This window comes from Aegilops tauschii, chromosome 7 (assembly GCF_002575655.3).
Source record: "Aegilops tauschii subsp. strangulata cultivar AL8/78 chromosome 7, Aet v6.0, whole genome shotgun sequence".
NCBI lineage: Eukaryota > Viridiplantae > Streptophyta > Magnoliopsida > Poales > Poaceae > Aegilops > Aegilops tauschii.
In genome coordinates this window covers 171,034,796-171,106,492 of record NC_053041.3, presented here as the reverse complement: position 1 = coordinate 171,106,492, position 71,697 = coordinate 171,034,796, and the positions used below count along the sequence as shown (strand labels likewise).

The 71,697-nt window shown below is 46.2% G+C and overlaps 2 protein-coding genes and 2 long non-coding RNA genes across 11 annotated transcripts; 2 read left to right on the top strand and 2 right to left on the bottom strand.

Annotated features, from left to right (window-relative positions):
• Window positions 1–20,211: 20,211 nt before the first annotated feature.
• Window positions 20,212–23,768, top strand: LOC109763676 (probable peroxygenase 5). 2 transcript variants are annotated; one of them, XM_020322538.3, is made up of 6 exons: window positions 20,212–20,433; window positions 20,565–20,702; window positions 20,836–20,921; window positions 22,380–22,480; window positions 23,231–23,356; window positions 23,450–23,768. In XM_020322538.3, exons 1-6 carry the CDS (start codon window positions 20,406–20,408, stop codon window positions 23,607–23,609), a joined length of 639 nt encoding a protein of 212 aa, XP_020178127.1. In that variant the 5' UTR covers window positions 20,212–20,405; the 3' UTR covers window positions 23,610–23,768. The 2 variants fall into 2 exon arrangements, with proteins under 2 accessions (XP_020178127.1, XP_073361856.1); XM_073505755.1 differs by lacking the exon at window positions 20,212–20,433 and having other exon boundaries at window positions 20,435–20,702.
• A 1,697-nt stretch (window positions 23,769–25,465) lies between these two features.
• Window positions 25,466–26,282, bottom strand: LOC141027997 (uncharacterized). Its single transcript, XR_012190102.1, has 3 exons — window positions 26,047–26,282; window positions 25,872–25,966; window positions 25,466–25,775 (listed from the first exon to the last, which is right to left on the bottom strand). It is a non-coding gene; the product is annotated as an uncharacterized lncRNA (long non-coding RNA).
• A 90-nt stretch (window positions 26,283–26,372) lies between these two features.
• On the bottom strand, window positions 26,373–31,342 carry LOC109763677 (uncharacterized). Of its 7 annotated transcripts, none has more exons than XR_012190098.1 (6): window positions 31,285–31,342; window positions 30,884–31,208; window positions 30,536–30,763; window positions 28,995–29,199; window positions 27,736–28,372; window positions 26,373–27,034 (listed from the first exon to the last, which is right to left on the bottom strand). It is a non-coding gene; the product is annotated as an uncharacterized lncRNA (long non-coding RNA). The 7 variants fall into 7 exon arrangements; XR_012190097.1 differs by having other exon boundaries at window positions 27,736–28,369; XR_012190099.1 differs by having other exon boundaries at window positions 27,736–27,888.
• A 5,985-nt stretch (window positions 31,343–37,327) lies between these two features.
• On the top strand, window positions 37,328–39,736 carry LOC109763678 (probable peroxygenase 4). The gene is made up of 6 exons (XM_020322539.4): window positions 37,328–37,589; window positions 37,701–37,814; window positions 38,646–38,731; window positions 38,800–38,894; window positions 39,041–39,166; window positions 39,363–39,736. Exons 1-6 carry the CDS (start codon window positions 37,442–37,444, stop codon window positions 39,508–39,510), a joined length of 717 nt encoding a protein of 238 aa, XP_020178128.1. The 5' UTR covers window positions 37,328–37,441; the 3' UTR covers window positions 39,511–39,736.
• Window positions 39,737–71,697: the final 31,961 nt, after the last annotated feature.

Sequence of the window (71,697 nt, the reverse complement as noted above, 5' to 3'; positions counted from 1 at the left end):
AAAATCATGTCCGTAGTCAAGTTCCATATGTGCACTATGTAACCATCATATGTGTCCTTTCCCCTATTGATTACTGCATCAAAGCGGACACCGCTGTTTTGGTTGGTGCTCTTTTCATCTTGTGCGATCGTGTAAAATGTATTCCCATTTATCTCGTATCCTTTGTAAGTCAATACAGTCGAAGATGGTCCCCTGGACAACGAGTACAGCTCATCACAAACAGTGGTGTCACCTCTGAGACGTGTTTCCAACCAACTGCCGAAAGTCCTGATGTGTTCACATGTAATCCAGTCGTCACACTGCTCCGGGTGTTTGGAGCACAGACTGTTCTTGTGTTCATCGACATACGGGGTCACCAAGGTAGAGTTCTGTAGAACTTTGTAGTGTGCTTCAGACCAAGAATGCCCGTCCCTGCATATTATTGAGTCCCCTCCAAGCATGCCTTTTCCAGTCAGTCTCCTCTCATGCCGCGATTTAGGGAGACCAATCTTATTAATGCCAGGAATGAATTCAACACAAAATCCAATGACATCCTCTGTTTGATGGCCCATGGAGATGCTTCCTTCTGTCCTAGCGCGGTTACGAACATATTTCTTTAGGACTCCCATGAACCTCTCAGAGGGGAACATATTGTGTAGAAATACAGGGCTCAGAATGACAATCTCGTCGACTAGATGAACTAGGACGTGCGTCATGATATTGAAGAAGGATGGTGGGAACACCAGCTCGAAACTGACAAGACATTGCGCCACATCACTCCTTAGCCTTGGTATGATTTCTGGATCGATCACCTTCTGAGAGATTGCATTGAGGAATGCACATAGCTTCACAATGGCTAATCGGACGTTTTCCGGTAGAAGCCCCCTCAATGCAACCAGAAGCAGTTGCGTCATAATCACGTGGCATTCATGAGACTTCAGGTTCTGGAACTTTTTCTCTGGCATATTTATTATTCCCTTTATATTCGACGAGAAGCCAGTCGGGACCTTCATACTGAGCAGGCATTCAAAGAAGATTTCCTTCTCTTCTTTGGTAAGAGCGTAGCTGGCAGGACCTTCATACTGCTTTGCAGGCATGCCGTCTTTTTCGTGCAAACGTTGCAGGTCCTCCCGTGCCTCCGGTGTATCTTTCGTCTTCCCATACACGCCCAAGAAGCCTAGCAGGTTCACGCAAAGGTTCTTCATCACGTGCATCACGTCGATTGAAGAGCGGACCTCTAGGTCTTTCCAGTAGGGTAGGTCCCAAAATATAGATTTCTTCTTCCACATGGGTGCGCGTCCCTCAGCGTCATTCGGAACAGATAGTCCGTCGGGACCCTTTCCAAAGATTACGTGTAAATCATTGACCATAGCTAGTACCTGATCACCGGTACGCATGGCGGGCTTCTTCCGGTGATCTGCCTCGCCTTTGAAATGCTTGCCTTTCTTTCGACATTGATGGTTGGTCGGAAGAAATCGACGATGGCCCAGGTACACATTCTTCCTGCATTTGTCCAGGTATATACTTTCGGTGTCAGCTAAACTGTGCGTGCATGCGTGGTATCCCTTGTTTTTCTGTCCTAAAAGGTTACTGAAAGCGGGCCAATCGTTGATGGTTACAAACAGCAACGCGTGCAGGTAAATTCCTCCTGTTTGTGCTCATCCCACACACGTAAACCGTTTCCATTCCATAGCTGCAAAAGTTCTTCAACTAATGGCCTTAGGTACACATCAATGTCGTTGCCGGGTTGCTTAGGGCCTTGGATGAGAATTGGCATCATAATGAACTTCCGCTTCATGCACATCCAAGGAGGAAGGTTATAGATACATAGAGTCACGGTCCAGGTGCTATGATTGCTGCTCTGCTCCCCGAAAGGATTAATGCCATCCGCGCTTAAACCAAACCATACGTTCCTTGGGTCACCTGCAAATTCAGCCCTGTACTTTCTCTCGATTTTTCTCCACTGCGACCCGTCAGCGGGTGCTCTCAACTTCCCGTCTTTCTTACGGTCCTCTCTGTGCCATCGCATCAACTTGGCATGCTCTTCGTTTCTGAACAGACGTTTCAACCATGGTATTATAGGAGCATACCACATCACCTTCGCAGGAACCCTCTTCCTGGGGGGCTCGTCGTCAACATCACCAGGGTCATCTTGTCTGATCTTATACTGCAATGCACCGCATACTGGACATGCGTTCAAATCCCCGTACGCACCGCGGTAGAGGATGCAGTCATTGAGGCATGCATGTATCTTCTGCACCTCCAATCCTAGAGGGCATACGACCTTCTTTGTTGTGTACGTACTGTCGGGCAATTCGTTATCCTTTGGAAGCTTCTTCTTCAATATTTTCAGTAGCTTCTCAAATCCTTTGTCTGGCACAGCATTTTCTGCCTCCCACTGCAGCAATTCCAGTATGGTACCGAGCTTTGTGTTGCCATATTCGCAATTGGGGTACAACCCTTTTTTGTGATCCTCTAACATGCGATCAAACTTCAGCTTCTCCTTTTGACTTTCACACTATCTCCTTGCATCAACAATGACCCGGCGGAGATCATCATCGGGCACAATATCGTCTGGTTCCTCTTGATCTTCAGCAGCTTCCCCCGTTGCAGCATCACCGTATTCCGGGGGCACATAGTTGTCATCGTCCTCTTCTTCTTCGTTGTCTTCCATCATAACCCCTATTTCTCCGTGCCTGGTCCAAACATTATAGTGTGGCATGAAACCCTTATAAAGCAGGTGGCTGTGAAGGATTTTCCGGTCAGAGTAAGACTTCCTATTCCCACATATAGGGCATGGACAGCACATAAAACCATTCTGCTTGTTTGCCTCAGCCACTTCGAGAAAATTATGCACGCCCTTAACGTACTCGGAGGTGTGTCTGTCACCATACATCCATTGTCGGTTCATCTGCGTGCATTATATATAATTAAGTGTGTCAAAAACCATTACAGAATATCATGGATAGATAAGTGACCAAATTAATAGAAGTTCATCATCACATTAAAACCAAAGTACATACATAGTTCTCATTGACAAGCAATAATAGAAGTAAGAAAATTAGACAAGTATCCATCTAAAGTAAGAATTCTTTTCTTTCAGAAAGAAGATAAGAACAAGAGGCTCACCACGGTGGTGCCGGCGACGAGATCGGCGCGGGCGATCGACGGCGGTGAAGACGGGGACAGGACGTGACGGACCGCTAAACCTATGCATATCTCAGGAAAAATGGAGTTTGGAGGTCGAGCTTCGAGGGGAGAAAGCTTAACTAGTGTGGCCCGGGCATTTCATTGAACACCTCATGTGCATAGGAGGTGAGCTAGAGCACCCAAATGCCCTCCCCTCGCCGGCCAGAAAAAACAGAGCACTGTGGAGTGCTCTGCTGCGGCGATGGGGTATATATAGGCAACTCATTTGTCCCGGTTCGTGGCTGGAACCGGGACTAAAGCCCCCCTTCTGTCCCGGTTCGAGCCACGAACCGGGACAAATGTATGTGGGCCAGGAGCGAGGCCCATTGGTCCCGGTTCGTGCCAGGAACCGGGACAAATGGGTCCAGTCGAACCGGGACCAATGCCCACGAGACCCCGGCCGGCCCCCTGGGCTCACGAACCGGGACGTATGCCCCCCCCATGGGTCCCGGTTCGTGACTGAACCGGGACTAATGGGCTGGCCAGGCCCGAACCAAAGCCCTGTTTTCTACTAGTGGAGGGATGAACAGATCATACCCTCCGGTTGGCCAGGCGAACGCGGCGGCGGCAGCAGCAGCCTCGGCGTCGTACGTGGCCTTCTTCTTTGCGGCGGCGGCGGCCATGGTGTCGATGCAGGGGAAGTAGTGGAAGCAGAGGCTGACGGAGTTGGAGACGGATCGGGAGCAATCGCGTTGAGACGCTCCCCAAAAACCTTATTGCCTTTCTCCCGGGCAGGATCTCGAACGACAGGGTTCCGGAGGCACCTGCTCTCCCGACCAACCGTGCACGCGGTCGTCGGGATGGGATCGCCGGAAGCAGCACAGAGAGACGAGCAGTGGATGACGGCTAGGGTTGTACGAGAGGGAGTGAGTGAACTGAGTTAGGGTTCACTCCACTGGCCAGCGCCTTCTTATATAGGCCGTCAGGTAAATGGGCCTGGGCCAGGCCCACGACCGAGTCCGCGAACAGCCCACGGTCCAACGTCTCGGACAGTGGCGCTTCCGTAAGCGACTCGTTAATTAATTAACAATTAATTAACCATTCCTGAGCGGCAAAAATAAGCTACGGCTCATTCCCGCAACCTGCGTCGCGTCGTGACGAGGCGGGCGGCGGAGGAGGAGGAGCGCGCATGTACAGCTCCTATTCCCAAGCTCCCAATAGCAAGTGGTAGAGCAGCCCTTATAAAGAGATCTCACTCTTCTTACTGTAGAAATATGGGACTAAACATCCCACACTTTCCACCACTTACCGTACACATGCATGAGGCTTAGAGATTAACTAGGGATTATTGTCTTATATGGGCCTAAGCCCATCATAATCCATCAGTAGCTTCGCCTGGGTCCTAAGGGTCAGGATGGTTTGGGATAAATCTCGATGAAATCACTCCAGATTCCGACGGTATAAATCTCTTGCCGCCATATCACATTGATTGCCAAGTTAAAACTAGAAGTTTTCATGAAAAGACTAGTCTTTTAAGAGAAGATGATGTTCCCCATTGCGATAAATATACTCCTATCTATTAGACTAGATGAACTATTGAAATTAGAATGAAAAGGTTTGCATGTGTACATCAGTACATCCATGTCTCCTGAAAGCAATAGCAAAAGTTTGCATGGATAAAGGAAGAGTAGGTAAAATCCCCGCCGAAAAGAGAAAGAAAGAGTAGGTAGGGCATCGTAGAAATTTGACTGCTAGGCTTTCATCCGAAGAGAACGAAACACAAAACAAGAGAGGAGAAATACAGAGCGGCCAACTTTTTTGTAAGTATTTTTTTAGACATACATCTTCAGAAGTAGTACTAAAGTGCACAGTCATAGGAATCCGACGGTAATTCTGCACGCCCAGTTTCCACATGAATTTGTCCACGTCTACAGCCGGACTCAGCAAATCCGGCTCCTGAAACACCCGAGGGCGCGTCCGCGGGCACTGACCGGACATTCTTTATATCCGCGTCTCTATACCCATGTATCTCATATTTCGTCCTCTATTTTCAAACTAGCTCTGTGTAGACATGTGCTCTCGGCGATGCCGGTGCACACGCTACTCGTGCTGGCCCTCAACGGCTCCGTCCTCAAGCAGGTCAACTGTCTCCTTTGCAGCTTCCTCTGGTACGGGCGCAAGGACGCGAGCAGCGGCCACTGCCTCGTCAGCTGGCGTCGGGTATGCCGGCCCATCGCCCTGGGCGGCCTTGGCATCCCAGACCTCCAGCGCCTAGGTGTCTCCCTTCGCACCCGCTGGCTTTGGCTCCAGAAGACCGACGCCTCGCGGCCCTGGCAACAACTACACCTCCCCCACTGCCCCGACGTCCAAGCTATCTTCAGAGCCTCCACCTCCTGGTCCATCAGCGACGGGCGGACCTGCAAATTTTAGGAGGACCACTGGCTCGATGGTCAGTCCATCGCCGAGATCGCGCCCCTCGTCCATGCCAAGGTTCCCAAACGGCGGCGCAAGGCCCTCTCCGTACGCGACGGCCTCCAAGACCAAGCTTGGGTTGCGGACATCCAGGGCGCTTTGGGCACCGAGATGGCAATCCGGTATGTCTCTCTGTGGCGACGCCTGCGGCAGGTCACTCTCTGCGGCGTGCCGGACACGATATCTTGGCGTTGGTCCCGCTCCGGCTCCTACAGCGCGCGGTCATGCTACCAGGCTTTGTTCAGCGGATCCACCGAGGACCCCCACTGGCGCATCACCTGGCGATCGTGGGCTCCGCTTCGCATCAAGTTCTTCATCTGGCTGGCCCTGCTCGGACGATGCTGGACGGCCGACCGCCTCGCGCGACATGACCTGCCCCACGAGCCTACCTGTCTTCTCTGTGATCAGGAGCCCGAGATGATGCAGCACCTTCTCGCGGGCTGCTCCTTTTCCTGCCAGGTCTGGCAGGAAAAACTCTCCTGGTGTCATTCCACCGCCACCATCCCGGACCAAGATGAAGAGTTCAACGCCTGGCTGACCTCGCCGTCGCTGCGACGCCTTGAAGCCTTCGACGTGGGCTCGCCTCCATTGCCATCCTCATGGCATGGTGGCTATGGAAACACCGCAATGGTTGTGTCTTCAACGGCGACCACCCCTCCGTGAGCCGCGCCATCAACGACATCCTGGAGGAAGCGAGACTTTGGGCACGCGCGGGCTCCTCAGGATTGGCGCTCATCATGCCGGAGACATAGCCTAGGGCCGCTGTGGCAGGCGCACCCACTCCTCCCCGTGCGCCACGACTGTCGTTGCATGCCATCCTTGCGCCCATGCTCGACATACCACCACCCCTCTTTTCTGTAACATCCATGTAATTCTTGGTACTTTCTAACTATCAATGGAATGATACGCAAGCCTTTTGCGTATTCACGAAAAAAACGTTGATAAGAAGTACGTAGATCATGAGCGGACACACAAATGCACAATCGGTTCATCAAAAGATCACAGTCGAATCATCGAAAGATAGCAAAGTTCAACATAATACACATAATACGACGGACAAGTTCAAACTACGTACAACTAAAAACTTGAAATAAACACGGATTTTCACCACTTCCTCACTGGCCCTTTGCCCTTCCGGTCACTAGCGCAGCTGTAGGAGTCCGCGACAAGAGGTGGGTCCACGTCGGAGTCGTCGAACCCGTCGGATGAGGAGGAATCGGAGATGACGATGAAGCCTTGCAAGCGCTGGACGACGCGGTATTGCTGACACTTGAGTTTGGCCAGCCTCGCCGCCTTCCTCACCACCTCCGCCGCCTCCTGCTCGGATTGCTCAATGCCGAGCCGGAGTTGTTTGGCATTGAGCCTCCGGAGCCGTCGGGCCTTCGTCTCCGCCTCAGTCAGTGACCGGCGGCACGCCCACTCGAAGAGACTGTCCTCCTTGTCGGGCACCCGACAGCTATGGGTGGACTGCGCAGACCCGTCGGACCCCCCCCCCCCCCCCCCGCCATCTCCCTAGCCCTCTGCCTCTCACGGCGGGGAGCTCGTGCCTCCGACTCCGGAGTCCGCATCCGCGGCATCTGCAGAGCGGGTACTAAAACCCAGCATTGCTCGCGCGGAGCAGAGGCCGGAGGTGGAGGAGGTCGTCGAGCGGGGGGAGCAGATCTGGCAGGCCTCGCTGATCAGCGCGCGGGGCGGGAAGGGCCAGTGCCGACATCAGCGCTGGCACGACGGGCGACAGGGGGCGTCGCACCGGAGCCGGAGCTGCCGCCCGTATCGACCCGCGTGCGCTCGAGCGTGATGCGGAGCGCCAGCTCCTCCTCTTCTCCGGAGCTGCCATCGGAGTGGCTGCCGGTGCTGGACATGGTCGTCGGCGCTATGAATTTGGTAGATTGGGGAAATGGGACCGTCGGAAAGGGGAGGGGATGAGAGCGGAGTGATCTAGGGTTTCTGTCGGACGGGGGTTTTGTGGGGTCGAGGTGGGCCAACGGTGGTCCGGGCTGATGTGGCGGGCGCGCCCGGGCGTGCCCGAACCGCCTTATATCCGCCCTACATTTGGGACGGATATGAGGGGTGCCGGTCGCGTTTGAGGCACGTTTGAGAGCTCCGGTCGGGTCGGTATTTTGGGGTCGGCCAGTGACCGGACGGCCTGCCCAGATGTATGAGATGGATATAGGGCACTCGGTTGTAGACGCTCTAAGCCCGTTGAATCAGCACTGTCCATTCCACAGGAAATCGCGCTTTCGAAGCCGCCATCCATGTGTACGGCAACGTAAGACGCCCCCACCCCCCCCCCCTCCGCGTAAACCTCTCCCACTCATATTCCACAGGAAATCGTCGTCGACCTATACTTTTCGCAGGAAAACTAACATCTACTCAAAAAAAACTTCCCTTCCTGTGCTTAATCTCTATTTCGAAGGAAAAAATATGGACAACGCTAACGCCCACACGTGTGGTGGAAGCGAAACCCGCCCACACGCCCTATAACACACAGGCTGCGCCACGTCACGGCATGCATGCATGTAGCAATCTTTTTGGATTTTCAGTTTTTAAAATGTTTTATCTCTTAAACGAAAAATCCGATTGAAGATCCGTTTTCACCATTAAGTCCCTCGCGACGAGATCTTCGAAACTAGATCTCATGTTGATATGTTTCGATGAAATTTTTTTTGATTAAAAGTTGCCATGTCTATTGCATATGAATTGCCATGGTGTTTACACTGAAGTTGCCATGATATGTTTCAGCTATTTTCTTCTGCATTTAAAAGTAAATTTTGACATTTATAAAACGGGGAATTAAGAAACTAGACTTGCCATGAACCATAAACTAAAATTGCCATGATACATGCACTTAAAATTGCCATGGTTCATACAAAAGATAATTTTTCATGGTCAAAGTACTGTAGTTGCCATCATCAAAATACTAAAATTGCCATACTCTACAACTGAAATTGCCACATGGCAACTTTAGTCTAAGCCCTATGGCAACTGCAGTGTAAACATCATGACAACTTTTGTGTGAATTTTTTTTGTCGAAACATATCAATATGGGGTCTAGTTTTAAAGATCTCGTCGAGACGGATTTAATGGTGAAACGGATTTTTAATTTGATTTTTTAATTAGATTTTTTTAAGCCGAAAACCAAAAAGATTCCTGCTGATGTCATCTGTTCACGTGTGGCAAAATGAGTAGTAAAAGAGGCGTGTGGGCGATGTGCAACATGCCACATGTGTGGGCGTTAGTTTTTTCGAAAAATATCTGTACTTTTTTTCATTTCTTTGTTTTGCTCTCCTCCGGTCCGAGCGCAGCCCTTAACTTGCCGTTGCTCGCGGCCCCTTGGTCCATGGCCGTTGGTTTGTGCCGGCCCGGCAGCTTGACGATTCAGGCCTCATTGGGCCACGGTATAGCCAGCCTCTACGGCCGGGTAGCGTGCAACGGAGCCCAGGTGTGGAGTGAGACGCTGAGCGAAGGCGACGGCGAGACGATTTTTCTCTTCCTTTTCGGCCGGCAAACACGACGGCGACTCGACGGAACCGTGGAATCGCAGCGCGTGGCACAAGCCCCATGCGCATGCATGCACGGGCGGCAGGTGGCAACACGCCAAACACCCATCCAAGGACCACGCGCACGGCACATAAGCAGAAGCAGTCCACCGCTATCGCCTTTGCCATCGTCAGTCTCTTCCATTCTCGTCATCCCGCCGCAAGATTGATCGAGCTCCTTCGGTTCCGTGATTCCTTCTATTTACCCTTGGGCACGGGCATCCCTAGCCGATCCGTTAAAAACAGAGTAAATCCTCGAGTAATTTTCTTTACTCTATTAATGGTGGCCGGATGTAGCCAAACTCTTAATTTTTGATGGAGTATTTTTCCCCCTTTATTCTTTTAGCCTAGCCGCATGAACTTCAACCAATTGCATGACATGACATCAATAATTCAAATATTTGAAGATAAACATGCACATCATATAAACCAGTAACAAGCATATAGTTTCACAGATCGAGATTATCTAATTACAACATGTGTAGTTCATAAAGAAATGCATCACTTCACCGATCAAGTTTGATCTAAAATCACCACAACGTAACATGTTTTATGTTGTGTATCGAGGCCGACCAATGGCATGCACGAACTCAAACATCGCCCTCGTCAAAGAAGTCACAACCGCCACCACCATACACAAAACCACCACCACCATTCCGAAAAGAGACCTCCGTTTGGGTCAATATCTCTCCACAAGTGAGCTCTCAATATTTTCTTGTGGTGACATCCATTGTGGTTAGGTTCATGAACATTTAGCACGTTCATCGGCTCTCTTGGTATCCCGAAGCCTCTCCTCCTCAAGTGCAAGCCTACGCTCCTCCGCGTTCAACTTCCTCTCTTCGGCCGCCAATTTGGATTTCTATTTCTCATCCTCCGACATCTTGAACTCGTTCCATCCCGCCATCTATTCTTCTTTGTGTTAGACCGCCAAAACTTTCTTGGCCTCAATCATGGCTAAAGTTCTACTTTGTATGTGCCACCGAATGCACCTCTCCTCCTTTTCTCTTTTGAAATCTTGTTGCCATCCGGTCTCTTGTTGACCTCTTCATTCGGTCTCGCCAAGTCTCTAAATCCACTTCTCAGAGGTACATAACACTTTGTAACAATGATGCAATGTGAACAGCTTGTGGCCGAACTTTTCGTTCTTCGCTTGAAGAGCCCTTGAATGATTGGACCAAACTCCGTGACCGGCACACCGCTTGGTGGTGCATGGTTGCATTGATCTAGGATGGTGCCCCAACGATGCCCAAGTGAGACTTGGGTGCGGCTAGATGCGCGACCCTTGTTGCTGGCTGCGGCGGTCGGACGAGCCGAAGCAGTGGCCGTAGGGGTGGCTGGAGACGGGGCACTAGCTGCCGGACGGGGGCGAGGGGCCGGAGTGGCTTTCTTCTTCATCATCATCATCGCCGCTTTGGCAAGGGCCGACACGGCCACCATCGTCTTCCAAGCACGTTTGTGAGCGCAAGAGTAGAGGGAGGGCGGCTGACCGACGCCAGCCAGGCAATCGCCACCTCTAGCGACGTTGCTACGGGCGATGGCAGACGGTATGGTGGAGCGGACAAGATTGTTGATGCCCAACCTTTTCTTCAGTGCGGGCGGCGGCGCGGGGGTGGCTTGCGGCAGAGATGCACCGGTGGTGGTGGGCGGCGAGGTGTGGAAGGGTCTTGAGAACCCATTCCGGCCACAATAGCGGTTATCGGCAGTGATGGCGGCGCGTGGGGAGGCGGCAGTGTGAACTATGACGCCGCTTGGAGTGAAAAAAAGAGAGGGAGAGGGATTTATTCGGCCAGGCGGGGATGACTATATTTGGGCACCATGGGCCAATTTTTTGGCGGAGTAAAAATTTTACTCCTATAAACGATTTGGAACTTGGGCTAGATGGAGTTTAGTGATCATTCCCACATATATACCATAGAACTGGCGACTCGGGATGGCTCCAACGGCTCTGGTACGGACTGGCGACTCGGGCGGCGACGGGGTTGGCGACGCGACGTTGGCCGCTGGCCTCGGCGAGTCGGAGGCCTGGGCGGAGGGGCGGATGTCGGGGCGGCCGGCGCGCGCGTCCCCGGCACTGGCCTCGGGCGCGGCGGTGTCTCCGCGCTGGGTGGGGAGCAGATTCTGGGCTTTGGCCGAGGTAACTGACGACGAGGATTCGGAGGCGGAAGATGGCGAATGCGTCGCTAGGCGCAGTGATGGTGCGCTGCCGTCGGTCGACGAGTTCGTGGCTCGTGCTGAGGAGCTTGGGGGCTCGCTCAAAGCCGGGCGGTGCTGCGCTTACGCGCCCGGCGGCCGTGGTGCTCGCCGACCAGGGGTGTCGTGTCAAGCATCGCAGCAGCGTGCGGCGGAGGCGCCGCGAGCGCGGCCGTTGCGGGATGAGGCGGGCGGCGCGGTGGCCTCGTCGCCGGCTGCTTCTCACCGGTGAGTCACGGGGCCTGCACCGGCGTCGGTGGCAGAGCCCGGGGCGGTGACGCCGGTGGGGCCGCGGGCGGCGGCGGCGGAGATGCCCGAGCCCTGGCCTAGGGTTGGCTCGGACGGCCGGGATGGGCCGCTGGGCCATCCTCTGGCCGTGGGCCGCACGGACCCGTGCGTGCCGTGCTCGGCCCAGCCTGTTTTCCCAAAGGTGGAAGCGGTGCGGGCGGACGTGGACTGTACTGTGCGGCCCAGGCCTGGCTCCCCTGGCCCGCTTGCGGTGCGCCCGGTACTTAAGTGGCTCTGGATTCGCCGGGGCGCTCTAGACTGTTCTCTAGGGTCTCCAGCCACCACATCTGAGGTGCGGTGCTTCGGCGGATCTGCACGCTCTTTCTCCCCTCCTTCCCCTCCCCCCTCTCGATCGCTCCTTCACCGAGGTCGTAGCCATGGGATCCAAGGCGGACCGGCGTGCGGACAAGCGGGCGGAGCCGGATCTGGAGGCGGAGCGGCGTCGCGAGCGAGATCTGCGCGCCCAAGCGAAGGTGCGCGCGGCGGAGCGCGCCGGCGAGGAGGGTGGCTGGGGGCCTCCCCCTTCCTGGTGGCTCAAGGAGCAGGAGCATAAGAAGAAGGAGGAGGAGTACAAGAAGCGGGGGTTGGATCTCAAGCGCAAGGAGTTGCTCCACCCCCATTGCGGCGACCGCGTCGGCGACCCCTTCACCAAGCAGAAGAAGAAGAAACACAAGCCGGCGATGACGACGGTCTATAAGCCCTCCTCTTCCAAGTGCACGGCGGCGGAGCCCATCCCCGTCGAGGAGGCGGAGGGGCCGGAGTGCTTCAAGTGTGGGCGCACGGGCCACTACCAGAACGAATGCACCTTCAAGCAGCTCTGCGTGCTCTACAGTGAGGAGGGCCACGCATCGGCCTATTGCCCCACGCGCGGCAAGCCTCTGGTGCTCCAAACCATGGGCCACGCGTTTGCTGGCGGTGGTTTCTTCTGCTTGCAGTACCCCGAGGAGGCGGATGCGGTGACGGCGGGCCTGCTGGGGGCCAACGCGGCCCTGGTGTCGGCGGGGCCCGGTGTGCTGTCCAAGGAGATCCTGGAGGCGGAGCTTCCTCATCTCTTCGAGGGCGAGTGGGACTGGCAGGTGGCCCCTTTCGACACGGATTGTTTCTCGGTGGTCTTCCCTGATCCGGTCATGTTGAGGATGGTGACGCGCAGTGGCAAACTCTTCCTCTCCACCAACAATATCACAGCTGATATCCGCGACGCGGTCCTCGCCGAGCCCAAGGCGCTGTCCATGCCGGAAGTGTGGGTGAAGATGTGGGGCATACCTCCAAAGCAGAGGCGCGTGGAGCGTCTAATGGCGGCCACGACCATGATTGGTCGGCCTTTGGTGGTGGATGAGCTATCTTTGATCCGCTCGGGCCCGGTGCGCATGCGTTTTGCTTGCTGTGCACCGGCCAAGCTGCGCGGTTCCGTGCAGATCTGGTTCAACGGTGAGGGCTACAACATCAAGCTCGAGCCCGAGATGGACCTTCCTCGCCAGGCGGCCCCTGCCCTCCCACCCCACCTCCTCCTCCCAGTGGTAGGGGTCCGGGTAACCAAGAGAAGGACAAGCACAAGGACAAGGACCAAGAGCACGATGCAAGCATGGAGGAGGATGACTCCATCGACACGGCGGCATGGGACAAGCTCGAGATTTCTGTGTCGGGCCCTGCTGCGCCGGCTGAGGGGGCGGCGGTGCTGCGGGCTACTGAGGAGATGGGTTCTGCTGGGATGGCGCTCTCGATCCCCAATCAGTATGGGTCCAACCTGGGTTCGGTGTCTTCACCTCCCATGTGCGCGGCCCCTGCTGCGATAGCGGGTGCAGGCGGTGGCCGTTCCCCGCTCGCTCTCTCCCCCAGCCCCTCGCGTCTCCGCCCTGCCGGGTCCCCTGCCTCAGGTGGCCGCGGCTCCACCCTGAGCGGCTCGGTGAAGCCCATGAAGAAGACGGCGGTGCGCAAGGTCAGCGCGGAGGCGGTTCGCGCGATGGAGCCACTTGGGGCGCCTCCCACTCCACGATAGTCCGTCATGGCGTTGGCGGCCCCGACTGCGCCTCCCTCTGTCGACCCGCTGTTGCAAGAGGCCTCCAAGATGGCGCTGATCTCCAAGGCCAAACGCACCAAGACGGTGCTGGCGGCGCCGGTGCGCACTAGCTCACGCTCCAAGGGGGCCAAGGGCACCATGCCGTCCCTGCAGAGGGCGCAACTACTCCAAGCGCAGAAGAACATGGAGATCTCAGGTAATCCACCCCCCTCCCCCGCTTCACGGTTTTAGATTCCTTCTCAGATGATCATCTGCATGAGGTGTTGGATGCGAGCGGTGTTGATCCCTCGTGCGTGGTGGGGCTAGCGAGCTGATTTCGCTCGTTCGCGCCAAGGAGACAGCGCAGGCAGCGCTCGCGACGGCGGCTGCAGCGCGTGCCGAACAGAGGACCGGGGATCCTGAGGGAGGGGTCAGGCAACAAGGGTTGCCCCCTCTCCCTCTCCTTGCAGGGGCAAGGTGAGGCGCGTGGCAAAAGCGGTCACCTCGAGAGGTGTCTGACTGCGTAACCGCGTCATCTAGATGCGAGCCTTGTTTTGGAATATTCGTGGTTTCGGCCACGCGGGGCGGCGAACCCAGCTTAAGGAGTACATGCGCAGGGAGGACGTCGATATCGTAGGTTTACAGGAAACGATCAAGGCGGACTTCCGTTTTCACGAGTTGCTTTCTCTAGACCCGCTGGAGCAGTTTGAGTAGCAGCATGTACCCGCGGTTGGGCACTTGGGTGGCATGCTGATGGGCTTAAGTCGCGCCTTGTATGATATTATCGCTTGGGATATTGGTATGTTTTTCATTGCTGCGCACTTTTGCATTCGTGCTTCGCTTCGCGAGTTAGTTGTCATACAGGTCTACGGACCGACCGATCACTCTCGATCGGCGGAGTTCTTGGGAGAACTCCAAGCTAAAGTCACCACGATGACCGTGGCGGCGCTCCCTGTCCTGGGATTTCAACCTGATTAGGTCAGGAGCGGATAAAAATAACAGTAACATAAACTGGCCTCGGGTGTCCATGTTTAATACTGCCATTGCATCCATGGCCCTAAGGGAGGTGGCCAGGTCGGGCGCGAGGTTCGCATGGACAAACAAACAACTTGACCCGGTCCGCTCGGTTCTGGATCGGGTGTTCATGTCGCCGGAGTGGGAAATGGGTTACCCTCTCTGCACAATGGTTGCAGAGACCCGCATTGGCTCTGACCATGTCCCGCTAGTCTACTCCTCGGGGGAGGATAGGTTTGCGTCGCAACCCGCGTTGTTTCTTCGAAACGGCCTGATTTGAAGTGTCGGGCTTTGAGGAGATCTTTAAGGAGAAATGGTGGGTGTGCGTTAATCAGGCTGGGCCCCACAGGGGCCCGATGGAATTCTGGAACGCTGTCGGGGGACGGCACAGGGCTAGCCTCAAGGGGTGGGGCGCCAACCTAGGGAGGAATGATAAAGAGCACAGAGCCGGATCCTTGGATTGATGCGCAGGCTGATGCTCGGGTCTTCTCGGAGCAGGAATGGGGCAGGTCGAGGCGTCACTTCGAGCGGAGGAAGAATATTGGCGCCACCGTAGTGGTCTGAAGTGGACACTTAAAGGCGACGCCAATACCAAGTACTTTCACGCCTACGCAAGCGGTCGTCGTAGAAAGTGCGCAATTCTCAGGCTGCAATCGGAACAGGGGCTTCTGTTGCGACAAGAGGACATCTCTCGCCACATATATGAGTTTTACATCAACTTGATGGGGTCGTGCGAGGCCCGGGGGCTGGCCTTCGCGCGGACGTGTGGGTGCCTCACAACGAGTCCTGGAGTGTGAGAACAACGAGCTGGGGCTTGCTTTCCTCCCCGAAGAAATTGACGCCGCCCTGATGGGTATGAAAGTGGACACGGCATCGGGCCCAGACGGGTGGCCGGTGGCTATGTTCAAGCGTTTTTGGCCACTTCTTAGAGGCCCAATTTTTGCGATCTGCAATGGGTTTATGCGAGGGACGGTAGATATAGCTCGCCTTAATTTTGGAGTCTTAACGCTCATTCCGAAGGTCCAAGGGGCCGACAACATTAGACAGTTCCACCCTATTGCGCTCATCAACGTTCCTTTTAAGATTTGTGCTAAAGCGTGTGCCACACGTCTAGGACCGATAGCTCATCGCTCGATTCACCGTAATCAATCCGCGTTCATTTGCGGCCGCAACATACTGGAGGGCCCGCTTGCCCTCCAGGAGATTGTTCATGAACTCAAACGCACGAAGGAACCGGCCGTTCTGCTGAAGCTAGACTTCGAGAAGGCTTATGACCGGGTAAATTGGGATTTCCTGCGTCAGGTGCTTATAAGCGAGGTTTCTGAAGGAAATATGCCCTAGAGGCAATAATAAAGTTATTATTTATTTCCTTATATCATGATAAATGTTTATTATTCATGCTAGAATTGTATTAACCGGAAACATAATACATGTGTGAATACATAGAAAAACATAGTGTCACTAGTATGCCTCTACTTGACTAGCTCACTGATCAAAGATGGTTGAGTTTCCTAGCCATGGACATGAGTTGTCATTTGATTAACGGGATCACATCATTAGGAGAATGATGTGATTGACTTGACCCATTCCGTTAGCTTAGCACTTGATCGTTTAGTATGTTGCTATTGCTTTCTTCATGACTTATACATGTTCCTATGACTATGAGATTATGCAACTCCCGTTTACCGGAGGAACACTTTGTGTGCTACCAAACGTCACAACGTAACTGAGTGATTATAAAGGTGCTCTATAGGTGTCTCCGAAGGTACTTGTTGAGTTGGCGTATTTCGAGATTAGGATTTGTCACTCCGATTGTTGGAGAGGTATCTCTGGGCCCTTTCGGTAATGTACATCACTATAAGCCTTGCAAGCAATGTGACTAATGAGTTAGTTGCGGGATGATGCATTACGTAACGAGTAAAGAGACTTGCCAGTAACGAGATTGAACTAGGTATTGAGATACCGACGATCGAATCTCGGGCAAGTAACATACCGATGACAAAGGGAACAACGTATGTTGTTATGCGGTTTGACCGATAAAGATCTTCGTAGAATATGTGGGAGCCAATATGAGCATCCAGGTTCCGCTATTGGTTATTGACCGGAGACGTGTCTCGGTCATGTCTACATAGTTCTCGAACCCGTAGGGTCCGCACGCTTAAAGTTCGGTGACGATCAGTATTATGAGTTTATGTGTTTTGATGTACCGAAGGTAGTTCGGAGTCCCGGATGAGATCGGGTACATGACGAGGAGTCTCAAAATGGTCCAGACATAAAGATCGATATATTGGACGACTATATTCGGACATCGGAAAGGTTCCGAGTGATTCGGGTATTTTTCGGAGTACCGGAGAGTTACGGGAATTCGCCGGGGAGTATATGGGCCTTATTGGGCTTTAGGGGAAAGAGAGAGGGGAGGCTGCGCGCCCCCCAAGGCTTAGTCCGAGTTGGACTAAGGGGAGGGCGGCGCCCCCTCCTTCCTTCTCTCTCTTTTTCCCTTTCCTTCTCTCCTACTCCTACTACTTGGAAGGGCTCCTAGTTCTACTAGGAAAGGGGGAATCCTACTCCCGGTGGGAGTAGGACTCCCCTAGGGCGCGCCATAGAGAGGGCCGACCCTCCCCCTCCTCCACTCCTTTATATACGGGGGGGGGGGGGGTGCGCACCCCATAGACACAACAATTGATCATTGATCTTCTAGCCGTGTGCGGTGCCCCCTCCACCATAATCCACCTCGTCATATCGTAGCGGTGCTTAGGCGAAGCCCTGTGTCGGTAACTTCATCAACACTGTCACAACGCCGTCGTGCTGGCGGAACTCTCCCGTGAAGCTCTGCTGGATCGGAGTTGGTGGGACGTGATCGAGTTGAACGTGTGCTGAACTCGGAGGTGTCGTGCGTTCGGTACTTGGATCGGTCAGATCGTGAAGACGTACGACTACATCAACCGCGTTGTTCTAACGCTTCCGCTTTCGGTCTACGAGGGTACGTGGACACACTCTCCCCTCTCGTTGCTATACATCACCATGATCTTGCGTGTGCGTAGGAATTTTTTTGAAATTACTACGTTCCCCAACAGTTTCTCCGCTGTGTGGGTACACCGCGTCATGCAATTGGTCTCGGGAGGCCAAACTTCAGTCTCGGTGAACGGAGAAGTAGGGCACTTCTTCCGGAACAAGGGTGGACTCAGGCAGGGGGACCCGATGTCCCCTCTTCTGTTCAACTTTGTTGTTGATGCGCTTTCCGCTATATATGCTTCGGAAAGCGGCCGCGGCAGGCCATATCCAAGGATTGGTAGGCCACCTCATTCCAGGGGGAGTGACGCATCTGCAATATGCGGATGACACGCTATTGTTGTTTCGCCCGGATCTGCATAGCATAGCTTGGTCAAGGCGATTCTCCTTAGTTTCGAGCTCATGTCGGGCCTCAAAATAAACTTCCACAAATGTGAGGTGCTCTCGATGGGGGTAGAGCCGGAGGAGGGAAGGCGCATAACTAATTTGCTCAACTGCAAAGTGGGAAAATTCCCGTTGATGTACCTCGGCCTACCGGTAGACACCAAACGGCCCACGATAGAGGATTGGGATCCTTTGTGTGCCAAGGTGAGGGGTAGGGTCTGCCCTTGGAGGGGCAAATTCCTTTCGAAAGCGGATAGGCTCGTACTCACGAACTCGAGCCTTTCCTCCTTGCCAATGTTTGCTATGGGCCTGTTTCTGCTCGCAGAAGGGGTTCATGCAAAGTTTGACACGCCCCGCGCCAAGTTCTTTTGGGAAGGAACTAGTCCGAACCGTAAGTATCATATGGTTAAATGGGCTTGGGTATATCGACCCAAGGACTTGGGGGGCCTTGGGATCACCAACTCGAGATTTTTAAACATCGCGATGATGTGTAAATGGATCTGGAAAATTGCCCGGGGGCAACCGGGTTGTGGGTCGATCTCCTAAGGGCCAAATATTTCCCTAATGGGAATTTCTTTGAAGGGAGGACAAGGGGCTCCCCCTTCTGGAATGACCTGCAGGTGATTAAACCGGCATTTGCCATGGGGGCAAAATTCTCGATTGGGAATGGCCGGTCGGCTCGTTTTTGGACCGATCTTTGGATAGGGGCCCAACCCTTATGGGCAGAATTCCGGGATTTGTACGATATTGCTGTCGACCCAGCAATGACGGTGGCGGATGCGCTCGTGTCTACACCACCAGAGATTCAATTTAAACGGGAACTCAACGGGCAAGAGCAAACTAGCCTTGCGGCCTTGCTGCAGTTGATTGACCCAATAGGCCTATCGGACCAACCTGACACAGTGAGCTGGGCGCTCACCAGCTCGGGTAAGTTCACGGTTAACTCCTTATATCGCAAGTTGTGTCGAAGGCCGGCACAACTCGTGATTGCAGGGTTGTGGAAAGCGCGGCTGCCTCTGAAGATCAAACTCTTTCTTTGGCAAATGTTTCGTGATAAACTGCCCACCTCCTTGAACGTGGCCAAACGAAACGGACCGGCCACCGGCCCGTGTGCGCTGTGCGAGGAACCAGAGGATGCCAATCATGTGTTCTTTCGATGTCCTCTTGCGAGGTTTGCGTGAAGCACGGTTCGGACCGCGGCGGGTGTCCAATGGGACCCGCGATCGGCTGCGGAGCTTATCCAGCTTTTAGATGCGATTCAGGGTCATGTGAATCGGGTTATGTGGAGTTGTGTAGGGGCACTACTCTGGGCCATGTGGCTAACTAGAAACAAATTCACTATCGAGGGATGCTTTCCAACACATCCGGCTAATATTATCTTCAAATGCAACCTCCTCTTGCAGCAGTGGACTCCGTTGAGGAGGCGCAAGGATGCTGAGATGATCAAGACTGCCCAACAACGTCTGATGCAAGTGTACGTGATGGCTAGGGAGCCTTGACTACGGTTCTGGCCGTGGTCCCTTTTGATGCTTGACGAGCCTGCGCGCTCAGTACGGGCTCTGCCTTGTAATCCGCTAGTGGCTTGTTAAGTTTCGTCTGAACTGCGTGGGTTGTCCTATTGGCGAGGGCCGAAATGGCTTTTTGGTGTTGTACTAAGACTTGGTGTTATGCTACGCTGCCTGTTGGGGCTTTATTAATTTAAAGCCGGACGCATCTGACGTCTTCGTTAGAATTTTTTTTTACTCCTCCAGCCCTCACATCAAAAGGGCGGAACACGCGCGCGCGCGACTCACCCCATGCGTCAATGCGCGAGTCGTAATTAAGCAAAGCAAGTCTCGCTTCCGCGACACCGCGAAGTCACTCGATCTGAGCACAGGTGATCACGCGACAGTCTTTTTTTTGTTGTTGTTTTCGGAAGATACACGCGAGATCCACAAGAAATCAATCACCGCTCTCCTTTCGTTTACTTATCAGTGACGGAAGAGCACGCCGCGTTCACGGGCACGGCGGGCGGCCGCGTATCGTCGTCGCGCGCGACGTCGGCCAGCTTCCTTCCAATTCCAATTCCAATTCCAACTCCAACTCCAACTCCAACTCCAAGGGGTGCGGTGCGACGTCAGACAGAGGTAGGAAACCGACGGGGATATATTCGCGAAGACGAGAGAAACTGGTAATTAAGGGCTGTGTCTTTGTGCGTGTTAGCCTGGCGAGGGGCCCACGCGCGCATTCCGTCGAGCACATCGCCTGCATATATACCCCACGAACGCGCGCCGTGGATACCAGTACACCACCCACAAGCCACCCATCGCATTCGCAACCGCTCTCCGTTTATATCCCCGGCCTCACCACCTTGGCATCACTACTTCTCCCTCCTCGCAACCTTTCCCCCCGTCTCGTTGGAATCCATGGCGTCCAAGTCCGCGGTCACCGCAGGTACTTAGTTCGACCTCCCGGACAGTTATATTGAGAGACCGCCATGGCTCTGTTTCTTCACGCTCTGTGGGGCGGCGGCAAGCCCCTGGCGCTCCTGCTCACCATCGTGCTCCTCTGTGTGCTGCGGCCAGGTGGGCAGCCCAAGGAGAAGGAGGAGCCGTCCTCCATGGCGGACGTGTACAACCACGAGCTGACGCCGCTGCAGAAGCACGTCGCCTTCTTCGACCGGAACAAGGACGGCGTCATCCACCCCTCCGAGACCTACGAGGGTACCTACTTACGTGGCGGGCACACAGCACACTCACACTCGCTTTACAGCAGAAATCACACGAGAAACGGCACAGTTCGTTCCGGATTACTCTCGCGATCGAAAACTGACGATGCGGTTGGTTGGGTTTGCAGGGTTCCGCGCGATCGGGTGCGGCGTCGCGCTGTCCGCCTTCAGCGCCGTCTTCATCAACGGACTGCTCGGTCCCAAGACCATACCGGTATGCACGCAAAAAAACCTCTCTGTTTTTCTGTTTTTCTTTTTCTCTCCATGATCGATCTTTCTGTGCATGATTGAGATGCGTACCCTGTTACAGTACTGTTGTGGGTGCAGTTGTGGGGCAAAGTTTGGGTTGCCTTTGTCATGTCTAGTTGCTTTCGGAGTTAACGTGGGTACTTTTAGAAACACGGTGCAAACACATATTCACACACGCACACACAAACATGCACGCTCACCCCTATGAATGCAGACACGCACATCAATACCCCTATGAACATCTTGTGAGACCAAACCGACCTACCTTGAGGTCGACGAAGTCGCCACTGACGCCTTGTAGTTGAGTAGCACGCCATGCCGCTGACAGAACAGCCCCGGAAAGATTTAAAATAAATCTTGTAAAATACAATCACCCGTGCCAAAGTCTACAACTTAAGCTCAGATGGACAGGTTCCACCGCAAGAAACTTAGTCACCCGAGCATGAATTCACTACTTTCGCATGGTTGGTTAAAAAATTTCCAGCAGTACACGAACAGAGTTGCTTGATTTAGATGGAGGGCAGTATAAATAAACGGCTGTACGAGATTCAAAAGCTAGTTGCTCATTGGTCAAAGGGCTCGTAACTAAACGGCGTCGAGATCTACAAATGGCTTGGCAACAGGCATTACTAAAACACACATACGCGGTTCGTATACGACTATCTCATCACTACAAACACATGGCCAGGTCAATAAGTTAATCACAGAATGTGCATATGCGCTGAGACGCACATGAACATGTTAGTTCATGCAGCATGGGTTCAGTCGCAAAGAGAAATGAATAGCCAATGATTTAGCTATACATTGTTCCTTTCTACTACAACGAGACAAAGAAACTTTAGCGTGATCTATTGCGCTTTGCTTATTCTAAGCAGGCAATGGTAACATGCAATGCAAGTACATCCTATACTTTAAATTGGCCCAACGGTGTATTATATATCTCTTTCGTAGACCAGTTTCTCACATGACCATCTAGAAAATTAACCATTGCTGCTCCCAAAAGAGATGAAATGTATTGCCTTCCCGGACTGATCAAAGTATGATGGGAGTAAATCGGGTAAGGTGACTAAAAGATGATGCAACTGCCACGGTCGATCTTGGTTCAGACTTCAGAGTATTCGACAGAGTGCCTTATGACTAGACAACTTCTGGCCAAAAACCAGAAGATATATTCTTAGCGTGAGGACATGCACACGCCAACAGATATCACAACAAGAAAAGATGCATTATTCACCCCTACTTTTTCAGAAAAGAAAGCGAAAACACTGAACAAAGGAGCACACTGTCAGGCTTTAATTTCAGTTGATCGTTCATCTCTTTAGTCTTTACAGCAGGAAATGGGGACTGATTCAGGTGCAAAGAGGTGCTGATTGGCTAGGGTTTTCCGTTCATTATTAATCCTCGTGTGTCGTTACTGCTGTAGGAGAACATGAAGGTTGGTGCTTTCAAGTTTCCGATCTACGTAAAGAACATCCACAAGGGCAAGCATGGGAGCGATTCGGGCGTGTACGATGCCAATGGAAGGTACTAGCTGCCATCTCATATTTGTTTATGTGCACATCGCCGCCCTACCTCTATTTCAAATTAAGTAGATGCTATCCTACAAACCATGTGATTAAACTCTCTAACTTGGAGTATCGAAATATAAATATTCAGATTGGTCAAATGAAGATGATACTGTTCAAATAATGGTAGCGATCAAAGATACTTCGTGAAGACTAGTCTATCTAAAATATCATGTATGTTTTACATAGGAGTATTTTCTTTATTAGCGAAGATATATACTACTAGCTGAACTAAAAAAAAGATCAGCTAATTACTTGCAAAGTATTGTAGAGAGAGAGTGAAATAGATGTTAGTCCCAACTCCCTAATAAAACCTAAAAGAATCTAAAGTAGTCGTGCCGCCTTATGATATGGATGCATGACTGTCAAGCCACCTCTTGGTCTGAAACATAATGTTAAGGGAAGCAGTTGGGAGTGTTGCGTTGTCTTTGTTCTTTCCCCCCCTTTGTCCAAACTCTCAAGGCAGAGATGCCACAGTGCCACACACTTAACAGTAAACTACTGGCCAATGTGAGTCGCATGAGATTGGTTAACGTATTGTGGCATAGAACAATGTTGCTACGACATGTAGAGAAGTTGCACCACTCAATGGTAACTAAAAAAAATGAAGATAGCAACACAACTCTAAAGCATAGGTCTTGTCTAGACGTACAAAGATAATGCAACATGGGTGCATACGTGCGAACCTTACAGTCTATCTAACTTGCAGGTTTGTTCCTGAAAAGTTTGAAGAGATATTCAAAAAGCATGCTCACACCAGGCCTGATGCCCTGACAGGCAAAGAACTGAATGAGTTGCTTCAAGCAAACAGGGAGCCGAACGATTTGAAAGGACGGTAAGTTCTGATTCATGTCGAGTATGAACAATGGAAATATAAGTTGTGCTCTTTAGCTCATTTTCCTTTCCTCTTCTGGAACCAACACTGCAGAGTGGGTGGCTTCACAGAGTGGAAGGTTCTCTACTCGCTGTGCAAAGATAAGGAGGGATTTCTTCACAAGGAGACCGTCAGGGCGGTCTACGATGGCAGCCTGTTTGTGAAGTTGGAGCAAGAGAGGAAGCAAGCTAAAGAATCTGCCAAGAAGAAATGATGAAAACTATCCCAATACCCTCTTATTTGTGATTATGCGCAAGTATGCGTAAATTATGGTGTGCTTGCGAGTATGGTTCTGTAAATTAATGTTGTGATTTGATTTCGTGTGTTTGCTTGTTCTTTTATGGAATGAGAATTCAAAGCCTGTTTGTCTAGATATCGCATTTGTTTACCAAATATGATGTTTTCAGTTGACATTTTCGATTACTAAAAAGTTTTGACTTTAGTAGTGCTTTGTTTTATGTCTCCACAAACATTCAACTTCATGCAACAAGTTGTACGGACCATGTGGCGCGCAGCGGCATCACCTCATGATCCTTGTCCCATTGTTGCACTTTACCATTTGTCACTGGCAAAAAATTTGAGGACTTTATGGTTCAAAGGAATTCCATAGGATTTCGGTTCATACAGTAAGTTTTTTCTATATAAAATCTATTTGGTTCAAAAGAACGAGTCCTCCAAAGAAGACATAAATCTCTAAAATGTTCCTGTATTTTTCATATGGTGCAATTATTGTATTTTTTTATCCATGTAGAATCTCCAATGTTATGACATCCTATTCTAGTATATTCCCTATATTTCAAATCTTACAAACCAAAGAGGCACTGAATTTTATTGCTTTTACATTAGATTGGTGCTTAGTTTCACCACAACATTTTACTGTTTATTTCTACTGCACAACACAGACTATATTGAAGTATAACCGCATTCTCCATCCTTTCCCTTTCAGCTTGATCTTTTGTGAGAACAGAGGCTAGTTCAGATACCCCGAGACCAGCTAGCGCAACTTAATAAAAAATTATAGCCCACAATTAGTCCTGAGGGAGCCACACGAGAGATAAATGGCTTTTGGTTGAACTAGCTAGTGCATGCAACCGTGAAGGTGTGAACACATCTCGAGGTGCGCTTTGTTTAACTGCTACTAGTACACTTGCCTAGAAACATAGCAAATAATGTATATGACAATATAAAAAAAGAATGTGCAAATGTGAAGAGATAGATACGAGTTAGTAATAGAACAACATAATTGTAAAACTTTGTTCGACATGGATACACAACTGCCGAACCACCTCCTCAATATGAAACAAAAAAGTCAAGGGAAGAAGGTGAGAGTGGTGTGTTGTCTTTGTTCTCTTCCCCCTTTGTCTCGAGCAAAGTGAGTGCCACGCTGCGTCATGTGGCATAAGATTTAATTTAATGTGAAGCACATGAGGTGGATGGGGTGGCACTAATATTCATCGGTTGTTTAGGACCAGCATGCAGATCATAGGATGCCCTCACGTAGGAAAATCCAACGTGATATTGACAAATGACATTAGCATATCTGATTAAATAAATGGAAGAACAAATGCACAGGTATGAGGTATTGCCTGATGCCTGTCACTGTTCTCATTTTCTTGAACTAATTTATGTAAGACTAAAAATAAGACCACATGTCTTATCTAGATGTACAAAACAAATGCAACAGATTAAGATGGCTGGTTTGTTCCTGAAAAGTTTGAGGAGACATGCAAGAAACATGCCCACACCTGAAAAGTCTGATGCTGAGAATTGAGAGCCTATTTGTAAGTGTATCCTTGCAACGCGTGGTGTAAGACTGAATTTGTTTCCAGTTTATGTTTCCTTTCGTTGTTTATTTACAAGGTATTGTTACTCTTGCTTGAATCGCGTGGTGTACGACTGAATTTCAGTTTTGTAAGTTCATCAGCGCAGAGTCTGTTTAGCAGCCAGTAATTCTTTTTACAGAAACATAGAAGCTAGTAGAGCTGCGAAAGTGCTCTTCTGAGCGCGATCGTAGGTGCTCGCGATATCCCTCCCGCCCGTGATCTTCGAGATTCCCATTCTGACGCATACAGGCCCACGTATTACTGCCGTATATCTATTAATGAACAGTTATATTGGCCCACTTCTAGCAAACGGCCATTGGTACAGCGTCACGGACTGGGCCGCTAACTCGCTGATTCTGGACCAACGACGGCAGCTATCTCCAGTCGCCGCACGCCCCAGCCGTAGACTGCTCGCCGTCTTCAAGCTCGGGGCTCGGCAAGCTCACACAGCAGCTAATCATGCTTTTCCGGATCGTGTTCTCTGCACCGTTCATCCACCGCGCGGAGCGCCTGCATCTGCACTTCGTCCTGCGGGCCCATCTCTTATGTCTCCAGATCTGCGGTTGCATGGCATGTCTCCTGCAGGAAACTCGTCAAGATAAGCAAGGAGAAAAATCAGGAACAGAATTAATGGGTGGACTGAATCTTCTTACCTGCTCAAAGACAGCAGACACTCCCGAAGATGAAGTCAGCGTAACAACTTGTAGTCCTACAGGCTGGTTTACTGAACTTTCAGCTCAACTGAACCCTGCACGCGAGCTGTACAACTTAAATAGAAGTTCCTGCCAATTCATGCTACAACAGAGTTTACAGCGCAAGGGGAATCACCTCTGCGGATACTTCATCCAGCTTGCGAGTTGCATCTGATTTTGTAATGCCAGACGCCCATAGGGATAGCACGGTCAGAGCCATGGCAAGAACTGCCCTGTAGTATTCAGTCTTTTCTACCTAAACGAAAAGGGATGGATCGGTCAGATGGGGCACGCATGGTGGAGGAACGCTTATGTAATTGCTCCTCTGTTTTCCCTGCTCTTGTAGTGCAATTAGAAATGGATCGGCCAAGCACTGGGCGCACGGCCTCACACAGGCATGCACTTGTCCAGCATTTAGCACAATTGCCCATCTAGCAGCCAAAGATAACCAGATTGTCTCAGTAAAAAATTCAGCCAACAGAAACCATGTTGGCAATGGGAAATGCACTTCACAGAATCACCAAGACAGATCAACAACCATATGTACACCACTCTGTATACAAAGACAGACAGTACGCCTGAAAACAACATACAAACACATACATTAGCAACACAAATCATCACATGTTGTTTAGCCGCAGATCACCTACTTTGCGGCAGTTGTTTCGTTTGTGACCTTCAACGCCGCAGTTTTTGTGCCGCACTGGTTTACAAACTGGCTTGGGGATATCAGGTTGTCCTCTTGTGCCCCTGCTGGCAACATATCGTGCAGAAGCTTGTCCGTTTGCTGAGCCCCTCGTACGGCGCCTTCTCTTGGCTAGTTGTTGGGCGACCCATCTCTTTTGGCTTCTTTGGCGCCAACATCCAGCGAGCCTGTTCCCAGTCTCATTTGCCGAAGTAGCATCATCGTTCTGGTTTCCAATGGTTGCATCTCCACTTGCAAAAACTAATGGCCCTTGTTCTCGTAGCTTATTGACGAGATGGTCTTCCTTAGAGGTCTTGTACGCAGCAGTGGTAATGCTCCCTGTTACCAAGCGTATTCCAGCCATACCGTCCCTCGCGATCTGCAGACTGGAACCTACCTTGAATGGTAATTTATGTGATGCCCCGTGGGATACATACATCTGATAAAACGAGAAAGAAAAGGAAGATGTCAGCCGGTAGCAACAAAACTAGGACTGCCGTTAAAAGATGGAAGTAGTTATGACTAGCCATAGCAGATACAAAAAAACTAGATAGGACTAACCATATCAGATCCAAATCAAAAACAGAGAACTGACAGCAAAATTAGGCTGCAGTTTGAGAGCTGAGGGGGGGGGGGAGGGGGGGGAGTTTAGTTGTGCTGCTAAGGTCACCTTTTCGGACTGAAAAGAACAAAGAATTGTAGTAAGAGAAAAAATAATGTACTGAAGCAAGAAATACTGAAAAAAGAATGAAGACTGAAAGCTGAGACTTGGGTGCCGATCCTTATGGGTACTGAGTGAGAACTAGCATTTCTCTGTTTTTCTCAATCGGCACTGACACCTCATTCAATAATCTACTGAAGCAAGAAATACTCAAACTTTGTTTTTGGCCTATCCAGAAAAGCAGAGTAGATTCGTAAAGGCTTGTCAAGAAGAAATCCATCAAACAATAAAAATGAGCAACCAAGAACTGAATAGTTGTACATAAATTTCAGGTGGTTAGTGACAGAGAAACATAGTGTGCGCTATATACAGAAAAATTGTACCAAAATTTTAGGGTGATGGTTGACCTTAGCCTCACATTTTTAAAATGCACACGTACACGTCATGGTGGTAAGCTCTATTGTTATTGAGATGCTTACCAGCTTTGCCATCAGAATATAGAGGGCTTTTGGTTTTTGGTTGCTATAGCCACTGGAAGTGACACCGCTTGAGCCACGCCGCAGGCTTCTTGGTGCCCCCATGCAAAATATGATTTCACAGCATGTATCTGATCATGGTGCAATTTGACGCCACTGAAACCTCATTCAATCCACGGGATCAGAATGATGAAGAAAATAAAATGAAGACTTAAAAACTGAAATGATAAAGTGAATAATAGACTGAAAACACATAAACTGAATACAGACTGAAAACACATAAACTGAATATAGACTGAAGAAACGACAATACTGACAACCACTGATCAAATAAAAGAACAATATGACTAAAAGAAGAACAATGAATTAAACTAAAGAAATCTAAAAAGGGAAAAAATACTGATATTTAGGCTCTATCAAAAGTTTACTAACAATTCGACAAAAAGTTTACAGAATGCCAGCCATTATGTTATCCCTTTCCGAATCATGCATGTTAGGTTGCAACGTCCTTAAAATCAAAGACAGAACGCTCTGCGTCAAACGATTGCTAAGGAAAACATCTGAACCAAGAGTACCGCTCAACTTCTCCCCTCTCCCTCTGATGTTGACAGGCTCACCGATGAGCATGCAACATAAACTGCTAAAAAAGAAAAAGGAAAAAATGAGGGACCGAACATGGACTAACGAATAAAGAGTGAGGACTGAGAAAGTTCGCTCATGTAAATTGCAGATAGAGCAATGAACATAAAAACTGAACACTAACAGAAATGGGTAACTAAATAAATAAAAACGAATAATTAGAGCCTAAAATATCTGAAAGAGACTAACTATGGTCATACCAAAAATGAAGAGAATAACTAAAAACGGCAGATATTGAAGACGTAAATTAAAAAAATGAGATCACAGTCCTCTTGAAGGAAATAAATGCTCGTTGCCTCTCGCACCTCGCAACTGCACGAGGCCACGTCCAACTTGACATGATGAAGCAGAAACCGAAAACCCTTATTTAAGCTGGAGGCACCCTATTGAACCTGAATTCTCAGTAAGACCTTCACTCTCTAGTTTCAAGCTCCCAACTAAGCTTATGACAGTTGTTGATTTCATTTGACGCGCTTTTATCTGCACTAACTTATGACTTTTATGTCAAGCAGACTCTGGTGTTGTCCGATTCTTGCACACGGTGTCAATACAGAAGCAGTTATCTGCTGACTTGCTGAAGTACGACATAACATCATCTCAAATGGTACACAAGGACGACGCACCAGTTTTACCGTGCTTTCCGGATGATATCCACCTACATGTACACACAAGTCGTATGTTTCGCCCAAAGAGTCGAAACTAGTACCGAGAACCGGTGTGATCACGTTTTCAGCTGGGTTCTCTCCGCAACACCTGACTGCCTTCTCAAACGCACTGATTCGATTTGGGCATGGTGTTCTGCTCGGTGCGGCAGCACCAATCCTAAGGCTGCAAACACAGGCATACATTGCATAAATTTTCTGAATGCACAGAGCAATCAGCCTGCAGACACAGGCACATGTAGCATAAATTTTCAGAATGCAGAGAGCAATCAGCCTGCAAACACATGCACATATAGCATGAATTTTCAGAATGCAAAAAGCAATCAGCCTGCAAACACAGGCACATATAGCATGAATTTTCAGAATGCAGAGAGCAATCAGCCTGCAAAAATAGGCACATATAGCATGAAATTTCTGAATGCAGAGAGCAATCAGCCTGCAAGCACAGTATAGCATGCTTTTTCTGAATGCAGAGACCAATCGGCACTTCCTCTAACTGTAGGATTTCTTCAGTCATGATTAGTTTTACTTCCTAAATCCCTGAATCTATGATGTGATGCAAGTTGCCCTTCACTAGCTTCTTGTTACACCCCAGCGCTTGGGGATTCATCTTCCCCGTTGATAGCATAGGAAAGATTTAGGCATTTCAATTATTTGGGTAATATGTGCCGGAAGTTTGGGATAAAGCACAACAAAGCTTAACTGATGTTGTCATTTTGTCTCTGGTCTTGTATTGGATTGTTATGAACTAATATATTTTTATCTGGGTAGTATGAAATATAATGTTGTTATCTTGTTGCAGTTAACTGATGAACAAGCCAAAATGAATAAATGAATCATATCTGTAAAAAGGGAATTTTAGCAACGGATAAGAAACAGTTGAACTATAAACATGTATGAAAATGTATGAACTGACAATTTGCAAGTGGTGCAGAGATGGAGGTGGCTATCATCGATTTGGTGACAAGTGTGCCTGCGACTCACATGGTTGAACTACCAGTGGAGCCTCCAGAAGAGCCAGGTCAGTGTCGGTGCTATATGTGGGTAAACGTTGATCACAACAAGAAATATTGTACATGGAATTTGACAGTAGTGATGGGGTAATGTAGATGCCAACGCTAGGGATGAAGCAGTTGATCACGGGGGGACTAACACATGTCTAAAGTTTGAAACTGAAATCAACAGTAAGTGATGAACACAATTCCCATCAATTAGATGGCACCTGTGAAAATAATAGTGGTACTGACATATACATATTTTTTGTGAAATTCCACCTTGTAAGATGTCCGAGTTGTCAGTTCGACATCGGAAAGCCGTGTTGAGGCAAGGCAGAACACAGAAGATTGTACTGCTGTAGCCTTAGGGCATGACAAATGATTCGTTATTTGCTTCGTCGGATAGAGACATCTCCCCAGGGATTCGATTTTTTTCCTATATGTCTATGCATCCTAGAGCAGAACAGAACAGTCTCCAGTGCAAGAACTAGTACAGACAGAGGTTACCTGCGATTCCAGCCTGGTGTTTTTGGATCAACCTAGCCAATAGATTGCTCAGACGCCTGCGGTTCATCATTCCCCTCCGCCGCAACGGCCCCATCCGCCGCACAGATCTGCCCGTCAACGCTTACAGCGGCCATGGGGGACAGCTCCTCCGTTGCTGTCGCAACCGCTGGGTAGTGCACCGGCTCCATTGGCAGCTGGTTGTCATTCACCTCCTCCATCACCGCGGACCTGCAGTTCAGCAAATCCATTCTGGATCAGGACCAGTTACACAATGAACAAGCATAATCACTGTGGACAACGGATTGGGGGCGGGGCAAGAGGACCGGGGGTGAGGGATTTTTGCCTTACCTCCTAATTGGTTGCATCAGGAACTCCATCCACGAAACTCGCCGCCGTGAACTCCTTCCGCAGATCTCGGACGGCGTCAATGGCGGACACAAGAAAGATTGGCGAGAGGTGGGAGACAGCGGCGCTGTTTGTCATAGTAGCCATTTACTGGCCTGCCCAGCGCCGACTGACGGAGATTCGATTTCCTGAGCAAAGGATCAGGGAATCCGCTGACGCCCCGAGCCACGGCGAGGGGAAATCCCGTCACGGCGCCATCCGCGGGCTCCGTCCCGACGCGGTGTACGAGGCGGCAGTATACTGTATTCCCTCCCCTCGCGATTTAACACTGCTCGACGCGCTGGCTCAGTAATTCAACGACACAATCCCAATGCGGTATCGACTGGTCTCGATAAAGTGCTCACCTGTGCTCGCGAGCAGAACAGCCGCGTCCACGTAGAGTTGGACATATATTACTACTATAACATGGGAACTAATAAACAGTTCTCCAGTTTATGTTTTTTATTTATTGTTCCAGCCTGCTTTCTATTAAATTGTGGTTGAGTTTTTGCCAAGCAAACACAAGGACCACCACAAAGAAGGGATGCAGCATGTGGCTTCGTTTTCTTCTCTATCTACGCCTACCGATATCATCTCTCATAATTGCCAAAAAATAACAAATCTGCATGAAAGAAAAAGCTGGTCGTTGAAACCAAGATCAAGGACAAGTACCTACTAACAAACATGAGAGGACACATCTACCACGTCACCATAATTTCTCACTACCAAGATCAAGGACAAGTACACCTACTAACAAACATGGGTAAGTACCACATAGTGAACATCTTCATCTCTGGCTCTTCCCTGAGCTATTTAAACAGGGTCATGCATTGCCATCTGTTGGATGCGCATTCACCGTCACATAGCTTTCTTATTAAGGGGACATGTGACGGCATACCGTGATCTTGCTAACATGACGGCGCTTCAGAAGCGCGCCTCTTTTTTTTTGGACGACGATAACTGCCACACGTGTGGGTGTTAAGGGGTCTGCTCACACGTTTTGTGTGGTGTCTAAGAGGACTAGCCCACACGTCTACGTGTGGGCAAAACAACTAGTGGCCGCACGCTTTTTTTTCCCTTGCGGTCCCTCTCACGCGCCTACGCGTGGGCAACATGCATAACGCCTACACGACCTCTCTCAGCCACCTACCTCACGGCCCCGCACGTCCCTGCGTGACAGTCACCACGCGTCCCCGCAGTTGTCATGGTCCGGACCCTCTTCAATGTCCGTTTAACTGCAGTTGCCATGGTTGCTCAACTGCAGTTGCCATCTCAGGTCAAGTGCCAGATGCCATTTTGGACAACTGCGGATGTTGCCATGTATGGTCTGATTTACTATAGTTGCCATGATTTGAAAACTTTAGAGGTTGCCACCTACTAACACTAAGCAGTTGCCATATATGGTCTGGTTTACTACAGTTGCCATGATTTGAAAACCTTAGGAGTTGCCACCTACTAACACTAGGCAGTTGCCGTGTAGCGCTACAAAGAGACATGGCAAAACAACATGTTCGGGTAAAAGAGAGAGTTGCCATCTGCTTACAAGCACACTAGGGCAGTTGCCGTGTACCCTGCAAAACACATGGCAACTGACATGTTCGGGTAAAAAAAGAGAGAGTTGCCAAGCACACTAGGGCAGTTGCCATGTACACTGCAAAACGCATGGCAACTGGCATCTTGGGTGTGGGAGAGGAGACGGGTGTGTGGGCGAGATGGCAAATGCCCACACACCAGCCCTTGTGCGTGAGTGAAAACTGGCGTGTGGGCGATCTGCTAAACGCCCACACACCGGCCTCTCCGTGTGGTGAAACGGATATGTGGGCGACCGGGTGAATGCCCACACACCAGCCCAGTCCTATGTGGCACCACAAAAATGCCAAGATTCGTGCACCCACAAACGGACGCGGATCCACACGTGTGGGCGAGATGCAAACGCCCACACGTGTGGGCGTTAGTGTTTCCAGTTTTTTTACCATAACAAGGATAACATTATAAGTCCTTCAGAAACATTGAAGGTGAATGTGGTCAAGCAATGAATTGTGCAAAATAAAAAGTTCCTGCTGAGTGTTCAGAATCATATGTACGAATGAATCTGCAGGTCTTTCAATAAAATAACGTGTCTACTGTTTGACGAGCAGAATTTAAGCTCAACTAGATGATTTAATCGTAAATAGACAAAACAAATTCAGGAGCTCTACTTGTTTCACATAATTGTCTAAACTCTGAAGCAGGTGATACCAAGCTGGCCGTGGCATACATTTTCCTTTTAATGTGAAGCACATGAAGTGAATGGAATGGCATCAACATCAGATTATAGGATGTACAGGAGAATGCTCCTGTGATGTAGGAAAATCGAACAAGATATTTGACAAATGACATTACCAGATCTGATAACATAAATGGAAGAGAATAGTACAAGTATGAAGTAGTGGTGTCACTGTTCTCACTTTTCTTGCATTAATTTATGTAAGACTAAAAATAAGAGCACATATCTTATTTGCAGGTACAATATAAACTTCACAACCCTTTACAAGTTGCAGGTTTGTTCTAAAGAAGTTTGAGATATGCAAGATGCATGCCGACACTAGGCCTAATGTCCTGACAAGCAAAGAGAGCTGCAGAAGTTGCTTCCAACAAAAAGGGAGCCTAAATATTTCAAACGATGGCAAGTATTCCTCTGGAGTACAGTAATAAAACTGTAACCAGTGCTCTTTAGGAGAGCGTCCTAAAAGGCAAATAAGTAAAACATTCTTAGACGCCCTCTTAGTTATGAGGATGCTCAAGTATTTGGAAACTATTGGTGTTCTACTGTTATTGTGAGTGTTGGATCAGTAAATTAATGATGTAGCTTGATTTTGTGTGTTTGCTGATTCAACTTGCAGTGAGAATTGAGAGCCTGATTGTAAGTGTATCCTTGCAGAGCGTGGTGTGTGTTAAACGATAGGCTTATAGGTGTGTGCATGTGTTTGTGTACGTGACAACTTGTACGTGGTGTGTGTGTGTGTGTGTGTGTGTGTGTGTGTGTGTGTGTGTGTGTGTGTGTGTGTGTGTGTGTGTGTGTGTTGTGCATCACAGGTAGTTAGATGATCCTTATCTTTGTATAGCTTCGCCTACGGGTCAACCGGTCAAATTTACTAACTACCTGCCGCAATATTATAATTCTATTAGCCTATATAACACGCACACGTCCCTGCTGATCGGCATATGCTTCCATGCATAGAACTTTACATGGTAATGAGAGCTAGCCTCACAATCATCCATGGCAAGATCTTCAAGTTCCTTCCCCTCATCTCCATTTGCTCATGCTGCAACCAAGAGGCTCACCAAGGGGAACTCGGTGTTGTGGCGGGCGATCAGCCTCTCTGCCATCAGAGGTGCACAAATGGTGGACTACCTCGACACCACGAAGACGGTCCCTCCTATGACCATTGAGGTCGCTCCTCCGACGGGAAGACATCGACCAAGACGCCAAATCCCGAGTTTCAGACGTGGTATGTGCAAGATCAGCACGCTTTCTCCTAAGTACTGACCACAATGCCACGAGAGATGGCGATCCAGGTGGCTTCTTGCCACACGGCGACGGAGTTGTGGAACACCATGGAGGGCATGCTCACCTCCCACACCCGCGACAAGACCGTCAATGTCCGAATGGCGCTTGAAAAGTCGGACATCCGGCCTGGAAGTGCTGGAAAAGGTTTGATTCCTCCTATCAACGAGGGGAGGACAGATAGGCCAACATGGCCTCCTCTCGGTGTGGATACCGATTGGTATCGGGATAGTGGAGCAATGGATCACATCACCAGGGATCTAGACAAGTTGACTGTTCGCGATCGGTACACCGGCAACGAGCAGATCCATATGGCAAGTGGCTCAAGTATGACTATTGAGCATATTGGTCAATTCGCAAATTCATACCCCTGATTGTGATATCCATCTTAAAAATATAATCCATGTACCTGAGGCTAGTATGAGTTTGATTTCTGATAGTCATCTTGCTATTGATAAAAACTCATATGTTGAATTTCACCTATACTCTTTTCTTGTAAAGGATCGGGGAACAAGGAAAGTCCTTCTTCAAGGCAGGGGTAGGAGAGGCCTATATCCAATCAAGCACATGAGATCACACGTCAAGAAGCAAGTGCTCAGTGCCATCAAACCTTCCTCGAATAGGTGGCACCCATGTTTAGGACATCCGTCATCCGTCTTTTCAATGAGTTTGTATGTGACAATGACGGAGTTTATTTTGGCTATAATAATTTTCCTAACAATGATGGATGAAAGATGTCCTAAACGTCGGTGCCACCTATCCAAGGAAGGTTTGGTGGCACTGAACACTTGCTTCTTGTCATGTGATCTCATGTGCTTGACTGGATATAGGCCTCTCCTACTACTACCTTGAAGAAGGACTTACTCGGCCCCGTTCCTTTACAAGAAAAGAGTATGGGTGAAATTCAACAAATAAGTTATTATCAATAGCAAGACGACTAGCAGAAATCAAACTCTTAGTAGCCTCTCGTACATGGAGTGTATTTTTAAGATGGAGATCACGATCAGGGGTATGAATTTGCGAATGACCAATATGCTCAATAGTCATACCTGAGCTACTTGCCATATGGATCTGCTCGTTGCCTGTGTACCGACCACGAACAATAAACTTCTCGAGATCTTCGGTGCTGTGTTCATTGCTCCAATGTCCAGATACCAATTGGTATCCACACCGTACGGAGAGGCGGCCATGTTGCCCGATCTGTCCTCCCCTCCTTGATAGGAGGAATCAAACCTTTTCCAGCACTTCCAGGCCGGATGTCCGACTTCGCCACAAATTGGGCAAGTCACCTTGGCAGTGGCGTTGTTATTGTGGTTGCCTCCACCGCCGTATCCAGTGTTGCCGCTGCGGGCGCCCTGCTAGGAGAAGTTGCGGCCACGGTCACCACCGTTGTTGCAACCTTGCTTGTGGGGTAGTTGCGGCTACGGTCACCGTTGCTGCTGCCGGTTTGTTCGGTGAAGTGGCCGCCAGCAACCGCATTGGCAGACGACTGAGAGCCCCCATTGCAGAGGTTCATGTCGGTCTAAAAGTTGAGGAGCTAAGAGTACAGCTCCAGGACGATACTGACGCTCCACCCGAGAGCACATGGCGGAGATGACTGGGCTGAACTCTTCATCGATCCCGGCAAGGATATGGGAGACGATGTCCTTTTCTTCAACTTTCTTTCCTATGGCCATCAGTTCATCACAGAGCGCTTTTGCAGATTTGCAAACGCCATCCGGACATTGACGGTCCTGGCGCAAGTGTGGGAGGTGAGCATGTCCTCCATGGTGTTCCACAGCTCCGCCGCCGTGTGGCAGTAGATCGCCATCACTCGCGGCAGCGTGGTCAGTAGGTAGGTGAAGACCTGGTGATCCTACACATACCATGTCTGAAACTCAGGGTTTGGCGCCTTGGTCGTCGTCTTCCCGTCGGAGGACCAATCTCAATGGTCACAAGAGGGACCGTCTTTGTGGTGTCGAGGTAGTCTGCCATCTATGCTCCTCTGATGGTGGAGAGGACAATCGCCCGCCACAGCACCTGGTTCCCCTTGGTGAGCTTCTCGGTTGTGACATGAGCAAATTGAGATGAGGGGAAGGAACTTGAAAAGCTCGCCATGGATGATTGTGAGGCTAGCTCTGATTACTATGTGAAGTTCTAGGCATGGAAGCGTATACCGATCAGAAGGAACGTCTGTGTGTTAGTATAAACTAACAAAATTACAATATGGCGGCAGGTAGTTAGTAGGCTTGACCCCTAGGCCAAGCTATACAAAGATAAAGATCGTCTCTAACTACCTGCGATGTACAACACACGGACACGCACCACGTACAAGGTGTCACGTACACACACATGTATATCTTGGCCTAGGGGTCAAGTCTACTAACTACCTGCTGCCGTATTGTAATTCTGTTAACCTATATAACGCGCATGCGTCCCTCCTGATTGGCATATGCTTCCAGGCATAGAAATTTACGGTGTGCCACTGAAGTTGTTAGCAGTCCATGTTTCCTTGCGTTGCTGGCAAGTTACTACTGTGCAACATAGCAGCTAGTAGAACTAGACATATACTCCCTCCGTTTCAAAATAAGTGTCTCAAGCTTAGTACAATTTTGTATTAAAACTAGTACAAAATTGAGACACTTATTTTAGGACGGAGGGAGTATTACTCAAACAAGGGAATTGCACATAGAGTTCTCCAAGTTTATGTCATTTTTAGTTGTCCAGACTTTCTTTTACTAACTTGTGGTTCAGTTTCCGCCAAGCAAACAAAAGGACGACCACAGAGCAGGCCGCTATGCAATTTCGTTTTGTCCTCTATTTACACTTACCAATTTCTACGGTCATAACTGCATATATATATAAGTGATTTCTACCCATGCACATCAATCATAAATGCACCAAGGACAAGTATCTACTCCATTGTGAAAGGGGGAGAAAGAGGGATCAGTGTTGTGACAGCGAGGACATCTTCATCCATAGCTCTTCCCCGAGTTATGAAACAGGGCCATGCGCTTCCACCTGTGAGGTGCAGAACAAACAAATCCCGAGTGGCGATGATGTTGAGCCGGCGAAGATCACCGGTAGTGGCTTCGCTACAGCTGCCGCCGGTGACAACTCTTCTGTTTCTATGGGTCTTAAGCTGTAAGTACTTGATACATGCTGCAGTTTGCTCCTCTGTTTCTGAGACATAATCCTTTCAGCAAAACACTGTTACCACTATCAAATGATGAATATCATCGTTATTTTTGGAAGGTGGGCATGCAACAGCAAACACTGATATAGCTAACATGACGGCACTCCAGAAACATGTCTCTTTTTTCGACCGTAACAAGGATGGCATCATTACTCCTATAGAAACATTTGAAGGTAATTGTGCTTAACTGCTTATGCAAAAAATCTCTAAAGAAATGTCATTGTTGAGAGTTTGTGGAGCTAATAGACTCACATGTGTCTGCATTTCTTTTAACAGAAAGCATGTTTACTGTTTGTGGAGCAGAATTTAACACAGCTAGATGACTTGTAAATAATATAGAAAGCAAATTCAGAAGCTCTACTTGTGCCGCATAGCCCTAAGAAAAAATCTAAGGCATGTTAAGTTAATTCCTTTGCCGTGTTTGTATCTTCTTGATTTTGACTAACTATACTTGGAACAAGGGCTAACATATCTTTCCTTCTAGCACAACTATGACATGTATATTAACTAATTATGGTCTGGTGATGTTAAAAAATAAAATCAATTTTACATGTGCCTAAATTACCAATGTATGGTCCATGTGTTAACTAACTTGTTACTTCGAGATTTCTCAGGTAGTATGCTAGTGGCCATGGTGTGTTTTGGATTGAGGCATAGAGACTTACCTTTCAAGGTGCAGTAAGGGCACAAACCACTGATTAGCGTGGCGGTTAGAGCTAGCTTAATCTCCTTTTATGTTTATTGGTAATTTGATGGCAAATATATAAATAAGCTTAGAGGGATTTCAAAAAGGAAAGCTTTAGCCGACTTTGAAGGATAAGGGAAGAACTAACAAACTTGAAAATAAGCTAAACAGACTGATGCTATCCTGATTTGAGAATTGAAGAGACTTGATGATGGTGGCCCATGCTCCTTATCCTTGTGGTGAGGGATATATGCTGGGTCCCATGTGCCAGAAGCCCAGAACTATATCTATTATTATGACAATATATTTTATCTTGTAGGATTTGTTGCAATTGGTTGTGATGTTGCATATTCTAGAGACTCTGCCTCCTCCGTGCATGCTGCCCTTGGTCCTATAACAAGCCCGGTATGACTACCTCAAACATGCATGTGCGCACACAGACAATGAACTTGATATTTTTGTGTTCAATTCAGGTTGATGCACCATTGCCCCACATTAATATTCACATAAACCTAATCCATAGAGCAATGCATGGAAGTGATACAGGTGCATTAGATGCCAAAGGAAGGTAATTCAAATCACCTACTTATGTATGTGCATATCTGGTACATATTACCATGCATACTGTAAAGTAAAAGAAACATGGAAGTGATACAGGTACATTTTTATTAATTTATTCAAATCTATACATATACTGAACATGTCAAGCTGTAGGTTTGTTCCCCAAAAATTTGAGGAAATATTCATAAAGCATGCAAAAGTTAGACCAGATGCGCTGACATCCTCGGAGGTGGAGGAGATGATCCTAGCAAATCGAGATCCACTAGACCGTCGATCATGGTAATTTTCATTGGAAGTTGGTTATTTGTTAACTGCATTCTTGAGAACCATTCGAGGCGTGCAACATGATTCTATCACGTAGGCTCTCGTGCCAACTAAAGAAATGTTTCCTTTGGAATAGCATGTAAAAATCAATGGAGGGATCAAATTTTAAGTTATGGATTTTAAATTCGACTAAGTTTTCTTATAAATATAGGCTGGCGCCTGTAAAAGAGTGGGGGCTGACATACAAGCTTGCAAGTGATAAGGATGGTTTTCTTCACAAGGATAGTGTAAGAGGTATATATGATGGAAGTGTGTTCGTCAAGTTGGAGGAAAAGAGGTCTCTTCAGATTGAAATATGACGCGCTATACCATTGTGTGTTTTGCACAACATTTGGGGAACCTAGGTGGTCATATAGTTGTCAAATATGATATATATTGTTCAAGTGTATTTGACCACGTGTAATTATTGGATTTTTTTTGTAAGGAAACATAGTGTGTCAACTAGCTGGTAGAATACGGATATGTACTGTTACGCAATGTGTTTACGTTATCAGTTGCATGTCAATTGTAAACTACAATTGTTTATTGCACCGGCGTCTTAGCTATAGTTAGCTTGATCAAGTACCATTTTCAATCCATATCCTACCACATTCACACCTGCTCTCATTTACATATCCTTATGTCATCCACTGATAGTGTTGATTTGGATTTGGAAAATCAGGAAAATCCAGATGTGGCCTACATGGCTACATAGTATCCCATGAGATGTTAATGTCCATCTCCCACTTTTGATAAGTCATTGACAGCAATAGAAATATTTGTAGACTATCCCCTTGGCTAACTAATATAACCACATAGTGAAAGGAGGCGTCAACGTTCACTTTTATCGTCCCATGGGATGGCTTCTTCCATGTATGATCTACCCTACGGGTAGGCTGATTTGGTGTATAAGCTCGAATGAAGTTTGTAGCCAGCACCCGAATGAACATGGCCGTTCGCTTTGGACTGTGGATTGCCTCTCCTTTTGTGTGTTGTCGTCTCTGCCACCAAATATACCACATGGCCACCACAATCAACTCAGCAGCTGGTAATTCATGTACTAAAGGCCGAGTCTGGAGGAGGATCTCCAAATTAACTGAGCCAGGCCGGTCTTGCACCACATAATTTTGAATAGTTTCCAACAGACCAAGCTCTGCGCAAACATCTGTTGCCCTCGAGCATGTAAGTAGACAGTGTTGGATGTCTTCATGTCCAATTTTACACAATGGGCATTGAGGGATAAGAGGGATATGTCTCCCTGCCAGCACACCCAAGCAAGGTAGGACTCCCTTGAGGACCTTCCATCCGAAATGTTTGATTTTCCCAGGCAGCCGTAATTGCCATAAATCTTTCAAGCACAAGTTCATATGAGCACTTTCAGGACGGTCCGAACTGACAAACTGGCGGCCGAACTGGTGATCAAACTGTACATGATAGGCCGAACGAACAGAGAAGGTCCCCGACCTTGTAAAGTTCCACGCCACAAAATCCTCCATAGCTTCGGTATGTAATGGATTTGCAATATTCTGTTAACATCAACTATTGAAAAAACTGATCGAAGTAGCACGTCATCCCACTGTCCCGAGTGGGGATCAATTAACTCTTGTACCTTGCTCAACATTGTCCCGCTTCTAGGAGTAATAATTTTCCTTGACTCACTAGATGGAATCCAGGGATCTTCCCAAATATTTATACTGGATCTTGAGCCAACCCTCCATATACAACCTCTTTTGAAGGTCTGAATTCCTGCAACTATACTTTGCCAAGTATAAGAAGAACCCTTGTTTGGTCCAGCTCTTAGTATGTCTCCATTAGGATAGTACTTAGCACTCAAAACTTGCGCACACAATGAGTCAGGGTTTTGGAGAAGTCGCCAACACTGCTTTGCTAACATAGCAAGATTAAAGCTGTGAAGGTCCCTAAACCCCATGCCACCCTTCTTCTTTGGCACACACATTTTCCACCACGCAAACCAATGCATCCTTTTCTTTTCTTCTCCATCTCCCCACCAAAAACCTGCTATCTCATCAGTAATTGACTTGCAAATTCCTTTAGGCAGTTTAAAAACAGACATGGCATAAGATGGAATTGGTTGAGCAACAGACTTCACCAAAATTTCTTTACCTTGCATAGATAGCATTTTCTCTTTCCATCCCTTTAATCTCTGACAGACTCTATCAACCAAATGTTGAAAGCAATCACTCCTATCCACCCCCACTATGGTGGGAAGGCCCAAATACTTATCTGACATGGCTTCAGTTACTATGTCCAATCTTGCACATATATCTTCTCTGACAAGGACAGTAGTATTAGGACTGAAGAAAATACTAGATTTTCGAAAGTGCTATTCTGAGCTCGAGCTCAGATGCACCCTATATCTCAGTCGTCCAGTGATGCTAAGATTCGCAACAGTCTGTGAATATTTCTATGTATTTTGATTAGTATATCTGAGCTATCTCTGGGCTAGGGTCCACGCACCTGCTACATTTAATGCCACCGTCGCGTCCAGACCCCCACGGCTCAGACGACCATTCAAGTTATGGGCTACGGCTCAAGTCTCATCAGCGGCCCGTTGTCCACCAATGATTTTTAAAACCGGTGTACAGTGCTGACCGAACACTGTATCCATTCACTACCTCCTCAACCCTTCATTATCTCCTCACTTGAAGATTCACACACCAGCTACTGCCAGACCGGGAAGAACACCTTCGGGCAGCTCGTCGGAATCACTGCTGACTAGGTACATCGCCCCCACCCGATCTACATGTTCTGGCTATATTGTTTTGGTAGATCAAGGTTCTTTCTACTCAAATCAGTTGTTCATGCATTTTTCGGCCAGTACGCAAAACTGTATTCTATCAAATATAATTAAGGTATTGATTAGAACTAAGATCTCATGCTCGACCATCTATTTAGCACTGCCAGATCTAATCAATTATTTAACCATTTACCCTCTTTCAGGGTGTACACTAGCAGGTCTAACTAATTCATTCACAAATATCAACCCATGCAGCAACGTCAATCAAGTATTCTGATCAATCAACGATTTTCCCCTGCATACAAAAACTTGCTGAACAATTTTTCTACAAACTTTTAGCTAGACCCACAGGCCACAGCTATCTTTTCAAATCGATGCTTTACATGTTTAATCTAAATGCTTAATTTCTTACAGGGAGCAGATGTCCAGCGAAGGCAGCTGTGAGGGGGAGACCGCGGCTGAAGATGTACCCACACCTAGCCACATATCAAAACACATTAGAGAACCCCCAACACAAACTTCACGCATCTTGTTACGCATGCCGTAGAAGTTATTCAGTCCTTTGATGAATTTAAGTGATGGCTTGTCACGAGTCCAATGCTGCACAAACTGAATTTGAAATTCAGTGCCTGGAAAATGAGCAAGGTTTATGTCATGAGTTTGAACCATTTCGTGTGAACAATGACCCGACATTTATTTGTTATGCCGTTGTGTGGCCGTATGTCGATTTAAGACAGGGACAAGCCTTACAAATGTAGTTACTTGTCAAGGTCCGATCTTGTGCAGCCCGGCATCTTGTTGTAGAAATGAAGCACATTCCTAGCATTAGGTTCATTGTGTTTACGCCCAACCTTTTTTGGAAACTTATCACCTGTCTCCCCTTTCACTTCAACCCTCACCCCCTTACTAGATACCCTGCCTTTGCCTGTGAGAGCATCAACAGGAGATGGCAGCAGTAAAAGGTGGCCAGCATACGACCATACTTATGTGGGGTGTCTGTCTCATAAAAAATGTGAAAACTTGACTTACTCCTTGCCCTTCAGTCCCCTGCATTTTCTGTCTGGGGATGCTCACTTCCGCGCGGCGGTGTGTTCATTCCATGCTCTCCCAGGACGTTTGGGACCTCTGGGTGCACTGCCGAGACACAAAACTGAGTCGGCACAAGTTTAGCAGTACATCCAAGAAGCAATACTATTTGAAAATGTACTCTTCTGCCAATAGAACTATAAAGAATCATCATAACCCCAATTAGGATTTCCCCAAATTTATGTCTGAGGTTCTTATCTGCATCACACAAATATTGCTAGGAATGCGCCGCTTAATAAGATATGCCACGGCCCACAGAGGCTTACCCAGAGCTCTACCACACATAGGGAAAAACACCCACCCAGCTACCCCCTACTACATGCTGAATTCTTAAACTTTACGAAAATATGTGTACCTTCATCATTTCCACCAATACCTCGCCCTCCCTGTCTTGAGCTCCCTCCAACCTCTGCTCATGTCAGTGACACAACATTGTTAGCACGACATGCTTTCATACAAATGCACAACCGTCGACCAGCCTCATTTTTCTTTTTTCTTTTGAACTAACCTCGTGAACCCCTGAATGTGTATCCAGGCTCACAACTGCGACGCTCAATTCTCCCGCATGTCCTACTGCCGATATCGTCTGCTCCTTGGGTCATGTCAGTTCCATATCTGTGCGGAGCAGCACCAACAATTCAAAACATTAATATAGACTGTCCAATTGTAAAGTATTCAATAGGAAAACATGGTCATAATGATCATCATGGAGGCACGTACCATCTGAACAGCTTGCTGCACTTCCTGTTATGGCTGCCGTGGCGGCTCTTCCACCCTGCTTGGCCTTGCCGAGACGATGTCATTTGCCACCAATGTATCCAAACCATCTTCCTTGCTATCAGGAAGATGTGCGGGCTCAGCGTCATCCTCGGTATGAAGTATCCGACATTATGCTCTTGATCGCCAGTTCCATAGCTCGGTTCTGGTCTGCCGAAGCACAAAAATCAGCATCCATCAGTTACCCCCGCAACCATATTATAAGGATATCAATACTACCCTACCAACAACAACAACATAATGACTATCTTACATGTAAGTATATTTTGCATGCAGAGCCACCCATCATTCTCAGGAATTCGGAGAAAACGAATTCAAAACTCTCTGTGGTTTCATCAGGACAAGCAATCCAGCAAGTATCACACTCTGGTAATGATTGTTCACACCAACAAATAAGCCAAAAGGCATGACATACAAATTGGTCCTGTATGTAGTGTCAAATGTTATCACGTCGACGAAAAATGTGTTCTTGAGCTTATCGAAAAATCAGTGCTTCAATGATGAAATGACTGCATAACTGTCACACAAGATAACACTCGAAAAGATTGTTGTGGACTTGAACTAAATATGACACCTCGTTACAACAGCCCATGTCTTCGGTGTGTGACCTTGCACTTTCAGCATCTAATTTTTAACTGGGCACTTTCTTATCTTATCTTAAACAGAGCTACAGCAATCATTATCAAGCAAATACTAGACACTTTATGAAAACATTGTTGTAGACTTGTAGTGAATATGACACTTCAGGGCTACAGTTCATGTACTTGGTGTGTAACCTTGCACATTCAGCATCTTGAACAGAGAAAGAGCGATAGTCATGAAGCATATAAAGTCCTCGAAAATTCCTTTCTGAACTACATGCTGTTCATGAAATTTACAGCGCAGATATAGGTTAAACTTACTTTTAGAGTTTTAGCCGACTAGTTTAGCCGGAGGCCTTGGCCCAGCATTATCACAGAACAAATTAAGGGCGCAATGGGGGCAGAAAGCACACTAATTTCCAAAGAAATCCAAAGATAACCAAGTTAATTCCACCATTTAACATGGAAAAAGAGCTAAGAGGCTTGCCTCCATGCATACTATCAAAAGAAGCTCAAGGATGAATTTCTCGCGCGAGTTGTAAGAAATACAAGGTTTTGAGCTGAAATTTTGTACACAGTATGACGGTTATTATCTTGTTAACTCTTGGATATTCACATATCTGTTCCTATGTTTTTCACCATTTTGACTTATTACTAGAACTCAGGGACAACATATATTCAATTATTATCTTCTGACATGTAGTCAGTAACTTGGATGGTTATCACTTACTCCCTCCGTCCCATAATATAAGAGCGTTTTTGACACTACACTAGTGTAAAAAGTGCTCTTATATTATGAGACGGAGGGAGTAGTAGATTGAGAATATCAGCATCTACATGTGGGAAGGTACTGAACATTTGTTTCCTATGCAGCAAAGAATAGGAATTGCTTACCCTTTTTTTTGAACCGGGCATAACCCCTTAAGGAATTGCTTACCTGAACAAGTGATTGTTTGTACCACAGTTTGAGCCTGGAAAAGCATGCCCGCTTAACGCTGGCGAAATCTGGACGAGTATATGACAAGAGGAGAACTAAGAATAGGAGTTTGGAAGGATAATACTCATGCTAAAATGATTGTATCATCCAAATTAATTCACTGACCATCAAATTGCAGTCCAAACTGCTAATTCATATACATCTTAATTACACTGTATTAAATGTTTCAAACATCAAGCTTTCACAGTAATTCATATCACACCACGCCTAACTGTCGTAAAAATTCTATTAGTACTGTACGGCCTTAATTGATTCACTGGCCATCAAATTGCAATTCAAACTAGTAATTCTTATCAAGCTTAATTAGATTATATTAAATGTTTCAAGCATCAGTCTTTTCACACTAATTCATATCACACCATGCCTACCTGCCGTCAAAAAATCAACCAACACTTCACGGCCTAGATTGATTCACTGCCCATCAAATTGCAGTTAAAACTACAAATTCATATCACGCTTAATTAGATCATATTATATGTTTTAGACATCAAGTTTCACACTAATTCATATGGCACCATGCCTAACTGACGTCAATCAAGACTACACGGGTATACACAGCCTGCAACCACGTTGTACTGAAATTATACATAGCACTGCTCAAATTAAATTCAGTTCCTCTAACCTCTTATTCCAACCAGGAGCCTTAGGAGTTGACAGCTCAGAAGTAGGAGGCGAGCTGTCCCTTCTCACTGCTGCCGCTTGAGCCACGCCGCTGGTCCGCCCTTCTCAGCTGTGAGCAGCTGCTCCAGACACGCCACAGATCCGCCGCCGCTCACACCCGTGCCCTCCGGCAGCGCCACCTCCACCAAAGTTCGCCTGGTTCCATCCCCCGGCGTCCTTCCGGCACCAGGCACTCTCCGACCTCTCAGTCAGGTGGATCTGTGGCAGGGAAAGCAAATGAGCTCCAATCTTCAAATCGAACGCGGCGGCCGCGGTGGGGAAAGAGTCTGGGCAGCCTCGTTCTATTCGAGGCGGTGCTACCGCTTGACGAAGAGCGATTTTTTCGAGCCACGGGTCAGACAGACAAACGCGAACCTGGGCCACGGCTCAGCCCGTCACCTGCGGACGGCCGCCCTTGAACTGGCCCAGATCCCCGCGCTCTAGCGAACGCCCAAGATATCGTGAGCATCTGTGCTCGAGACTAGTTTCTCCGCGTCCCTAGATTTTGTTGTACTTACACATTGGCCTGAGCTAGCACAATATATATCCAAAACCCTCTTAAGGGTATTTGCATTATGTTCATTTGCTCTCATCAAAATAAGGGAGTCATCTGCAAAGAGAAGGTGAGAGATGGAGGGTGCATTCCTGCAGACTTTAATACCTTCAATCCCTCCGATATTTTCCTCATGTGCCAACAGGCTAGAGAGACCCTCCGAACATATCAAAAAGAGATACGGGGATAAGCGATCCCCCTGTCTCAATCCCCTTGTGGGTGAAAATTCATCTGTCTCAGTGTCGTTAAATCTGATTTTGTAACTCACCGAGGAAACACACTCCATTATCATATCCACCCACTGCAAATGAAATCCCATCTTAATCATCATTTGCTGCAAGAAGCCCCATTCTACTATGTCATATGCTTTCATCATATCCAACTTGATTGCACAAACTCCATTAGACCCATGAGTTTTCTTTTTAATTGCATGAAAACACTCATAAGCTACTAGCACATTATCAGTAATAAGCCTGCCTGGAACAAAAGCACTTTGGGTTGGGGATATCACCTCAGGCAGTATCTTCTTGAGTCTATTTGCCAGCATCTTAGAGATTATTTTATAGACCACATTACATAAACTAATGGGTCTAAATTGGGTTATTACCTCTGGACTGTCAACCTTGGGGATTAGCACTACATTTGTGGCATTCCACCCATCGGGAATCTTTTTATTGTTAATAGCATCAAGCACCTCTTTGGTTAGATCATCGCCAATAATATGCCAAAAGCGCTTAAAGAAAACGGCATGTAGCCCGTCCGGGCCCGGGGCTTTCATATCTCCTATTTGAAAGAGCGCCTTCTTTACATCGTCCGGTGTGAACGGCGCAATCAGAATTCTGTTCATATCTCTGGTTATTGTCGGCTTAACCGATCCTAACAGACTTGCATCAATAGCGCCTGCATCCGAATGAAAGAGACCATGAAAATAATCAAACACGACGGGCTTGAGGTTATCATTACCCTCAACCCATCCATTATTATTATTCTTGAGTTTCTTAATTAAATTTCGGCGTCTACGTGCCGCTGCAAACTGTGTAAAATACTTCGTATTACGATCTCCGCGACGCAACCAGTTGACCCTGCGGCGCTGGGCCCAATAGATCTCTTCCTGTTCAAGGAGGTTCTCAATCAGCAACGTCAATTCCTTTTGCTTGAGGCTTGCTTCCCCCATATAGGGAGACCGCATCAATTCATCCAGCTCACGCTGGGCATTTCTCAACCGGGTGCGGGGTCCCTTCAGGGTCTTGCGATCCCATTCATGCAGATCCCTGTGCACAACCTCCAGCTTCTCTCTGGCCGAGGGGCACTGGCCTTGCGTAACAGCTTTCAGCCAAGCTGTTTTAACAACCTCTTCCACTGTTTCTTCTGCCAGCCATCTTGCTTCAAATTTCCGGCTTGGTCGCTGGGATTGTTCAGCTACACCCGCCAATCAGGATGGGAATGGGCCGACCCGGCCCTCATGGCCCCAAGGCCAATTTGAGAAGCCACGGGTCGACCCATATAAAAAATAGTCAGTGGCCTTGTTGGCCCGATGGGCATTCCGGGTCGACCCAAATTCTTGATTTACATTGTCTTGTGCACAAATGAGATGTTAAAATTAGACACGCTTTAATGGAATCTAACTAGTGTAAGAATTAATAAAATATTTAATACATGGTAATAGGAAAAAATTAAGCCGTCTACTTATGATTTTGTACATGCGCATTTTGATGAAACATATCAAGACAATTTTGTTGTTCATATACGCGAGCGTTCGCCGAAAATTATACAACTGACTGCATTGTAAAATTGGCTCCTACGACAAAGTCGGCAGGATGAAGACTGCGGCTGTTGTGAGCTATAAGACTATAAGGCGGGCCGGCCCCGCTGACCCAACGGGTCACTCGGTGGCGGCCCTGTTGACCCAAATCTTGTTTGAGGCCGACCCACGTGACCCATTGGCCTTGAATTTTTGGGTCGGGTCAGTGACCCGGCGGGCCGACCCGGCCCATTCCCATCCTGACCCGCCAAGTATTCAGTATCAAGAAGGATTGGGCGGTGATCTGATTTGCCCGTCTCAAGGTTTGCTAAACCGACCAATGGGTGCATCTCCATCCATTCTGCATTAGACACAGCTCGATCCAGTCGTTCTCGTAGGCCTCCTCTAAACCAAGTAAATTTATCTCCTTTCACTCTGAAAATCTAGCAGGAGCGAACGGTGCAGTGGCGCGCGATTTTCATGGAGATTTCTTAGCTGCAGCAACCTGGGTACTTCCTCATGTGTCAAGTGTTCTTTCAGCTGAGTTGAAGGCCATCCAGCATGGACTTGTTCTGGCAGCAAACATTGGATGCACAAAAGTTGTCATCGAGTCTGATAGCATGGCTGCGGTGGAAGCACTAAACAACCCAGAAACATATCTTGGTCCTGATGTATCGATCATATCTGAGTGCACTCAGTTGGCGTTGGAATTTACTAGCGTCAGTTATATTCATTGTAGCAGAGAGGCCAACCACGTAGCTGATTGCTTAGCTAGACATTCTTTTAGTTTGAACTCTTCTGAGTTCTGGGATTCTTATATGCCCGACTTTATTCTTCCAAAAATTGTAAACGACATGGCTATTATTTGAGGAATAAAGTTGGTTTTGATCCAAAAAAAAACTAATATAACCACATAGGTGCACACTCTACATGGCAGACAGCCATACCCATTCAAGACATTATCTACTTATATTGCACATACATAGAACACACAAACTTTAGGTATAGCCTTCAGCTCCTCTGATCCACAGCTCAATATATAAATATTGCCACCTTGCCCTTTGCCCGGGAAAAAATAACTTGAGACAGACTTCAGATAGCAAGACATGAGAATTAAAGTTATGCGAAAATAGCATCACCATCTACTCTATCCATTCCCACGATTCGCATCTAACATGTCATTCACTTGGCCAGAATCAGGATTCAGGTTATATTTCTGTGACAGGGATAAACAACGAACAAAAACACAAGTGACACTAAACGTTTGTTGCTTAATTTGCTCTGCTATCAAATATTCAAATGGCATTTTTCACTGCTATTTTGTGGCTTGTGATGTTGCGGCCCTTCTGCTTGTGATATTGGGCATTCAAATGCGTGCCTATGTAAGTATGTCGAACAACCACATCTGGCCATTCAGTCCAGAGAGGAGCAACTGTATCTATCAACTCGGCTCAGAGCCAGGGGTATTTATTTAGGTATATTCGCACGCGCCAACTTGTCTAAGAGATAAACAAAATAAGACATGATGATGGATGTGGATGGAAATGCTATGAATGATAATTTGAGGTTGGTTTGTGCCATACGTGGAGAGGCAAGTAAAATTTCTGCTATATATTTAGTACACCCTCATACAGTTAAATTTACCGCCAGGCTGTTTGGGGTTTGATTTGACCTGGTTTATTCCTAATATTGTGCTTATGTCAACGCCTCCTGGTCAGCCATGCTTCAGGTTGTCATGTCGCCATATGCAACACAAAAGAAATGACAGGGAAAAAAAATAAAGGGCAGCCGGGGCACACCTGTCATTCTCTCGCAGCTCTTCTTCTTCCTCTTACCCTTCCCATCTTCTCTTCTCGCCTTTCTTACCAGTTGCCACGGCGACCAACGGCTGTCCTGTCTTCTTCCCTGCTCTGATTCTATACCCCCTATTAGCAAATGGCCACATGCCAATATGATTAAGCATGTCCTGAAATAATACACACCCCAGTCCCGCATTCCGTCGAACACCTCATGAGCGACCACCATCTGTCCATCTGGATCAAAGAATTCTGTTAAATGGCATTGGACCTGCACCCAGACGTCGGCAGGTTAGCACGTACCTTCATGAACGGTGGGTGAACAGTCAGATCGGCACAACCACGAGCGGTGATCAGGGACGGCACGTACTCTGGTTCTGGTCACTACCGGACAAAACCGTTAGGCAAATAGGCCATACCGGAGCAAGGGCAAGCCAATGTAGATGGTAAAAGCATCGTGGTTTCCGGAGATTCTTGGACATGACTGTTCTTTGTGCAGTAGTTGATCATGGGAAATGGCGGTGTGGAGCTAGAGGCTGGGTTCGCGCACGTCGGCGAACCCCCGCGTGGCGCAGGCGTGGCAATCCGCGCGGCGAGCCTAGCTTTTTTGAGGGACAGACGTCTGCACGACATGGGTGTGGAGGCGGACGAGATCCCGGATGGCGGCGCTAGAAGGAGGCCCCTATAGGCCAGGCGCCCCTATATCTCGCATGCAGCAACAGTTTTTTTTAACACACCCTCGCTGAAGGGGAGGGCCAATTGAGCCGGCCCAGGCGCGCGAGAGGCCGAAACCTCTTTCTTACTTTCTTTTTTTCACGTTTTCCGTGTTCGTTTTTGCTTTATTTTTTCTTTTGTCTACACTATTAAAACTTCTATATATTAAAAAAAACTACAAAAACATTTGAAAAATGTTGACAAAGCATTTGAAACATGTTAAATATGTATATAGGAAATGTTCATCACGTATATGAAAATGTATAAAAAAAATGTTTATGAAAAATTGATCTTGTATTTAAAAAATGTTAGTCGACATTTTAAAAATTGTTGAAAATGTATTAGAAATTTTTTAATCAAGCATTTGAAAAAAGTTAATCAAACATTTAAAAAATGTCAATCAAGCACTTGACAGATGCTAAACGTGTATAGAAAAAATGTTGACCATGTATTTACAAAATGATGATTTTTTTGTTATTATGTATATAAAAATGTTAATCAAGCATTTGAAAAAATGTTGAACCGGTATTTAAAAATGGTAATCAAGCATTTGAAATTTGTTAATAAAATAAGTTTAACATTTATTAATAAAATGATGAATATTTTCGATAATGTATATTAATGTTAATAAAGCATTTCAAAAAATGTTGAACAAGTATTTTAAAATGCTGAATGTGTATATAAAAAATGTTGGCCGTGTATTAAAAAATGTTAATATTTTATTTTAAAAATCAAGATCAATATATTTTTTTAAATGAATAGGAAAATTGTTGATCAATTATTCAAAAAATGTTAACCAAGCATTTAAAAAATGTTACAAAAATGTGTATAGAAAAAGTACTGACCACATATTTAAAAATATTAAACTTGTGTTTGAAAAATGTGCTATTAGATACCTGTTCAACATTTTTTGAAAACAAAGAAAATAGAAAAGAAAAAAAATTGAGAACCGTGAAAAGAAATAAATAAAACCAAAGAAAAGGAAAGAAAAGAAAAAACAGTGAAAAATGGAGAAAGGAACGAAGGAAAACCATGAAAAACAAGGAAAAATAAAAAGCCTAGTGTGTTCGTTAGCAGCGCTACGACCTAGGATCGAATCCTGGTATAGCCCTTTTTTGTTCTCCTTTTTTTTAAAGTCGCTATTGGTCCGCCTGGAACTGTAGATGCTTAAGCAAGATATCCTATCGTCTCACTTAAAGAGAGATATCGTTGTCGTGCAAACGACGAGACTGGCCAAGGTATATGATTCTAGGGCATGTTTGGTTGGTCGCATGCGGTCCATACAATCTTGGTATGTAAAATCGGCATGTTTGCTTACCTGGATTGCATCAAAATTCTGCCCGACATGCTTTTTAAAGCAGCAATGTCTGGTTGAGGAAGAACCCTCGATCGTTTCCTCTCGACCCGAGTAAGCGCAGGTAGGTTTGCAGATAATTGGGTTCAAGATAAGTTTCGCACAAAAAATGATGTACATCGACGTTGTAATAGTTTCTAATTTTGTTGATTGTAAATCGTAAATTTGGTGTTTATGTTTGGACTTTTTAGATAACTCACTGACGCATTCAGGGCTCTGCAGTTGAAGCGTTCCTACCATCCATATATAGGGAATCCACACCGTCGGCTTACTCTTTTCATATTGCTTGCATATAGTCGACCTTTCAATTTTTTTTGAGATGATTCAAAATTTTCTTTGAGAAATAGTTTCATCTCGTTGTTTCACAAAACTTTATTGTTGTGAGTTTTATGTGCCAACGGTCACAGACGAGTATATTGTTCTTCATTTCTTTTAAAGTTGCTATTGGGCCGGCCCAGGACTGTAGATGCAAATGACGAGACTGGCCCAGGTATATGGTGTCTAGGGCATGTTTCGTTGGTCGCATGCGGTCCATACAAGTTTGGGATGTAAAATCGGCATGTTTGCTTACCTAGATTGCATAGAAATTCTGCCCGACATGCTTTTTAAAGCAGTAAGGTCTGGTTGAGGAAGAACTCTCGATCGTTTCCTCTCGGCCCGAGTAAGCGCAGGTAGGTTTGCAGATACTTGGGTTCGAATAAGTTTCACACAAAAATGATGTACATCGACGTTGTGATTGCATTCTCGTGATCGGTTTCTAATTTCGTTGATTGTAAATCTTAAATTTGGTGTTTATGTTTGGACTTTTTAGACGATTCTTTTCAAATTGCTCGCATATGGTCGACCTTTGAAATTTTCTTTGAGAAGTAGTTTCATCTCATTGTTTCACACAACTTTATTGTTGTAAGTTTTATGTGTCAACGGTCACAGGCGAGTATATTGTAGTGTACTAACATGTTCACCTCTCAGTGTTTCAAACAACTCTCATGTTGTAATTTCTTTTTATTTCGATTGCACAAAGTTGTTCAAGTGTGGTGGTGTGAGTAAGTTCATCATGTAGACAAGATGTAAGATTAATCATCGGTGCAGACGTAACGGAAAAACCAAACATTGCATCCTGAGGAGCACATGCAACCGAATGCCATACATATGTTTCTGCTCTCATGCAACCTATAGATTTGTGGGCAACCAAACACAGTGCACAACATAAACCAAACCTTGTATTTACGCAACCAAGCTATAACAGGCTACAAGTGCAAGAAGGAGAAATTTGATGCAGGGAATCAAACACGTCCGTAGAACTTACACGAGCCGGCCACCAACTATGGTGTGGTATCATGGAACCAATTTCACGCATAGGTCATTGAATAGGGGTACGTTTGTGACTCGCATGTAGCAAGACAGAAGCACACCCCACCTCAAGAAAGGCTAGAGTGGGTCAGTCAATCAGCGTCTTCGTTAGGTTGCTTCTTGGTTTGGTTCATTTCTTTCTTTTTCCTTTTCTTTCTCTCTTTTACTTTTTATTTATATTTCAAAATGTTACATTTATTTTTAAAAATTAATTAACTTGGTTTTCAAAAAATTCACCCCACATTTAAACGTTTCCGTGCAATGTAAAATCTTCTTCGCAAGGTTTTAAAAGAAATTATACAATTCAAAAAATGCGTGTGAATTTGAAAATACCTTTAAAAATATGTTCATGGTATTTAAAAAATACATGAAACTATATATTTGTTGTTTTAGTTTGTAAAAAATCATAGTATCACTCAAAATATTGTTATTGACATTCTAAAACGGTTGACATGTCTAAAACATAATTCATGACAATTTTTAAAGTGCTAAAAAATATAGAAAATTGTTTGTGTAATTTAAAAGGAAATAGTTAGTAGTGCCTTTCAAAAAATGTTCATAAAATTTTAAAATATTGATATATCTAAAAAATATGTTCATGGAATTTTGGGAAAACAATTAATGTGTCCTTAGAAAATATTCAAAATGTAAAATGTTCAATATTTATTTGACAAATATTCATTAAGTGTCCATAAAAATGTAAACATGGATTAAAAAATGTCCGAGATGCACCTGAAATATGTTTTGCCTGGCTTCAAAAACTTTTGGATGTGTATTTGTAAAAGTGTCAATGTGTATTACACAAAGAGGGAAAAGGTAAAAAGATTGGAGAATTAAAAAAAAATTTATAACTAGTAAAGGAAAAGGGAAAATAAATCAAAAGATAAACCAATAGAAACATATAAAAGAAAAGAAAAACCGAACAAAACATTTGCAAAACCAGGAGGATGGTTCGCAAACCAATCCTTAATGTACATTTCTAGGAGAATCCTGTATTTATATGGAAGCAAGACCTCCTAGTTGGCACCTTAAGCGCTGGCTAGGAGAATCAACACCCACACGCTGGCATTTTGGGCCGGCCAAAAATCATGCATGACGTGGTCGTTCATTCACGGCGGCCTTTGGTGCGCTCGTAACAGTTGAACGGTCAACTATTGACTTTTCAAAAAGTTTTTAAATAAAATTCAATAAAAAATGGGAATAACTTCACAAAATCAAAAAAAATAACAGATTAGAAAAAGTTCACAAGACCAAAAAGTTCTTGTATTTTGAAAAAAATGTTCACAAATTCAAAAAAAATAAAGGTGATTTAAAACATTTCACAGATTAAAAAAAAATTATTTTAAAAAAAGTCATCTATTTTGAAAAAAATCAATTTTTTAAAAGTTCACCTTTTTAAAAATTATTATTTTTCAAATATGTTTGCAGCTTTTTTAAATAAAGTTCATGGATTTGAAAAAAGGTCATCAATTTTGAAAAAAAGTTCAGGAATTTGAAAAATGTGTGGAGCTTTTGAGAAAAAGTTTGTGGATTGAAAAAGATTCAGGCATTTGAAAAAAGTTCATGATTCATAAAAGTGTTTTGAATTAAAAATATATTCAAAAATGGAAAAAGTTCATGAATTTAAGAAAAGTTCATGATTTTATAGTAGAAAAAATGACAAAAGAAAGAGAGAAAAGAAAAACAGAAGAAAAACCAGCGACACAAAACTGGAATTTTAGCGCTACATTTGAAGAAGGAAGAAGTAAAGTAGGCACAATAGGGAAGTTGTCCGACTTGGTTACTGACCAAGAGGTGTGGAGTTCGAATCACATCGCAGACACATTTATTGAAGGTTAAGAGAAAAGAAAAGAAAAAGAGTAAATGGGTCGGGGCCAGGGTAGAGGGGTGTGTGTGCCGGTTGTCAAAATAGCCTATAACCGACGCTTAAGGCGCGAATTGGATTTGGACATAGAAGCCTCCTAAATTTGCTCGTATGCAACTCCCGTCGGTAAACCAATCCTTGCTTAATGTATATTTTTAGGAGATTCCATAATGTGTACATAGAAACCTCCTGTGGGGTCGGCCCACTTGAGAGAATGCTTGAATTGAGATATATAACTCTCGGAGCAATTAATCAAAGAGCGCTTCTTCGGGAGCCTCCCCAAGGGTAACTTGGGGTGGGCTTAGAGTGCGCTATATGGCGCGCTATTAGCCGCCGCCACATGTCACGTTTTGGGTGCTCTCTCTGATTTTTTTTCTACATCGTTTCCGGCTGTTAGATGATTTTTTTGCGTTTTCCGTTTCCCCCGGCTTTTCTTAGGTTTTGGACCCAGAGCTACGAGCCATGGAGGCACGGATTTGCTTCCGCGAGAGGCACAATCGTGCCTCTCACAAAAGGTAAAAAAGCATATTCTTTTTCCCCTACGACGACAGGCACATATTTACTTCTCGTATATGCACACTTTTGCTTTTGCGAGCGTGCCTCTCGGAAAGGAAAAACAACGTTTTTTTTCTTTTTCTTTCGCGAGAGGCACATATTTACTTCCTGTGGAATCACGGATTTGCTTCCGCGAGAGTCACGGCCATGCCTATCCCAAAAGGGCACAAATATATTTTCTTTTTTCCCTACCACAAGAGCAACAGATTTACTTCTCATAGAGGTACGGATTTGCTTCTGCGAGAGGCACTCTCGGAAAGGAAAAAACGTGTTTTTTCTTTCGGGAGAGACATCGATTTACTTCTCGTGGAGGCACAAATTTGCTTACCGGAGAGGCACGGCCGTGTCTCTCGCAAAAGGGAAAAACACATCTTTTTTCCTACCACTAGAGGCATGGATTTACTTCTCGGGGAGACATGGATTTGCTTCCGTGAGGGGCACGGCCATGCCTCTCGGAAAGGAAAAACGTGCCTCCGATTTGGGTTTTTTTCGTCCGATTTTTTCATGAAAAAAAGTTTGAGGAAACCAAGCAACATAGGGTCAGGTTTTGAAGATCTCGATGCGGGGAATCCAATGGTGAAAGCGGTTCGAGATTTGGCGCGTGGTTTGAGAGTAAAACATTTTTGAATAAATAAATCAACGAAAAAAAGGAAAACTCACTGGTTGCGACAAGTGACGTACATGCAGTGTGACACTTGTCGCGATATGGAGAGGTGGGAGTGAACTTTACAAAGAGTGCTACTTAACTAGTTATTTCGTATAACTCTTGCAGCTTTTTATAGGTGTATAACTCTTGTAGCTTTTTTAGGGGTAAAGCCAATTTATTCATCAAATACCATAGAGTGTGGGATACAGTCAGGGTCATGAGGTTGGCCCAACCAAACATGGTGCCCCGACCCTCTATCAAGGGAAAACTTAGCTAAAACTATGTGCTTTCATATTGGCAGCACGACCTTCAAAAGAAAAAAATACAATGAAACTGAACTAATCTAAGCTTTATCTCATTTACAACTGATCCATTCCTCCCCGTGCTTCCTCTATCAATATCTAAGATAGCCTGTTTGGAATCATAAGCCATCAGCAAATTCTGTAAGTTGAGATCTTCTGCGAGAGCAAGTGCCTCTCTATATGCAATGGTCTCCAGTATCAAAGGGTCCTCCAAACCTGTGAACCTTGGCATAACTAGCCCGGGGGTGCCTTCTGTCGGGTGGTCTGGGCATTCGGTACTCCTCCTGGAGCTCTAGTACCTCGTTGTTTCAAAATAAAGTTCCTTACAAAGGAATGAGTGACTTGCGGAGTTTGGAAGATCTGCTCATGCATGAATACCTTTGCGTCGAGTTGTCCATATGGCCCAAAGTGTGACTGCCAATATCACAAGCTGCTCATGTGATAACAATTCGATGAGCATGAAAAGCCACTACTTGGCATTGGGTTCAGTCGCTGCTACCAATCTCCGAGCAAGCTCATCATCTACTATCGCCTAGGTACAACCTTGATGTTGTGCAACTAACCAGGGAGTGTCTCCATGAGTCCGGAGCTCCACACATCCTTCATAGTGGATTGTCTGCCATGTGTCTATGTGCACGCACATCTTGAGTTGGTAGTGACTACTTAGATAGTCTTTAGAGAAACATTTTCACCTTCCCCTAGGACTTTGGTATTCCATAGATTCTTCCAAGGTCCTTCCTCAGCTATCGATGACGACGTTCCTGCAGTTACTTCCAACCACACCTCGCGGCGTTCTCTTGTGGCAACTAGCATGCGATAGGCCGACTTTACTGAGAAAACTCCGCTTCTTTCAAAGTTCCAGCTCCAGAAATCCCTTGTGTTGCGAGTATAGAGGGGGATCCCCATGATGGTTCGCACATCCATTGCCAAAAACTCTTGCAGCTGAATACACCAAACGCGTACCACCACAATGCTAGTTGGGCCAACCCAGTGTGTGTGAGGCACCATTCATTCTTATGCTCCTTCCTCCTTTCGGACGACTTTTTCGGTCTTCGATTGTTTTTTGGGTTTTCTTTTCTTGGTTTCTTCTTGTTTTCCCCCTTTTCTTCCTTATTTTATTTTTATATTTATAATAGTTATTTATTTTTCTAAAAATCCTTGAACAATTTTAAAACCCATGAATAATTGCTAAAGAATCCATTAACTTTTTTAAAATTGGTGAACATTTCTTTAAAACATATGAAATATTTTTAAAATTAGCGAACATTTTATCAAAAAGTTCAATATTTTTTGTTTTAATGTGTGAAAATTTTAAAATTTCTCAAGCATTTTCTAAAAATTCATGATTTTTTGAAATTTGTGAATATATTTTTGCAAATCATATTCATCTTCTTAAATTCATGATTTTTTAAAATACATGATTTTTTCCCACATTTTCTCTGAAGTGTGTAAAATAAAAAAAACTTACTGCAATAAAAATGTAGGAGCCTCTACGCTAAATTGGTCGTGGCCCATAGGGACGCAGTTGCATGCTAACTTGTTATTCCATGCATTGCACACAGAATAGGACTCATGTGGTATTATGACTGGAGAGCATGAAATTGGATCCAACCACCATACATGCTGCGGTACTACCGAAGTTCTTTTAAATGACATGGAGGGACATGAAGGTTCCAAAAATTGACATTTATGTAAAAAATGACACATCACTGCGAATGGACCTAAAAGACAGAAAATTATATCCATGTCATTCCCTTTTGCACACATGACTACAAAGAAAACACAAAAAACAAAAACAATCAAGTCATGGAGAAGCATTTGCCACCTTCTCAGACCATGGATTTCGCCATCTTTTGGCAAAGAAAGGGCCTCTCCATTGGAAGTTGAAGGAGGGAGCGTAGTAAATTGTCAGCGATCCTTCGGTAATGGGCATTCCACCCTAGCCACCCGACAAGCCCGTTGGAGATCTCTTGTCGACTGATCTGCAACTCCGGTGACGGAGGTCGAAGCAACGGAAGAGGAAAGGAGCTTGCCGATGATAGTTCTTGAACATTGGAATCCCCTAATCTTAACAAGCTAAGTTCACCCCCCTCACCTTTTCCCCTTCTGTTGGGGATATGACTATCATATATGACCCGCCCAGGAGGGGCCGGGTTATCCCAATGGCGGTTCATCTAAATGAAGCCCAAGAGTATATTGAAGATGGCGGTTCATAAGACAGGCTTGTTAAAGGGCCCAAACCCGAAGGCGGCTTAAGGCCCGTAAGTGTAAACTGCCATGTATATGTAAACTTGTATTGTAAGACATGTAAGATAAGTCACCGAGCCGGACACGTTTGTATGAGCCAGCCGGGACTCTGTAGGCCGCAGGGCGTCAACCCATGTATATAAGGGGACGACCTGGCAGCGGCTTAGGGCAAGAAAAACAACAGATCGAGAGCCAGGCAAAGCGTATTCGCTCCTTGGTAATCGAAACCCTTGCAATACCACCTCAAACTGGATTAGGCCTTTACCTTCACCGCAAGGGGCCGAACCAGTATAATATCCTCGTGTCCTTTGTCCCGTTTAACCCCTTTAAGCTAACCTCGTCGCCATGGCTCCACAACTAAGTCAAAAAAAAATTTACTTGCCTCTCATGCCTAAAAAGTTTTTCAATAAGAGAAGTGATTGGAAGGTTATGCATTGGAGAAGTGAGGGTCGACCTTGAACACTTGTGTTCATGCTCATGGAAACAATGTAGAATTTTTCATGGAAGTTTCTCTGTAAATAATTATCCCCTTGTTTATATCCATTGTATTATAAAAATAATGTGCCAAGCTTTGGTTTTAGGATGATTAGATTGCTTGTTTACTATGTGCAGAACAAAAACAGAAACTTTGGCTGTAGCGCGTGATTTTACATTTTTTACTGGAAGGTAAAATGGGTCTGAAACTTTTTGCACATTACTTATGTACAAATTTTTCAAATTTTCAAATTTATTTCATAATTTTTGGAGTTACAGAAGTTTACTAAACTTCCAGATTACTATAGACTGTCCTGTTTTTGACAGATTCTGTTTTTCGCATGTTGTTTGCTTATTTTGATGAATCTATGGCTAGTATCGGGGGGGGGGGGGGGGGTATGAACCATAGAGAAGTTGGAATACAGTAGGTTTAACACAAAAATAAATAAAGAATGAGTTCATTACAATACCTTAAAGTGGTAGTTTGCTTTATTACACTAACGGATCTCACAAAGTTTTTGTTAAAAGTTTTGTGTGGATGAAGTGTTCGAAGATCGAGGAGCTATCAATATGAGAAGAATAAAGAGAGGCAAGAGTTCAAGCTTGGGGATGCCCAAGGCACCCCCAGTAAATATTTCAAAGGATACTCAAGCATCTAAGCTTGGGGATGCCCCGGTTGGCATCCCATCTTTCTTCTTCAACAAATTTCGGTATACCTCGGTTTTTGTTTTGTTCACATGATTTGTGTCCTTTGTGTTCTTGTTTTTCCTTTAAGAACCGTGCTAGCATGAGATAGCCCTTCATTTATTTATAGAATACTTCATGTGCTTCACTTATATCTTTTAAGTATGATCTTATAGAATTGCTCTTTGTGCTTCACTTAAATCTTTTGAGTATGGTTTTATAGAATGCTTCGTGTGCTTCACTTACATATTTTGAGCTTGGATATTGGTTAGTCTATATTAATTGTAGAATTCTCCATGAACTTCACTTATATATTTTGGAGTATGAATAATACTATAATCTAAAGTGGGGTTGGAAGAGTGTCAACTTTAGGAATTAGTGATCCCACTATTCCGAATGAGAAGCATATTGCTTATGAGGAGAGTAGTAAAATTTCTATGCTTGTAGATCATGAAAAGAATGCTTTATGTGATGGTTATATTGTTGAACTCATTGATGATGCTACTGAAAATTATTATGAGGGAGGAATACATGCTTGTACGAGTTGCAATAATATCAAGTTTTCTCTCTATGTGCTTAAAGTTTTGAAGTTATACTTGTTTTGCCTTCCTATGCTAGTTGATTCTTGTTCCTATAAATTATGTGCTCACAAAATCCCTAGGCATAGGAAGTGGGTTAGATTCAAATGTGCTAGTAATATTCTTCATGATGCTCTCTTTATGTTTCAATTCTTATCTTTTATGTGAGCATCATTGAAATTATCATGCCTAGCTAAAAGGCATTAAAGAATAGCGCTTGTTGGGAAGCAACCCAATTTTATTTTTGTTTCTTGCTTTTTGTTCCTGTTTAGTAATAAATAATTCATCAAGCCTCTAGTTATATGTGGTTTTATGTTTTAATTAGTGTTTGCGCCAAGTAGAACCTTTGGGAAGATTCTTTGCAATCTTGATGTAAAAAACAGAAACTTTGCGCTCACGAGAATAGATGCCATTTTTTTTACTAGAGAGTGGTTTTAGATTGATTCTTTTTGCAGAAGATTAATAGACAAATTCCTCACGTCCACCAATTTATTTCATGATTTTTGGAGTAGCAGAAGTATGGTTGTTATTCAGATCATTACAGACTGTTCTATTTCTGACAGATTCTGTTTTTATTGCATAGTTTGCTTGTTTTCTAGTTTCTATGGCTTATATTTCTCAATATAAATTGTAGAAATTATATGGTACAGTAGGAATTGTGTGAGAACAATTATGAACCTTGTCTTTTACAGTACCAAAGTGAATGGTTTACTCTTTATCATACTAACCTATCTCACGAAGTTCCGTTAAGTTTTGTGTGATTGAAGTTTTCAAGCTTTGGGTGAGATATCGATATAGGGAGAATAAGGAGTGGAAAGACCCTAAGCTTGGGGATGCCCAAGGCACCCCAAGGTAATATTCAAGGAAGACTCAAGCGCCTAAGCTTGGGGATGCCCCGGAAGGCATCCCCTCTTTCGTCTTCAAAACTATCGGTATACCTTACTCGGAGCTATATTTTTATTGGTCAGATGATATGTGTTTTGCTTGGAGCATATTTTCAATTTTACTTGCTGTTTGAATAAAATTATTGGATCTAAAATATTTAATGAAAAAGAATCCTCCCATGGCTAGTTAATTATTTGACTACTCAGTGTTCTTCACTTATATCTTTCGGAGTAGTTTGTCATTTAGTCACGTGCTTCACGTATATCCTATGAGTAAATGGTTGAATGAATTGAATGTCACAAATCTGAATTTATATATGTTTCATATGCTTATAACATGGGGAGTAATGACTTCACACATAATAAGTATATGTAGTAAACTTATTGAAAGTTAGCAAACGCAGAATTGGTCACTTGAACAATTCATGAAAGAATATTGAAGGAAGAGAGATTTCACATATAAATATACTATCTTGGACATCTTTTGTAATTGTGAGCACTCATTAAAATATGACATGCTAGAAGGTTGATGTTGGACAAGGAAGACAACGTAATGGGTTATGTTCTCTTATATCCGAAATAAAGTATATTTTCATGGATCGTCCAACATGCTGAGCTTGCCTTTCCCCTCATGCTAGCCAAATTATTTGCACCAAGTAGAGATACTACTTGTGCTTCCGAATATCCCTTAAACTAGTTTTGCCATGAGAGTCCACCATACCTACCTATGGATTGAGTAAGATCCTTCAAGTAAGTTGTCATCGGTGCATGCAATAAAAATTGCTCTCTAAATACGTATGATCTATTAGTACGAAGAAAATAAGCTTTATACGAACTTGTGATAGGGAAGAAATAAAAGCGACGGACTGCATAATAAAGGTCTCTATCACAAGAGGCAATATAAAGTGACGTTCTTTTGCATTAAGATTTTGTGCATCCAACCTTAAAAGCACATGACAACCTCTGCTTCCCTCTGCGAAGGGCCTATCTTATATTCTTATCTTATACCTTATACAAGAGTCATGGTGATCTTCACCTTTCCTTTTTACATTTTATCCTTTGGCAAGTGCATTGTGTTGGAAAGATCCTGATATATATATCCAATTGGATGTAAGTTATCATGAACTATTATTGTTGACTTTACCCTTGAGGTAAAAGGTTGGGAGGCGAATCTATAAGCCCCTATCTTTCTCTGTGTCCGATTAAAACTTTGAACCCATAAATATCACGTGAGTGTTAGAAATTGTGAAAGATTAAATGATAGTTGAGTATGTGGAGTTTGCTGAATCAAAGCTCTGACATAGACCCTTCCTGAAAATAACATGAATTGCAATTGTTTGATGACTGAGAATATAGTTTGTTAGTTTCAAGAAAGTTTATGATCTATACTTTAACATGTGAATAGCTTGTTACTTGATCATGAGATGAGCTACTGTTATGACATATAATGATGCTAGAAAAGGTGATTGAAATTATCATTGATCAAACTTGTGCACTTGCTAGCATTCACACTTCATAAATTATTTCTTTTATCATTTACCTACTCGAGGACGAGCAGGAATTAAGCTTGGGGATGCTGATACGTCTCCAACGTATCGATAATTTATTAAGTATTCATGCCATGTTTACTAAAGTTTTATATGATCTTGGTATGATTTGATTAGAACTAACCCGGACTGACGCTGTTTTCAGCAGAACTACCGTGGTGTTGTTTTTGTGCAGAAATAAAAGTTCTCGGAATGTGCTGAAAATCAACGGAGAATTTTTCTGGAAAATATAAAAAATACTGGAACAAAAATCTACCGGAGGGGAGTCCCGGGGGCCCCACGAGGGTGGGGGGCGCGCCCACCCCCTGGGCGCGCCCCTGTGCCTCGTGGACTACCCGTGGGCCCCCCTGACTTGTTCTCGACACCAACCTCTCCTATTAATACAGAAACCTCCAGAAATTAACCGAGATCGGAAGTTCCGCCGTCGCAAGCCTCTATAGCCACGAGAAATCAATCTAGGCCCTCTCTAGCACCCTGCCGGAGGGGGCCATCATCACCGGAGGCCATGGAGGAGGATCCCGGAGGGGCCATCATCGCCATGAAGGCCAAGGACCAGAGGGAGAACCTCTCCTCCTCTCTCTCGGTGGCGCCGGAGTGCCATCGAGAGGGGAATCATCGCCGCAGTGATCGTCTTCATCAACATCACCATCACCATCATCATCACCATCCCCATCTCTTTTACGCGGTCCACTCTCCCGCACCCCGCTGTAATCCCTACTTGAACATGGTGCTTTATGCCACATATTATGATCCAATGATGTGTTGCCATCCTATGATGTTTTGAGTAGATATCCTTTGTCTTTGGTTGATTGATGATCTAGATTGGTATGAGTTGTATGTTTTATTTTGGTGCTGTCCTATGGTGCCCTCCGTGTCGCGCAAGCGTGAGGGATTCCCGCTGTAGGGTGTTGCAATATGTCCATGGTTTACTTATTGTCTGCGTTGCTTGAGTGATAGAAGCATAAACACGGATAAGTGGGTCACAACGTATGGGATAAAGGGGACTTGATGCTCTAATGCTATGGTTGGGTTTTACCTTAATGATCTTTAGTAGTTGCGGATGCTTGCTAGAGTTCCAATCATAAGTGCATATGATCCAAGACGAGAAAGTATGTTAGCTTATGCCTCTCCCTCATATGAAATTGCAATAGTGATTACCGATATTTTTAACAATTGCCTAGGACAATTCCGCACACTGATCCATCATTGTTCCACACTCGCTATTTATAATATTTAGCAATATATTCTAACTTTATGATAACAGCACCTACTTTTATATTTTAGCTCTCCGATATCATGCAAAGTTATCCTCTTCATACCCGCAACGTAGTTTTATTTCTCGTTTCTAGTTGGAAGCAAACGTTCGGTGTACGTAGAGTCGTATCAGTGGCAGATAGGACTTGAGAGAATATTGATCTTACCTTTAGCTCCTTGTGGGTTCGAAACTCCATACTTATCACTTCCACCTTTGGAAATTGCTACGATGATTCCCTGCACTTGGGGATTATCAGTCGTCCACGGGCGAGACCAACTCAATGTATCAACTGCAAGATGGACAGCTTGGGGGCTGTTCCGATGGCGACAGTATTCCGGACCCCCATGAGCCGCCGAACAGAGTGGCGATCTTCATGGCTGGTACCCAGCCGGTTCTCGACTCGACAGCCGCGGCGGCCATGACTTCCAGTGCAGCGGTGGTGACGGCAGCGGGTGCTGGCGCTTCAGCGCGCCCGCCAGCTCAAGTTTTCACAGATCTGTTGGAAGCTCTGGCGACTCTGATGGAGGTGGATGTAACCCCAAACAACCAGGAGCAGCATAAGGCAGAAGTGGCTAAGCTGCGTGATGAGATAGCACAAGCCAAGGGAGAGCTGGCAGCGGAGAACGCCAGGATGGCTGCGAAACGGGCCGTCTTAAACGCCCAGGCGCAGCGGATTCAAGCAGATTCATACCGGCTCACGGTGGACAAGAACGCGTCAAATGAAGTCTTGAGGAGAAAATACCGGAGTCATCTGCCCTTGATTTATAAGTCAAGGAACCTCTTCAACACACCTGGAGCGGGGGCCAGTAACCCGCCGGTGATGAACCAGACGGCTGAAGCACGAGGGGGTGGAACGCCGGGTCAGCCACGCGTGACAAGTTCTCCGCATGCGAATAATACCCCGCCACAGCACGTGGTGACGCCGCCGGGTCATTACTCCGCCCCTTTAGACAACATGATTGCTGCAGCCACGCGATTGGCGGATCTACCAGTCGAGGGAGAGACCCCGACGGCGGTTGAAACCCGAAGGGCCAGGGAGCTTCTTCAAACGGCTTTGGTACAGCAGCAGGCTTATTCCTATAGTCGTGACTGAATTCACTTGACCTCTCGTCCAAGCCGGAGCTATAGTAGGCACATTGACTCACCAGCAGTCTCTAGTACTGAGCAGCGCCGTAACCAACCTCATGGACATCACCCAGCGCGCAATGGTGCCAATGCACAGGATTTGGTAGACCAGGGCAGAGCGCGTCGAGAGGCAGAGCTGGTGGCTCAACTAGCAGCTCATCAGCACGCGCCGGTTTACCCGACGGCTTCAATTGAGGCAGGTGTAACTTCTAGAGCTTTGGGTGTGCCATGCTTAACGGCGGCTCTGCGAAACGAACGTCTGCCCAAGGACTTCAAAGGCCCTCGTAAGGTGCCTAATTACACAGCAGATCAGCCCCCTGAGGCTTGGGTGGAGAGTTATGAGATGGCTATGGAGATGCTGGATGTCAGCGAGGCTGCATATGCTAAGTATTTCACCATGATGCTGGAAGGGACGGCTCGTACATGGTTGAAGGGGCTGCCGACCAACTCCATTGGGTCATGGGCAGAGCTGAAGGCCCGGTTTATCCAGAATTTCAAAGACACGTGCAAGCAACCCGTGTCGATTGTGGATTTGGTCTCTTGTGTTCAAGCCGAGGGCGAGTCAACGACCAGCTGGGTGCGCCGGGTCTCGACTATCATACATTCTTCAGATAATATCAATGTTTGCTCAACAGTTTTAATGTTGGAGAAAAATTGCCGTTTCCTTCCACTCAAGCAGAAACTGGGGCGGCTTAAACGTCATTGCAACGACATGGGGGAGCTCGTGGCGGCTCTTGTCAAGTATGCCGACTCTGATAGTACCAAGGACCCCGACTCTGATGATGAAAGATCGGGAAAGGGAAAGAAGAGTGGCGGTATGAGGGGACAACAGTACAACCCAACCAATCAGGGCGGCAACGGTAAGCGCAAAGCTGACGATTTTGTGGCTAACACCGGTGCGCGGAATTATAACCAGCGTCGTAAGGGAAGGCCGGCTCAAGGGACAAAATTTGACATTGAGGCAATGCTAAACCAGCCATGTCCAAAACACGGAACGGACCAGAAGCCAGCTACCCATCTGTGGAAAGATTGTAGCATAATGAGACACTTTAGGGAGTCCATCCAGCACAACACGATGGCCCGAACGGCGATTCAGGGTCCAGCTCTCATGGTCTGGGTCATGGAGGCGGGGGTTCAAATTCCGGGTTTCAAGGCCACGGCAACCAGGGTGGCTACAACCAGCAGAATAATCAGGGAAATCAACAGCAGCAGTCTGGTTATCAGAGCAATCTGAAGCAATTGAATAGTGGACAGTATCACGTCTTCACCACCAGCTTGTGTAAGCGGGATCAGAAGCTTCATAAGAGGGCAGTGAATGCTGTTGAGCCGGCGGTGCCCCGTTATTTACGGTGGTCAGAACAGCCTATTGTGTGGAGTCGTGAGGATCATCCGCCCCGGGTTGATAATCCGGGTCACCTGGCTCTGGTGGTGGCGCCTCAGGTTGGGGGCTATAAATTTACTAAGGTACTCATGGATGGAGGCAGCAACATTAACATACTTTATTATGAGACCTTCCGTTGCATGGGACTGACTGACAAGAATCTTAAGCTGTCAAACACTGTTTTCCATGGTGTGGTGCCGGGTAAGTCAGCCTACCCAGTGGGTAAGATATCTTTGGAAGTTGCCTTTAGAGATGAGCATGATTCCAGGTCTGAGACTTTAACCTTCGAAGTGGTCAAGATCAAGAGCCCTTATCATGCTCTGTTTGGGCGGCCAGCTTATGCTAAGTTCATGGCAAGGCCTTGTTATGTTTACTTGCAGCTTAAGATGCCGGGTTACAAGGGCACCATCACCGTGCATGGGAGTTGAAAGGTGGCCTTGGAGTGTGAAGAAGGTGATGCTGCTTATGCCGAATCAGTTTGTGCAACGGAGGAGCTGAAATTTTACAAGGATAATGTTGACCCGGCAGACATGACGTCCTTGAAAAAGCCAACCACAGAGCATGATCCTTTGTTAAAGTTTAAGTCGGCAGATGACACTAAATTGGTTGACTTCGTTCCTGGTGACTCATCTAAGCAGTTCAACATCAGTGCTAATCTGGATCCGAAATAGGAAAGCGCGCTCATCGAGTTCATCCGTGAGAACCGGAACATCTTTGCATGGAAGCCTTCAGACATGCCGGGTGTACCGAGGGAACTCGCTGAGCACACTCTTAATATTGATCCAAAGTTTAAGCTGGTCAAGCAATTCCTTCATCGTTTTAACAAGGAGAGGTGGAAGGCCATTGGTGAAGAAGTGGCCCGGCTCTTAGCGGCCGGGTTTATCATTGAATTTTTTCATCCTGAGTGGTTGGCTAACCCAGTGTTGGTGCTTAAGAAGAACGGCACTTGGTGAATGTGTGTGGACTACACGGACTTAAATAAGGCTTGTCCGGCTGATCCGTTTGCTCTCCCTCGTATTGATCAAATCATTGATGCTATGGTGGGTTGTGAGCGTTTGAATTTTTTGGATGCTTATTATGGTTATCATCATATCAAGATGGCAGTTAAGGACCAAGAGAAGACAGCTTTCATTACTCCGTTTGGAGCCTTCTGCTATGTGTCTATACCTTTCGGGCTCAAGAGTGCCCAGGCGACTTACCAGCGGTGTGCAGAATTGCCTTCACAATCAGATCGGGCGTAATGTTCATGCTTATGTGGATGACATTGTGGTGAAATCCAGGAAGAAGGAGACCTTGATTGATGTTTTGAAGGAGACGTTTGACAATATCCGGGTTTACAAGATGATGCTTAACCCGGCCAAGTGTGTTTTTGGTGTGCCGGCGGGCAAGCTTCTGGGTTTTCTAGTTTCAAACCGAGGCATTGAAGCTAACCCGGAAAAAAATCAAGGCTATTACTTCCCTGGCTAAGCTGAAGTGTGTCAATGACGTCCAACGCTTGGCGGGTCGGATAGCAGCTTTGAGCCGGTTCATAAGCCGCCTAGGAGAAAAAGCCATCCCTCTGTATCAGATGATGAAAAAGACAGATAATTTCATCTGGAGTGATGCTGCTAATGAGGCGTTTGAGGCGTTTGAGGCGCTTGAGAAGCAACTGGCTGAGCCGCCGGTTCTTGCTACCCCTATTGATAAGGAGCCTTTGTTGTTATATGTGGCTGCCAATGGCCGAGCTGTCAGTGTAGCCATTGTGGTGGAAAGGAAAGAGGCAGGCAAGGAGTATCCAGTTCAACGGCCGGTTTATTACATCAGTGAGGTGCTTATTGAGTCCAAGCAGAGATATCCGCACTGGCAGAAGCTCGTGTATGGGGTCTTCATGGCAAGCCGGAAGCTTAAGCAATATTTCCTGGGTCACCCCATTACTATGGTTAGCTCTGCCCCTTTAGGGGACATTATCCAAAACAGAGAAGCTACAGGCCGGGTTGCCAAGTGGGCAATTGAGCTTGGACCTCATGGTTTGAAGTATGTGCCTCGTACGACCATCAAGTCCCAAGCACTCGTGGATTTTATCAATGATTGGAAAGAGTTGCAGACGCCTGAGGAAAAGCCGGACAACACATATTGGACTATTCACTTTGATGGATCCAGGCAGTTGGAGGGCTTGGGGGCTGGAGTTGTCTTGACTTCCCCACGAGGTGATAAATTTTCTTATGTTCTCCGGTTAATGTTCCCTTGTACTAACAATGCAGCTGAGTATGAGGCCTTGCTCCATGGTCTTCGGATGGCTAAAGAGATGAATTTAAGCCGGGTGAGGTGCTTTGGCGATTCAGATCTGGTAGCTCAACAAGTTTCTGGTACTTGGGATTCTAAGGATCCGCTCATGGCGGCTTATCGTCGAGAGGTTGATGCGATTGCAGGTCATTTTAAGGGTTACCAAGTTGAGCATATTGATCGTAGTCAGAATGAGGCGGCTAACAACTTAAGCCGGTTAGGATCTCAGCGTAAGCCGGTGCCACCTAACACGTTCCTGGATGTTCTGCTTAACCCTTCTGTCAAATTACCTACGGAGGAGGATCTTGCTGTTCCTGACCCGGAAGCACAATTGGTGGCGGCTCTTCATGCTATTCCTGATTGGACAGTGCCGTATTTGGCTTACATGGCCCGGGGCGAGTTACCTGAAGATGAGATCCTGGCCAGGCAGATAACCCGGTGGTCTAAGTCAATGAAGATTGTTAGTGGAGAGTTGCATCATCGCAGTGTCACAGGGGCGTTTCAACGTTGTGTCTCTCCTGAAGAAGGCTGCGAGATTTTGCGAGAGATTCATGAAGGAGATTGTGGTCATCATGCCGGCTCTAAATCTCTCGTAGCCAAGGCTTTTCATCACGGTTTTTATTGGTTGACGGCTCATGCTGACGCTGAGGATTTGGTCAGCAAATGTGACGGTTGTCAGAAGTTTTCACGACGAGCTCATGTTCCGGCTCAATAGTTGAGGATGATTCCAATTACTTGGCCATTTGCGACTTGGGGGCTTGATATGGTTGGGCCTTTCAAGAGGTCCAAGGATAAGAAGACCCACCTTTTGGCGGTGGTTGATAAGTTTACTAAGTGAGTTGAAGCAGAGCCGGTCAGTAAGTGTGATGCAACAACGGCGGTTCAATTCATCAAGAAGGTGATCTTTGATACGTCTCCAACGTATCTATAATTTTTGATTGTTCCATGCTATATTATATTCTGTTTTGGATGTTTAATGGGCTACACTTTTATATTATTTTTGGGACTAACCTATTAATCGGAGGCCCAACCCAAATTGCTGTTTTTTGCCTATTTCAGTGTTTCACAGAAAAAGAATATCAAACGGAGTCCAAACGGAATGAAACCTTCGGGAACGTGATTTTCAGAACAAACGTGATCCATAGGACTTGGAGTTCACGTCAAGAAATCAACCAGGAGAGCACGAGGCAAGGGGGCGCCTACCCCCCTGGGCGCGCCCTCCACCCTCGTGGGGCCCACGTTGCTCCACCGACATACTTCTTCCTCCTATATATACCTACGTATCCCCAAACTATCAGATACGGAGCCAAAAACCTAATTCCACCGCCGCAACCTTCTGTACCCGTGAGATCCCATCTTGGGCCCTTTTTCGGCGCTCCGCCGGAGGGGGCATTGATCACGGAGGGCTTCTACATGAACACCATAGCCTCTCCGATGATGTGTGAATAGTTTACCTCAGACCTTCGGGTCCATAGTTATTAGCTAGATGGCTTCTTCTCTCTCTTTGGATCTCAATACAAAGTTCTCCATGATTATCGTGGAGATCTATTCGATGTAATCTTCTTTTGCGGTGTGTTTGTTGAGACCGATGAATTGTGGGTTTATGATCAAGTTTATCTATGAACAATATTTGAATCTCCTCTGAATTCTTTTATGTATGATTGGTTATCTTTGCAAGTCTCTTCGAATTATTAGTTTGGTTTGGCCTACTAGATTGATCTTTCTTGCAATGGGAGAAGTGCTTAGCTTTGGGTTCAATCTTGCGGTGTCCTTTCCCAGTGATAGCAGGGGCAGCAAGGCACGTATTGTATTGTTGCCATCGAGTATAACAAGATGGGGTTTATATCATATTGCATGAGTTTATCCCTCTACATCATGTCATCTTGCTTAAGCGTTACTCTGTTCTTATGAACTTAATACTCTAGATGCATGTTGGATAGCGGTCGATGTGTGGAGTAATAGTAGTAGATGCAGGCAGGAGTCGGTCTACTTGTCACAGACGTGATGCCTATGTACATGATCATACCTAGATATTCTCATAACTATGCTCAATTCTATCAATTGCTCAACAGTAATTTGTTCACCCACCGTAATACTTATGCTCTTGAGAGAAGAAACTAGTGAAACCTATGGCCCCCGGGTCTATTTTCCATCATATTAATCTTCCAACACTTAGTATTTCTTTTGCCTTTTGTTTTACTTTGCATCTTTATCATAAAAATACCAAAAATATTATCTTATCATATCTATCAGATCTCACTCTCGTAAGTGACCGTTGAGGGATTGACAACCCCTTTATCGCGTTGGTTGCGAGGTTCCTGTTTGTTTGTGTAGGT

Bases quoted from the DNA above. Each gene is read 5' to 3' on its own strand.
- LOC109763676 (XM_073505755.1), top strand. From the start codon at position 20,477: ATGGCTCTGTTTCTTCACGCTCTGTGGGGCGGCGGCAAGCCCCTGGCG. The intron at 20,703-20,835 runs GTACCTACTTAC...TTGGGTTTGCAG, and splicing joins CCCCTCCGAGACCTACGAGG to GGTTCCGCGCGATCGGGTGC. The intron at 22,481-23,230 runs GTACTAGCTGCC...TCTAACTTGCAG, and splicing joins GTGTACGATGCCAATGGAAG to GTTTGTTCCTGAAAAGTTTG.
- LOC109763678 (XM_020322539.4), top strand. From the start codon at position 37,442: ATGAAACAGGGCCATGCGCTTCCACCTGTGAGGTGCAGAACAAACAAA. The intron at 37,590-37,700 runs GTAAGTACTTGA...TATTTTTGGAAG, and splicing joins GTTTCTATGGGTCTTAAGCT to GTGGGCATGCAACAGCAAAC. The intron at 38,895-39,040 runs GTAATTCAAATC...GTCAAGCTGTAG, and splicing joins GCATTAGATGCCAAAGGAAG to GTTTGTTCCCCAAAAATTTG.